This window comes from Salmo salar, chromosome ssa02 (assembly GCF_905237065.1).
Source record: "Salmo salar chromosome ssa02, Ssal_v3.1, whole genome shotgun sequence".
NCBI lineage: Eukaryota > Metazoa > Chordata > Actinopteri > Salmoniformes > Salmonidae > Salmo > Salmo salar.
This window is the reverse complement of record NC_059443.1, coordinates 40,559,426-40,619,588: the sequence shown is the minus strand read 5'-3', so window position 1 is coordinate 40,619,588 and position 60,163 is coordinate 40,559,426. Positions and strand designations below refer to the sequence as shown.

The 60,163-nt window shown below is 41.1% G+C and overlaps 2 protein-coding genes across 7 annotated transcripts; both read right to left on the bottom strand.

Moving 5' to 3' along the window:
• Positions 1-3,541: 3,541 nt before the first annotated feature.
• LOC106583129 (CD2-associated protein) lies at positions 3,542-23,092 on the bottom strand. The gene is made up of 16 exons (XM_014166963.2): positions 22,884-23,092; positions 21,480-21,637; positions 21,143-21,200; positions 20,494-20,603; positions 19,436-19,526; positions 19,278-19,339; positions 19,121-19,166; positions 17,891-17,985; positions 16,088-16,189; positions 15,306-15,357; positions 8,770-8,820; positions 8,437-8,560; positions 7,182-7,347; positions 5,808-5,998; positions 5,336-5,399; positions 3,542-5,024 (listed from the first exon to the last, which is right to left on the bottom strand). Exons 1-16 carry the CDS (start codon positions 22,885-22,887, stop codon positions 4,986-4,988), a joined length of 1,413 nt encoding a protein of 470 aa, XP_014022438.1. The 5' UTR covers positions 22,888-23,092; the 3' UTR covers positions 3,542-4,985.
• Positions 23,093-29,819: 6,727 nt separating this feature from the next.
• LOC106583094 (thyroid hormone receptor-associated protein 3) lies at positions 29,820-56,678 on the bottom strand. 6 transcript variants are annotated; one of them, XM_014166905.2, is made up of 11 exons: positions 56,291-56,677; positions 50,108-50,247; positions 41,332-42,258; positions 39,830-40,570; positions 39,280-39,452; positions 38,610-38,721; positions 37,900-37,984; positions 33,756-33,937; positions 33,160-33,382; positions 32,721-32,870; positions 29,820-32,507 (listed from the first exon to the last, which is right to left on the bottom strand). In XM_014166905.2, exons 2-11 carry the CDS (start codon positions 50,215-50,217, stop codon positions 32,235-32,237), a joined length of 2,976 nt encoding a protein of 991 aa, XP_014022380.2. In that variant the 5' UTR covers positions 50,218-50,247; positions 56,291-56,677; the 3' UTR covers positions 29,820-32,234. The 6 variants fall into 6 exon arrangements, with proteins under 6 accessions (XP_014022380.2, XP_014022389.2, XP_014022397.2 ...); XM_014166914.2 differs by having other exon boundaries at positions 41,332-42,252; XM_014166922.2 differs by having other exon boundaries at positions 33,160-33,346; positions 56,291-56,676.
• Between the last annotated feature and the right edge of the window lie 3,485 nt (positions 56,679-60,163).

Below are 60,163 nucleotides of genomic sequence, written 5' to 3'. Positions count from 1 at the left end.
TGGCAGTCAGGATACCTCTGGCGAGCACATGGAGGGCTGTGCGGCCCCCCAAAGAAATGCCACCCCACACCATGACTGACCCACCGCCAAACCGGTCATGCTGGAGGATGTTGCAGGCAGCAGAACGTTCTCCACGGCATTTCCAGACTCTGTCACGTCTGTCACGTGCTCAGTGTGAACCTGCTTTCATCTGTGAAGAGCACAGGGCGTCAGTGGCGAATTTGCCAATCTTTGTGTTCTCTGGCAAATGCCAAACGTCCTGCACGGTGTTGGGCTGTAAGCACAACCCTCACCTGTGGACGTTGGGCCCTCATACCACCCTCATGGAGTCTGTTTCTGACCGTTTGAGCAGACACATGCACATTTATGGCCTGCTGGAGGTCATTTTGCAGGTCTCTGGCAGTGCTTCTCCTGCTCCTCCTTGCACAAAGGCGGAGGTAGTGGTCCTGCTGCTGGGTTGTTGCCCTCCTACGGCCTCCTCCACGTCTCCTGATGTACTGGCCTGTCTCCTGGTAGCGCCTCCATGCTCTGGACACTACGCTGACAGACACAGCAAACCTTCTTGCCACAGCTCGCATTGATGTGCCATCCTGGATGAGCTGCACTACCTGAGCCACTTGTGTGGGTTGTAGACTCCGTCTCATGCTACCACTAGAGTGAAAGCACCGCCAGCATTCAAAAGTGACCAAAACATCAGCCAGGAAGCATAGGAACTGAGAAGTGGTCTGTGGTCCCCACCTGCAGAACCACTCCTTTATTGGGGGTGTCTTGCTAATTGCCTATAATTTCCACCTGTTGTCTATTCCATTTGCACAACAGCATGTGAAATGTATTGTCAATCAGTGTTGCTTCCTAAGTGGACAGTTTGATTTCACAGAAGTGTGATTGACTTGGAGTTACATTGTGTTGTTTAAGTGTTCCCTTTATTTTTTTGAGCAGTATATATATATATATATATAGAGAGAGAGAGAGAGAGAGAGAGAGAGAGAGAGAGAGAGAGAGAGAGAGAGAGAGAGAGAGAGAGAGAGAGAGAGAGAGAGAGAGAGAGAGAGAGAGAGAGAGAGAGAGAGAGAGAGAGAGAGAGAGAGAGAGAGAGAGAGAGAGAGAGAGAGAGATACATTTTAAAAATGTATTTCCCTGTATTATTTTTCACTAACCCTACCTCCCCTAATTGGAGTAAACTAATGGACAACAACACTTAGGCTTCTACTTCCAGTTTATGCATACTACATACATTATACATACATTTTACGTACACAATCTATTTTACAATACTTATATTTTGTTTGTTTTTAGTCCTTTTCTACTTCAACCCTCAACCTCTCCCATCTATTTCTGATGTCCATCCAGTTTGTTTTCTGTTTGACATACAGTTGAAGTCGGAAGTTTACATACACTTAAGTTGGAGTCATTAAAACTCGTTTTTCATCCACTCCACAAATTTCTTGTTAACAAACTATAGTTTTGGCAAGTCGGTTAGGACATCTACTTTATAACCTGAAAGGCCGCTCAGCAAGAAAGAAGCCACTGCTCCAAAACTGCCATAAAAAAGCCAGACTACGGTTAGCAACTGCACATGGGGACAAAGATTGTACTTTTTGGAGAAATGTCCTCTGGTCTGATGAAACAAAAATAGAACTGTTTGGCCATAATGACCATCATTATGTTTGGAGGAAAAAGGGGGAGGCTTGCAAGCCGAAGAACACCATCTCAACCGTGAAGCACGGGGGTGGCAGCATCATGTTGTGGGGGTGCTTTGCTGCAGGAGGGACTGGTGCACTTCACAAAATAGATGGCATCATGAGAAGTATAATTATGTGGATATATTGAAGCAACATCTCAAGACATCAGCCAGGAAGTTAAAGCTTGGTTGCAAATGGGTCTTCCAAATGGACTTAAGGATGGCTTAAGGACAACAAAGTCAAGGTATTGGAGTGGCCATCACAAAGCCCTGACCTCAAGCCTATATAAAATTTGTGTGCAGAACTGAAAAAGCGGATGCGAGCAAGGAGGCCTACAAACCTGACTCAGTTACACCAGCTATGTCAGGAGGAATGGGCCAAAATTCACCCAACTTATTGTGGGAAGCTTGTGGAAGGCTACCCGAAATGTTTGACCCAAGTTAAACCATTTAAAGGCAATGCTACCAAATACAAATTGAGTGTATGTAAACTTCTGACCCACTGGGAATGTGATGAAAGAAATAAAAGCTGAAATAAATCATTCTCTCTACTATTATTCTGACATTTCACATTCTTAAAATAAAGTGCTGATCCTAACTGACCTAAGACAGGGAATTTTTACTAGGATTAAATGTCAGGAATTGTGAAAAACTGAGTTTAAATGTATTTGGCTAAGATATATATAAACTTCCGTCTTCAACTGTATATTTTTAACTGTGCTGTTTCACTAAAGTTCTGAACCTATATGAGAAAGGAATGATTGATAAAGGCATTCAAAATGGGCCCATGTCTTTTGAATGATATGTCAGTCACCAGTGACAACTGTACCGTTTGTGACTTGTGGCTCCTTATGAACACATTGACACATTTTAAAAAGGGCTTTGTTGTCATTTCCTGGTGGTTAACCCGCTTATCTATGTAGCTCGTGCCCTCTACTCATCCATAATTTCCTCTTCACAGAAGAGAGGAAAACTGTTCTCTTTCTGTCCGTATCAGACCTTTTTTTATTAAGTCTAATTTTAGTTTACCTTTGACCCTCCTCCATATCTTATTTCTGGCTCTGTGCCTCCTGCCGATACCATTTCTCTTCTCTCAAATCCCTCTCAAACAGTAACTGTTTCCCTCTAAAAAAGATTGTTCTGGACTAATGAAAAGGCTGTCTATTCTCTCTTTGGATGATTATGGAGTTTCATGAAGTTGCAAAATGGATGTGTTTAATGGAAATGCCTGTGCTGTAACAGTTATGATTAATGGCCTATCAAATATGTTTTATGAAGTACAGTTTTCAGTTGTCTTTGCAGGTTCATACGGATGAAGGATCACTTTCAATAGGCCTTATGTGACAGAAATTAGGAAAATACTGCCGTACCAACAAACCCTATTTATTTACTTTAGTTTATTTCACGTTACACTAGCAGTTTTAGAGGGAATATGCACTCCATCATGCATATTCAATGCCATTTTTAAAAATAGTTTGTTCCCATGGCAGTTTCAGAAGCCCACTCTCGGTAATGTGTTCCAGATGCTCTCCAGATGTGCTTTCCAGCTCACAGACTTCCCGGGCCATGCCAGAATCATGTCGCCAATGCTGAGATGGGGGGAACAGATCTATAGGGCTCACTCAAGAGAAGCCAAAGCCCTTAACAACAAATACTGATCATCAAATCTCATCAAATATCCGACAGTAAATCTCTCCTTGTTTTTCTTCCTTCATCCTCTATTTTTTTTGTTAATTGTGATAAGTCAACTTGTTTTCAGTTTCAGTATGCTATAAGTTAATGTTCTGGTGTGACTGACGCAACCACTTTTATCCAGCTGCAAAAGTATAATACCGACATGCTTCACTGCGGATCACTTCATTTCAGTGTGTTTGTATTTTCAAGGTTTTAATTAGATTCACTTTAGCACCTATTCTAAAAGACATATTCAAAAATGAGAAAAGGGTACATTTGTACAGAATTAACTAATATAGTTTTGTTTTTGTGGACTGAAAGTCAACTGCAATGCAGCACTGAATTAACAACAGTAGTACAAATGTGACTCCCAATGGACACATGCAGCATTGCAGAATAGTTGCAAAATATTGCTTGCTAAATCACTGGAGTATTTAATATGTTAAAAAAGACACAAAATAGTTACTCTTATATACAATGACAGTTTGCACAAAAGATACAAGTAGTTTGTTCCCCAAACACTATGCTTCAAAATATTCCCAAACATGCCCCTAAAAAATAAGAAATATGCTTTTAGAGGAAAATAAGCACTGAGAAACATGGCCCACATTCAATGTATAAAACCAGTCCTCTGTATTGTTGGGTGATGTTGTTCTTTCAATGAAATATACAATATCATCAGTATAAAATAAAACGCATTTTCTACCCAAAGGCCGTGATTCAATGCAAGGTGTGTTAAAGCACGCCACACTATAACATACTTTTAAAAGTGCTTTAGGCTTGGTCCAACGTGTGCAGCATTTACCATGTAAATGTTGGGGAAAAGTCCCTTAAAAGACACATTGTCAATTGTATTGTGCACTACGCTATAACCCACCTTGAGTTGAATCCCGGCTACAAAGTATTTTGGTTGATATATACAAATCATTTTGGTCAATCCACTTGGTCCCTTGCCAATCAAGTCCAGCATGCACTCAAACAAAATGGCTGACTACAATCTAGGGCTGGATTCAATCGTTATCGCGAAAGTATCGCGAAAGGTCCGCGTTAAAATGTAAAGTTAAACTTCAGGATTTTGACAATGAAGACCTTTGTGTATTTCCCCAGAGTCAGATAAACTCAAGGTTAGAGGTAGTTTTGCGAGCCAATGCTAACTATAGAGTTAGGGCAATGGCTGGAAGTCTATGGTGTCTACTAGCATGCTAGTAGATACTTCAGGTCATTGCACCAACGCTAGTTAGAAATTGCTTCTAACTGCATGCAGAGACATGAAAATGGTATCCACGGGTTCATCTGAATCCGGGGAAGTAGACTTTCCAAAATACCGAAGTATCCCTTCAAAGGTAATTTCCGATGCAGTGTTTACCGTAAATGCAAATGCGGGAACATTGCCTTCAAATTGTTTTATCAAGCTATTAAGGGGAACTTCCACGATACTTCAGAGATACGGATTGATTCCAGGCCTTAATGTGGCATCAGCTGGTATGTCTGCAGAGGAAGCAGACATGTATCCTTTCCATTCCCTCTTGCACTCCAACGTCAGGAACATTTGAATTTCCTTTCAAGTTTGTGTTCAAGGGAATGACATAGCAGAGCCTTACTTAGATGTACTGCCTGGTCATGGTGTCAGTTAGGATGAATGTTTAGTCCTAAGACCATGTACTTCCTCCTGCACAGGGGAAACATTGTGTTAATATTCAGTTAAATCAAAAGCTTGTGTTATGCTCCAAACATTGTACGTTCCACTGCATGCTCAAAACAAGACATGCTAACCTCTCACTATTACAATAACAGGGGAGGTTAGCATGTTTTGGGGGTATACTATTTGTGTAATATTTGTGCGACATTTGACAGTTTGCACTTTAACCTCATAGTCATGGTATCATTTCAAATTTAAAGTGCTGGAGTACAGAGCCAAAACAACAAAAAATGTGTCACTGTCCCAATACCTTTGGAGCTCACTGTAAATATTCCACATACCTGCAGAGCCACACGTTTGTTTCTCTCATCTCTCAGTTCCTCTTTCAGTTCCTGTATGTCTTGTCTAGAAGGAAAGAACAAATATATATATATATATCAATAGATGCACTAAGAGGTCAAAGAAGAGTAAGAAAATGAAGGAATGGTTTACATTTTTGGCAGGAGAGATGTAGCCTGGTTAACCCATACTGAAGTGTTTCAACAATGGTGAGCACAGCATTCAGTCTGGTTTAACCAGGCTAGGAGAGATCTGACTGGAAGTGTGCAGGGACTTTTTCCTGTCTTTCCAGTTTTACATTTTGCCTCCAGCACCTTCACTAATCGTTTTTGAGTGTGCGGTAGATTCTGTCTTTTATCAAAATAGTTGAAAATAGCTTGGTGGAACAACTGAACAAATGGGTTAATGTACCTGATTCCTCAAGGTTTTCCCCTGGTTATCTAGAAGTCTGAATAAATGGGTAATACTACTTACTCATGTCTGTTTTGCAGCAGCTGCAGAGCAATCTTCAGTTCCCTGATCTCAGCTTGTAGGCTGTCCAGACAAGGCTTCTCCTCCTGAGCTGCCCTGGCCTCCACTATAACCTTGGGAAGCGTTAGCCTGGAGGGTACCGGATTCTTGGGAGGATGTTCAGGCTTGGATGGGGGTGAATGACTTTCTGCAACCTGCAATGTTTAGACGAGGTATCTCAATGTTTTGTCAAGGATTGACAGGTCCAGCATTCAAGCACTTTGGAATTAAATCTACTCAATCTCAGTAAGCTTATTTAAAGTCAGTTGTTACTTTGTGGCTAATTGATACTTTGAGAGAGATACATTGACGTTATGTTAATTTTGTGTTCTACGTACTTGCCAACAAGGCCTAACATGATGATAGAGTATTCATGTATATGGAATCAAAGTCAATTTTGCAAACATTCAGCAGTTTAGGCGATTTTTCTGCATCTGTCTGGTCCCTGCCACTCAGAGCCTAGGGTTAGAACAACAACCATGACCTTAATGACGATTCCTTTTTAAGAGTCATTTCTCACGTCATGGCCTCACTAACCCTTCATGGCATGCAACTTGTCAAGCCACTTATGAACAGGCCATCTCTCTCTCTCTCTGGGCGGGTGAGTTTAGACTTAGTGGGCCAGATGGGCCACGTCATACGAACAAACAGTCTTCAGGGAAACTCTGGAGGAATGAAATCTAACAAGGGCCACTATTCTCCACTGATATGCCCCTATGACTGTGATGACAGTGATTCCTCTAGGCAGATATGTACTTGTGGCGTGACATTAGAAAATTACATCAGACTAAAAAGAGAATGTATCATCATCTCTATGTTAACCTGGGGTTGTGGGTTCATAATGTCACTGCATGATGAGTGTTGGGCCACACTGCCGCCCTGTGGTTTCAGAGGGGATGTGGAGTACAGCGTGCACCTTTGGGCAGATAGAGACTGGTGGCGTCATGACAATAGACAAATCAGGGATTGTATCATCATCGCTATGATAACCTAGGGGTTGTGGGTCTACTGTCATGTGATGTGTCATGTGTCATGTGATTAAGCCACATTGTCTCCCTGTGGTTTCAGAAGGAAACATAACTGTGTGTGGTGTCCATGTTAGGACACACATATGACAACGACACTAACTCAAAGTGACTGACAACTTCCATGGATGTGTGACTCTGTCCTAATATGCGATCTGTCCTAAATCAAATCAAATACAATTTTATTGGTCGCATACACATATTTAGTAAATATTATTGTTCCTGGTATGTCATAATATGTACACTGTACAGAGGTACATTCTGTACCATAATAATATTGATAATAATACAGTGTGGTATATTGTTGCCATACCTGTGGACCGGTGACGAGGTCTGATGGGGGTCGTCTCTGTGGGGGTTTGGCTCTGTTGGCTGTGGGGTGACTCAGTTTCTCAGGGGACACCACCACTCCGTCAAACTGGTCCAAGTTGCTCTCCTCTGTACATTTTGGTGAAAGCGGAGGGAGATCGCCATTGGCTCTAATGGGAGAAAATCATTTCAGAGAAATTAAACATTCCTTCTTTCAGGCCTACACTGGTTGATTCATAAGGTTAACTTGACCCAAATTGCTCTGATGTAGAGAGAGAAAACTGAAAGAGATGCTTCATTTTCTACGGTTGAGATTATCAGTTGATGAAAATTGCTGGTTCGGTGTGGAAAATGTGGCATCCTGTTTCCTCTTGCAGGCTCTTAGAGGCAGGTGCTGATGCACTGCATATTGAAACCTCAATGAGTTATTGTTTAGCCAAACATTAAGACTTCCCCTTTCATCGTCCACACCCTCACTAGAACAAAAAAAGACGACATAGCTTTTCATAAAATATACAAACTTGTTTGACCTTTGCAAGTATAATCTCAAATGAATTTTACAAATAAGCAATATGCTTTTAGCCAAGACCACACTGTCATTGCATTGCCTCCAATATGTGACAGTTTATTTAGAAAGAACAATCCGAAAGGCTTTTTATTCGTCAATTGCCCCTTGGTAAAGACGGCCTTTTTGTTTTCCCAGTCGTGTGTGTTTGTGTGTGTGTGCTTGTGTGTGTGTGCATGTGTGTTTGTTCAGGTAGAAGGAAATGGGCTGCTCTCGTCTGTTTAGGCCCACACTGACTCATCCCAGAGTTTCCAGTGCACTGCTCAAGGTTTGGGAATCCTGGCATTCAGTGTTAAGACATGAAGACTATATGCTATAGTAACTTAGGCACCAACCAAAACTCTCCTCCACACTCTCCTTCCTTGCCAGTTTAAAGAGAACAAACAGTTCCTGTCTTGACAGAGACCTTTTGCTTTGTTATTATTGGCTTTTGCAAATATATAACTACTAAGGCTTCCATATGAGTGTCCTATTTGTCCATTCTGATCAGTAACAAAGTCTGAAAGCGATGCTTCATGAAGAAATCCTTCTTTTACAAGTCTCACTATTAACGTTCACACTTGATACTATGGAGTGATAATAGTGTCAACATTGGATTAAGATTGCATTTATGTTGGCACTACTATACCTCCATACTCTACCTAAGTGGTTGGTGTTGACTGAGAAAAAATATGGATGTTCTAGAATCACTCACTTGCTACAACCGAACTTCTGAGGCTTGTGCTTCACTGGAGGTGGTAGCGCAGGTCTACTTGGAGCAGGGAGCTTGAATTTGGTTGGGGGGTTGCTTCTCAGGTCTTTAGTCTCTGGTTTCTCATCTGCATGCACATGTGCACATGTAAGCATCGCTGCCAGTAAGCAAACTGTACTCGTACGTACTTATTAACAACACACACCTTGTTGCAATTGTGAAGCATCATCTCCTCTGTGCTTTGAAGTATAATGTAATACAACATCTGGTTGAAGGAGACTGCAGGTACAGTTAAACTGTACTTTAATTGAACAGTATCAACTTGCTGCATCTTACCTTTTGCTTTTGCAGGGCTGCTCTTCTCCATCGCTGAACCCTCTGCCTTGACTAGAAGAACATTAGAGCACAAAATACACACCATATTATACACAGCCACAGCTATCTATCTTGCTACTGGTGTGTTGTTGTCTTTGCTATGAGAACGGTGAGTGTACAACAGCATCAAGACCCAGACCTCCGGGGTTAATCATTCTCTGCAAAAATGAATTTAGCATAATTTCATTCAAATGCAAAATTAATATTCATGTAGCGCAGAAACGTTGTTCATTTTCTTCCATTTGAGTTTGATGAAATTCCAACCAGTATAGTGGCATGGGAAGCCAAGATGCTGCATGTCATAGGAGCAGGCTAGGTCACAGCTGTGTCCAATAGAATCCTACAGAATCCAAAATACTGTAGTTACTGTTCCCAAGAGTCTCCCTTGAGAAGGCCTTGGCTTGGGAGTGGAAATAACTTATTTATCACAAAGGAGATCCCTCAAGTGTGAACAGCTACAGTATGTATAATAGACTTGTGGGAGTGTCTTGACAAAGCACAATATTCTGCGTCTCAATTACCATTAAGAGTTAACCGAGCAATTATAGTGTTTAAAAAACCAAGAAATTATCAACTAGAGTGCAGTTAAGGGAACTGACCACAAAACAGCTAAGTCAATAACAACATGAATCTGCATTACAGCTTTTAGCACATCTCTCAAGATACAGAGGAAGAACATGCTGAGTGTCATGCTGACATGTAAGACAATAAACCACCAAAAGTGACTGGTGATGATGAATTCCACAGACTAAGAGTACCAATAGTAAATCATTGAGAATAGAGCCTACCTTCTTCAAAACACATGTAAAACTCCCTGACCAAGCCCTTCCACCAATGTGAAGCACAGAGTTGTTCCAGAGTTACTGCTTGCGCCACTTGTGAAAAGCCACTGTCACCGACAGAGCTCTCTACGGTCCCCCACCCCCTGGCTTCCTCCAAGGCATCTCAGCCAGGTCATGTGACGTTCTGTATTACATCCCCCTCTCCATCATGGTGTAGGACTTCCTGTGGCATAGCTGCAACCCCCCAGTGACATAAGACGCCAATGGAGTAGTGGGAGCGATGGGGTGGGGTGGAGGGACTCAACTGCAGAGGCTTGACTCTGGTTGAGATTGTTTTGAGTTGGGATGATATTATCTCCAAATGACTGTTAGGCCTCTTAATGTTTGAACACAAACTCAAACAGCAAGATATCCTCTCTGGGGTATTCAACAGCCAGTGAAATAGCAGGGCGGAAAATTCAAAACAACAAAAATCTCATAATTCAAATTTCTCAAACATACAACTATTATATCCCATTTTAAAGATACACTTCTCGTTAATCCAACCACATTGTCCGATTTCAAAAAGGCTTTACGGCGAAAGCATAACATTAGATTATGTTAGGACAGCACCTAGACAAGAAAAACCACACAGCCATTTTCCAAGCAAGGAGAGGCGTCACAAAAAAACAGAAATACAGCTAAAATGAATCACTAACTTTTGATGATCTTCATCAGATGTTACACAATACATGTATGTTTTGCTCGATAAAGTTCATATTTATATAAAAAAAACCAATTTTACATTGGCGTGTAATGTTCAGAAATGTTTTGCCTCCCAAAACTTCCGGTGAATGAGCACATCAATTTACAGAAATACTCATCATAAACATTGCTAAAATATTCAACTGTTATTCAAAGAATTATAGATGCACTTCTCCTTAATGCAACCGCTGTGTCAGATTTCAAAAAAGCTTTACGGCGAAAGCAAATTTTGCAATAATCTGAGTACAGCGCTCAGATATCAAAACAAGCCATACAGATACCCGCCATTTTGGAGTCAACAGAAATGACAAAAATTACATTCTAAATATTCACTTACCTTTGATGATCTTCATCAGAATGCACTCCCAGGAATCCCAGTTCCAGCATAAATGTTCGTTTTGTTCGATAAAGTTAATCTTTATGTCCAAATACCTCCATTTTGTTTGCGCGTTAGGTTCACTATTCCAAATGCAAGGCACGCGCTTACTAAGTCCAGATTAAAGTCTAAAAAGTTATACTACAATTTGTAGAAACATGTCAAACGATGTATAGAATCAATCTTTACGATGTTTTTATCATAAATCTTCCATAATATTCCATCCGGACGATTCCTATGTCTTCAAAAAAGAAATGGAACACAGCTAACTCTCACGTGAGTGCGCGCGATTGAGCTCATGTCATTTTCTCAGTCATCTGATTCCAATGGCTCTTATTCTCTCCTCAGTCACAGTAGAAGCATGAAACAACGTTCTAAAGACTGTTGACATCTAGTGGAAGCCTTAGGAAGTGCAAAATGACCCCATTGACACTGTATACTGGATAGGGAATCACTTGAAAAACTACAAACCTCAGATTTCCACACTTCCTGGTTGGATTTTTTTCTCAGGTTTTTGCCTGCCATATGAGTTCTGTTATACTCACAGACATCATTCAAACAGTTCTAGAAACTTTAGAGTGTTTTCTATCCAAATCTACTAATGATATGCATGTCCTACCTTCTGGGCCTGAGAAGCAGGCAGTTTACTACGGGCACGCTTTTCATCCGGATGTCGAAATACTGCTCCCTACCCCGATGAAGATATGAACGTTTGTGAATGTTCAGCGAGAGTGAGTGCCTCAAAATGTCAATAAAAGTGGTCATGTAGCAATAGCAAGCTTTCTTTGAGTATTTGTGCACCGATTTTATCATTAAAATAAATGATGTGATTGAAATATTGCATCTTAATGTTGTGTACCCTTCGTATTCAATTAGAAAGGCTTTATCTATTTAAAGCTGGGAAGAAACATCCAGCCTAACAGCTAAATAACAGTTAGTGTCTGTAAAACACAAGTTGTACCATAAGCAGAAGTGTGTGTTTGATACAAGATCTGGTGCCCTCAGATAAAACCTGCCTGTGAACCACATCCTGCTATGTGTGGCACTGACAGACTCAAGATTGGACTCTCACATCCTCTTTACTGTTTAAGGCAAAACATGTGTCAGATGCTGTCTATCCCTCCCCACTGAGAACTAACTGGTTGAATCAATGTTGTTTCAATGTCATTTGTCAGCGTATTGTGACACGGAATCTACACGGAAACGACATTGGATTTGAAAAAAAGTCATCCACGTAAACTGTTGTTTTGAGGGTGAAATTACAACCACAGGATTATGTCATCACCAAATCTAAACATAAAATAAGTTGAATTTGTAACTTTCAAACAATGTCAGATCATTAGGCTAGGCAGCACCTTCACCTGGATAACTCATTTATAGCTCCCCTTTGGTCTCCTGTCCAGGGTTTTAACCAAGCCCTGCTTACAGTACCAGTCAAAAGTTTGGACACTCCTTCTCATTCAAGGGTTTTTCTTTATTTGTACTATTTTCTACATTGTATAATAATAATGAAGACATCAAAACTATGAAATAACACATATGTAATCATATAATAACCCCAAAATATATTTTTGATTTTAGATTCTTCGAAGTAGCCACCCTTTGCCTTGATGACAGCTTTGCACACTCTTGGCATTCTCTCAAACAGCTTCATGAGGTATGCTTTTCTAACAGTCTTGAAGGACTTCCCACATATTCTGAGCACTTGTTCACTGCTTTTCCTTCACTCTGCGGTCCAACTCATCCCAAACCATCTCAATTTGGTTGAGGTCGGGTGATTGTGGAGGCTAGGTCATCTGATGCAGCACTCCATCACTCTCCTTCTTGGTCAAATAGCCCATACACAGTGTGTTGGGTCACTGTCCCGTTGAAAAACAAATGATAGCCCCAATAAGTGCAAACCAGATGGGATGGCGTATCGCTGCAGAATGCTGTGGTAGACATGCTGGTTATGTGCGCCTTGAATTCTAAATAAATCACAGACAGTGTCACCAGCAAAGCACCCCCACACCATCACACCTCCTCCTCCATGCTTCACGGTGGGAACCACACATGCGGAGTTCATCCGTTCACCTACTCTGCATCTCACAAAGACACGGCGGTTAGAACCACAAATCGCACATTTTGACTCATCAGACTAAAGGACAGATTTCCACCGGTCTAATGTCCATTGCTTGTGTTTCTTGGCCCAAGCAAGTCTCTTCTTCTTATTGGTGTCCTTTAGTAGGGGATTCTTTGCAGCAATTCAACCATGAAGGCCTGATTCACACCTTCTCCTCTGTACAGTTGATGTTGAGATGTGTCTGTTACTTGAACTCTGTGAAGCATTTATTTGGGCTACAATCTGAGGCTGGTAACTCTAATCAACATATCCTCTGCAGCAGAGGTAACTCTGGGTCTTCCTTTCCTGTGGCGGCCCTCATGAGAGCCAGTTTCATCATAGCGCTTGATGGTTTTTGCGACTGCACTTGAAGAAATGTTCAAAGTTCTTGAAATGTTATGGAATGACTGACCTTCATGTCTTAAAGTAATGATGGATTGTCGTTTCTTTTTGCTTATTTGAGCTGTTCTTGCAATAATATGGACTTGGTCTTTTATCGAATAGGGCTATCTTCTGTATTCCACCCCTACCTTGTCACAACACAATTGATTGGCTCAAACACATTAAGAAGGAAAGAAATTCCACAAATTAACTTTTATCAAGGCACACCTGTTAATTGAAATGCATTCCAAGTGACTACCTCATTAAGCTAGTCACGCCAAGAGTGTGCAAAGCTGTCATCAAGGCAAAGTGTGGCTACTTTGAAGAATCTCAAATTTAAAATATATTTTGATTTGTTTAACACTTTTTGGGTTACTACATGATTCCATATGTGTTATTTCATAGTTTTGATGTCTTCACTATTATTCTACAATGCAGTGGTGGAAAAAACACTAAATTGTCATTCATGAGTAGAAGTAAAGGTACCTTAATAGAAAATGACTCAAGTAAAAGTGAAAGTCACCCAGTAGAATACTATTTGAGTAAAAGTCTAAAAGTATCTGGTTTTGAATATAACTTAAGTTCAGTGGTGGAAAAAGTACTCAATTGTCATATTTGAGTAAAAGTAAAAGTAAATGCTAGACACCAAATTACTTATTTTACGCAAACCAGACGGCACAATTCTCTCTTTTATATACCAACCTAGCACAATTCAATATTACCTTTGTAATACAGTAAAAGTTAAGTCTATCTTACAAACTAATGTAACATTCATCCTTAAAATGATTAACACAACCATGGTCGCTGTGAGGTTACTGTAACTATACATTTCTTCTTATGTAATCATATGTTCAAGATAGCATGCGTAGGTTGTCGCAGGTCTGTGGAGATCTTCACAGTTGCCGTAATAATCTGTTCTGAATTTTCAACGGCATTGACAACTTATTATCCACATTGAAATGACGTGGTGTGCCCAGTGGGTCTATTCCTTCATTGAACAACATAGTCATAAAAACTCAAAAGGGAACTGTGTCTTCGAGATATACCACATAGATAGCAGGTCAAGAGAGGTCAAATTGAAACAGCTTTGAAACTTCCACAATGAACAATCATTTATGCCACCCAACATCATTGTATGATGCATAGCTATAGATAATTGAGAGGCAATAAAAACTAGCATCTGAAATAGGGATGATTGGGAGCTTCCATATACATCATACAAACTACATCTAACCTGTTACCAGTGACATCCGTTAATATAGCTGTGGTTGTGTGAATTTGACGCCGAAATCGCTGAGTATTCTGGGGCTTTCCTGGGTTATATTGGTCTTTAGGTGGATTTTCACTTACATAAGATTTGCCTATGTAGCCTGGACTGAGGAAATGTGAGTGTGTCTGTGGCCTGGTTTGCTAATAAAAACCTAATTGTAGTTCAGTTACAGACAGCCGACAGACAGACAGACAGGCAGAGTGGATGTGCCGTTGTCACTAAATTTTAAAAGCTAATTTGACACTTAGGGTTGCCATACTCCCTCATGCTGAGTATTACTTTTTTTTGTGACATGCCTATGTTAATGTCTGTTTTCCATCTACAAGAACAGTATCTGTAAAATGCAAACACCTTGATTTTGAAATATTCAGGTAGCCATTTGGACCACACAAAATCTCATATTCAGCTGCTCACACACTAAAACATGAACACCGTGCCAGACTGAACAAGCACCACCGCAGATGAAAACAGTAGCAACCATAGCCATTTCCTTGTGTGAGAATTCTCTAAATCAGCTCCCATTAGCATCTCTAAATCACAAGACAATCTATGTTGTCATATTGGTGTTCATATTGGTGTGTCACAGATTGGTGTCACCATAGAATTAGGAATTAAAATACTAACACACTAATACTAATTAGAATAGTCATTTAATAGGATCTCTATGGGTGTCACAGTATATTTTGTTGCACCAGTTATTATGTTACACCTCATAAGCTCCATCGTCAGCATCTAAATCGCAAGACATTCTGTACTGTCATATTGGTGTCATGGACTAACTGTTGTAACAGTATATGCCGTTGGACTGGTCTCTCTGTTAAAACAGGAAGTTGCTGTCTTTACCTGAGCGTCTTTCCGTGCCACGGCGCGCAGGTGGTTGGCTGGTGCTTCCAGACTGTAGGAAAAGCAACGGAAAACACAACAGGTTGGCTCAGTCTCTCTTTGCTGCCTATTTGCAGCAACACACACACACTGATTAGAGCACCCATTGATGCGAGCGGCCATTCGTATTGTCTTTTATTGTTTTATTTAAAAATATATATATATAAAATTAATGCAATTCAAAATAAACTAACACACTCTTTCCACAGACGGAAATTTAAAGTCAGTGACTCCTAAACTGCGGATGTTGAAGAGATCTTTGAGTCAGAAACCTTTATAAGTTAGTTAAGTAAAGGTCGGCAGGTAGCCTAGTGGTTAGAGAATTGGGCCAGTAACCGAAAGGTTGCTAGATTGAATCCCTGAGCTGACAAGGTCAAAATCTGTTGGTCTGCTCCTGAACAAGGCAGTTAACCCACTGTTCTTAGGCTGTCATTGTAAATAAGAATTTGTTCTTAACTGACTTGCCTAGTTAAACAAAGGTTAAATAGAAAATAAAAAAATATAAGACTTGACTGAGAATTTTTTTTGTTTGTTAGCCAACTGTAGATAAAGGGCTTTGTTTTTATCGAGCTGTTGCAGTCTAATAAATAGCTCATGTTTATTACTGGTTGGTGTCATAGCTGCTTAGGTCAGTGTAATGTAATGGCTAAACCCTCCTGGAATGTGCGTGGGAAATTCCCATTCACAGGGCTACAGCGAGAATATTCCTGGGAATGTTTCCCTCATTCCCTGCTCTAACTCACTTGGAGACCTTCTGTCGTCGGTATCACCATGACAAAGTTGTCGGGGAAAAAACCTCTGCGTCCGTTCAGCTCTCCCTCCCACCAGCCCTCGTCCTCTGTTTCCTTCAGAAGAAGAGATTGTGTAAAGAGCAACTCAAAGAACTACACATAGTTCATAAAACGACAATGTCCACGAGGACAAGTACTCTGAACATCTGAGAGGTTAACAGAGGGTCAGGGGAAGCATGGTCATTGCCCACCGTGGACACTATTATTTGATCTTCAAAGTTATCATAAACCTCCCTTTTCCACTTATAATTTAGCAGTGGTGGAAAAAACTACTCAAATGTCATACTTGAGTAAAAGTAAAGATACCTTAATAGAAAATGTCTCAAGTAAAAGTAAAGGTCACCCAGTAAAATACTACTTGAGTAAAAGTCTAAAAGTATTTGGTTTTGAATATACTTAAGTACAGTGGTGGAAAAAGTATTACATTTACATATTTGAGTAAAAGTAAATGCTAGACATCAAATTCCTTATTTTAAGCAAACCAGACGGCACGATTCTCTCTTTTATATAAACAGTACCAGTCAAAAGTTTGGACACACCTAATCATTCAAAGGTTTTTCTTTATTTGTTCTATTTTCTACAATGTAGAATAATAATGATGATATCAAAACTATGAAATAACACATATGGACTCATGTAGTAACCACAAAAGTGTAATGATGAACTGTCGTTTCTCCTTGCTTATTTGAGCAGTTCTTGCCATAATATGTAGGCTATCTTCTGGATACCACCCCTACCTTGTCACAACACAACTGATTGGCTCAAACGCATTAAGAAGGAAAGATATTCCACAAATGAACTTTTAACAAGACACACCTGTTAATTGAAATTAATTCCAGGTGACTACCTCATGAAGCTGGTTGAGAGAATGCCAAGAGTGTGCAAAGCTGTCATCAAGGCGAACGGTGGCTACTTTGAAGAATCTCAAATAGAAAATATATTTTGATTTGTCTAACACTTTTTTGGCTACTACATTATTCTATATGTGTTATTTCATAGTTTTGATGTCTTCACTACCATTCTACAATGTAGAAAATAGTACAAATAAAGAAAAACCCACGAATGAGTATGTGTGTCCAAACTATTGACTAGTACTGTACATATATATATTACCAACAGTCAGACATAAATAACAAGCAAAGTATTTTTAATTTTTTTGTGAGTCCGCCAGATCAGAGGCAGTGGGTATGACAACACATTATATTGATACTGTAGATGCGTAAATTGGACGACATTGTTGTCCTACCTGAGCATTCAAAATGTAACAAGTACTTTTGGATGTCAATGAAAATGTATGGGAGTAAAAAGTACATATTGTATTTAGGAATGTAGTGGAGTAAAAGTAATAGTTGTTAAAAATATAAATAGTCAAGTAAAGTACAGATACCCCAAAAAACTACTTAAATAGTACTTCAAAATATTTTTACTTAATGTAGTAAATATACACCACTGTAATTTGGAATATAATTTATACCATCAGATTTTTGGATGGTTTCTCTACTTATGTAATTGTGCATGCTTTGTCATCTAGTGTATTGTGGCACATATTTTCACAGAATTGCTCACAAGTCACATAACAGGTTGGTCTGGTTGAAGAGGAGAAAAAATATTGATGAAATTGTATAACCAGGTTTATTCTAGTCCAAAACTGGAGCATTATATTCTTGATTTTGGCCCCAAAAGGCATAAAGTCATTAAGGTACAGTATATTGTATTGGGGAACATGGATGACAACATTAGTACAAAGACCCAAACCTTGGTGATGATTGTAACAATGTCTCCCTTCTTTAGATTCAACTCGTCCTCGGTCAAGGCTGCGTAGTCGAACATGACTTGACAACATTCTTTCACTGAGTAGACATAATAGAGAGGGGAGTATTATAAAGAGAACCTAAGCAATGCATGGCTAGAATAGGTTGGTTTTAAGATGTTGTAAAAGTATGGATACCTAAAAAGAAAGTTACTCAGGTAAATGTGAAAGTCACCTAGTAAAATACTACTTGAGTAAAAGTCTAAAAGTATTTGGTTCTAAATATACTGAAGTATCAAAAGTAAAAGTATAAATCATTTCAAATTCCTTATATAAAGCAAACTAGACGACACCATTGTCTTGTTTTTAAAATGTATGGATAGCCAGCACTCCAACAGACATCATTTACAAACAATGCATTTGTGTTTAGGGAGTTTGCCAGATCAGAGGCAGAAGGGATGACCACTTGTTCTCTTGATAAGTGTGTGAATTGGACCATTTTCCTGTCCTACTGAGCATTCAACATGTAGCGAGTACTTTCGGGTGTCAGGGATAATGTATGGAGTAAAAAATACATTATTTTCTTTAGGAATGTAGTGAAGTAAAAGTAAAAGTTGTCAAAAATATAAATACTAAAGTACAGATAACCCAAAAAACTACTTAAGTAGTACTTTAAAGTATTTTTACTGAAGTACTTTACACCACTGATCATGACTAACCAATCGACAAGGAAGAATATCAGTCCATACATCCATATATTTTTCTGAGAAGGATATGAACTGTGAAGCATTGACATTAACCTATTTGAACCATTAATCTCTTTCCCCATTAAACTGTGACATCAAGCCAGGGTTACTGTCAGAGTTTCTGTGGGCCCACACCCACATAGCCTATTGGGTAAACTGTGGGAATTACTGACTGTCACATGCCAATGATGTGGCTGTCTATTCTTTGTGGACACCTGCCTAAGTGGCAGATTGGTCCAAAAATAGAACACTTGTCACAGAGGTCTGTCACACTGTTGTTGTAATACATCAGAACATGTCTATATTCAGTGGAGACATTGCTTTGCAGTTTCATTCAATGTATCAAAAAGTATCTCCCACGAGGAGGATGAATTTGATGAGCAGTACAAAGATGGGCCTTTTATTTTACATTTTAAAATGTATTTAAAAATGCAGTCCACTCATTTATACGACCTACATAAAGTAGGAATGAGAACTATAGAAACTTACCATTTTTTGTTTTGTTCCTCACACTCGTCCTCTGAGGTAGCTTTGTCTTAACAAAAAGACAAATGTATTAAATTAATCAATGGCATCTCACAACTAGGTTTTCAGGAGAGAAAAAGTCCCATATTTATTGTATTTTGATTTATCTTGCATTCCATACCTCTTTACTGAACATTGTATCTGAGACTTTGGGTCTGGTTTTGCTCTCGTTATGCTTGACATCTAAAAAAGATTGAGAAGGAAGTTCTATAAGGATATACTGATTCAAGTCCACTCTCAGAACAAAAAAAGGCCATGTGAAAAATGTGCCCATCCCACCTTTTGGAGAGACAAATATCTCTTTGGTGAAGTTTGATGGAAACGCTCCCACTTTACCACCTTTCATTCCCATCCACCACCCATCTTCAATCTGTCAGGTGTTAAAAGAGAGAGGTAAAAGAGAGAGAAACAGAAATATAAGAATAGTACAGTGTAGCAGAGCATATTTCACCAATCATCCACATGCATAGAAATTCTCAAAACAGGTTTGGTCAGCATAATGTCTACAGATGTAGGATCTTCATTTGATCATCCTGTTGCAGGAGAACTTTCCTGCAATGCAGGAAATGAAAAACTCTTGAGTGTATTTGAGGTTTAAAAAGGTTTCTGAAGTTTGTAATTTCCCCTATGAAATGTCTATTAATTATAATCCACATCAGTGGAGGCTATATGAGGGGAGGACGGCTCATCATAATGTCTGGAACGGTGAAACCATTTCCACGAGCGCGTGCTCCCCAATTAAGGTGCCACCCACCTCCTGTGATCCACATAAAATCTATAATTTCCTGTTACTGTTGCAGGATTATTTTCCTGCTGTAGCAAACTGGCTCAAATGAAGATCCTACACACCTCAAAGTGAAGTTGGAATGTGTGCGAGAAATGTGATTTCTCAGTATAATCTTGGGGAAATATCACAATGAATATGCATTGCTGAAATATCTGTGCGACTATTTGGTTTTCTGAGCTTTTGGAGGGGTGATATTTTAGTATCATATCTAGCTAGGCAAACAAGATAAATGATTTGTGGTTGCTCCCTCATGCTCATGCATTTGCCATTAGAGAGATGATACAAAGAAAGTAAATATGATATGACACTCCAATTATGAAGTTAAAACATAAACATATCCTTCTAAATAGAGCAGCTAATGTTCTCTCCAAGAACCTACAACTAATTTACACTGATACTCTATAGCAGGGGTCTCAAACTAATTTGGGTCTAGGGCCTTGTTAAATTGTCTTGTGGGACATTTGTTTGAGATTCCTTCTCTAGTATGTTTGCAAGTGTTTTCCCATCTATTGATAATCTAGTGTCAGTAATGATAAAAGCAGCACTCTACCTCTCTGAGGATCTCAATGGTCTCCCCGACAACCAGCTCCAGCTCATCCTCATTCAAGGGACTGTAGGCAAAGGCCACCTCACACTTCCTTGTTTGTTTAATCATCCTTGCTGCATGAGCAAAGCATTGTACCAGCCACATAATCAGTCAAGACTGCTCTTATTATTGTAAAATGATAGTTAAAACTAATGATGAATAGAAATTTAGTAGAGAAATTCAGAAGTAAACAAATACAGAAGTCTCATATGATAACTTATAGACTCCAGACTCAGAGCATGACTAGAAGAATTGAAGCTTCTTCGTGGTGTAACTAATTGAATCCCTCAAATGGATTGTGCTGTAACAGTAGACTGTGGTTTTTATCTGTTCCTTCTTTGTACATTATAATTAAGCTTGGTGCTAGCAGGCGAGGCTATATATCTACACAAGGCCTTTAATTACTTGTTTTAGCCTGTCTTGCTGACAAAGTGTGTATCTCGATGAGCACAAACCAAAACACTTCCATATTTCAGTACAAAACAGGGTTCATGTTTGACAGACTGGGAAACATATCTGGATACAGTTTTTGCTACAGATCACGTTATGAGAAACACAATAAGCAGAGCGTTATGGTAGTGGAGGTTTAAAGACATTGGAGAGTGACACATACATTTCCGTAGGCTTCTTGGTTCCCTCTTGCTGTCACCTATCAAATACACCGGCACCTCCTGTGTGGGAAATAAAATATACAAAGACATACAAGGAAAAAGCTAATGAGTCAGGTATTAGACAATGGATTGCACGTGAAAATTGCACGAACAATAGGCTGATCAGAGTCGGGGTCAAATTGATTTCAAATCAGTCAAGGAAGGAAGTAAACTGAAAAGAATGGAATTTCAGTTCCTTGACAGAATATAATTTAATTTTACTTCCTTTGTTGACTGAATTGAGATGGTATTAATCCTAATCCTGGGACTGAAGGCAATCTCTTGATGGACATACTGTACCTTGACGAAGTTAGCGGGGAAGATGCCCCTCTTGCCCCTCAGTTCCCCCTCCAGCCAGCCCTCCTCGCTGGGCTTGGTGACGCTCGTCACCACGTCTCCCACCTGCACCGTCATCTCGTCTCCCATCGTGCCCTCAAAGTCTATCAGCACCAGCACCTCTGAGACACGCAAATGGAGGAGGAGGGGGAAGAGAATATGGTGTCGCAAGTTTCATTCTCTTTTCAAACAGACCTAACAATATTGCTTGAGGAACTGCAGTTATTTACAGTCATTTAAGGTAATGTGGCCCAACATCTAGAAGGTTAACACCATAGTCTAGTGACTCAAAAACATGGGGAGGGGAAGAGCGATAACGTGGACACTTTTCACACTATTGTGCTGATCCAAACCGTACCGTGCTGGCATGGATATGGTCTTGCACATTGTTCTCTCTAGCATGTTTTTTGCAACTATGGTGGGTAAATAACCAGCTTGTTTAACTCAGCTTGGCTGCATAGTGTGAGAAGGGTAACATCAAGATTATTGTGTTTGAAACATGCACTAAATCATAGGCAAAAAAGCTATTGGTATGTTGTTAAAAGATTTCAGCTTTACTTTTTCTGAATAAACACCAAGGCCTTTGTAAACCAAACCAGTCTCCTGTAGCATATTTGTGTTTGAACAACACGTATGTAAAGCAAGGTTACAGTACAGTACCGGGGCAGCAAAATTGATACCAACAATTACAGTTTGGAATTTGCCCTGGCATAGTGAAAAAGTTTCTGTTCAAGTAGTTTTTAGGCAAGGACTATACAAAACAAAATGTCAGTACCACACACACCAATTGCCTACAACCAACCTGCAAGTAAGAAAATAATGAAAAATGTACCTTACCCACAGCTAGTACTAGTGCTAACCTGTTTACCTGGCTTTAGGCATTTATGCCAATGTTAGCTATGACGAAATCCTGCAACACCAAATACAAAAGTATAGTGGACACCCAGAGACTTACTACATCAAATCAAATCAAATGTATTTATATAGCCCTTCTTACATCAGCTGATATCTCAAAGTGCTGTACAGAAACCCAGCCTAAAACCCCAAACAGTAAGCAATGCAGGTGTAGAAGCACGTGGCTACTACCTCTTTGCTTTCTGGATAATAAAAAAGCAAGATCATTATCTCTGTTATCTGTTTTCTGACAAAGAGGGTGTATAATCTACAAACATGAACAGGCCTACATATCTGGTATACTAAAATCACCTCCAATCGCAAATATTATTTGGGATTACAAAATGACCACACATTTTCGAAACTAGAGTTCTTGTCAATTGCCCTGAATGTAACTAATTGACAGACATTGTAAACATTCCCCAAACCCTTGTAAACACTACTCAATGGACAACACAGTTACAATGCACTTACCCATGACTTCTTAAAAATCTTTACTCTTTCTTCTAGACTTTTAGGTAATTCCTCTTCAGAGGACAGACAGACACCTCATATGCTACAGGAGGAGAACTGAAAGAAAGTGAGTGTATTGCCCAAGAAGCAAAGCTATATATGGCTAGGCCAGGGTCCTCCTTCCCTCTAGTCAATCATTAACATCTACTTCGGGTTAGTCATGACAAGCCACCAGCCAGGAGGAGGACGGGTCAGAGAGAGCAAACGAGAGAGTAAGAGAAGGAGAGAGAGAAAGAACAGGTGGGACAGGTTTCTAATTGAAGGAGAGAGACGATAGGCAAGGGTGAAAAAGAACATGACCACATATTGTCAGCTGTACAAATAACTGGCACACATTGTATGGGGAAAAAACAAGACAGTCACATACATCAGTGTGACGTAATTCTCTGTGTGTGTGTGTGTGTGTGTGTGTGTGTGTGTGTGTGTGTGTGTGTGTGTGTGTGTGTGTGTGTGTGTGTGTGTGTGTGTGTGTGTGTGTGTGTGTGTGTGTGTGTGTGTGTGTGTGTGTGTGTGTGTGTGTGTGTGTGTGTGTGTGTGTGTGTGTGTGTGTGTGTGTGTACCCCTTAGAGTAGAATAGCTGTCCATTCATAGAATAGATTACATTGAAGATTGCAGATAACGAGTATGCTTGACTAAACCTGAACAAATCTGTAATGGCGTGCATGAAAAGGACATTGCTGCAGCAAAGAATAAATACATTATATTACTCTCTCAAAGTATTGAACATGTCTTGGAGGCTCCAGGTAGCAACATGTGACAATTCTCACCCTCTATTGCTAATAATGTTTTACTGAATGGTTTCCCGTTAAATATTATCTGCCTCATGTTTACAGATGTAGGTTCTTAATTTGACCTATATTGTCACAGCAATAATCCTACAACAACATGATTTAAATGTTTAGTCTATAATGTTGAATGAATGGTGGTCAGGCTATTAGCTGGCCAAAAGTAGGCTACAGTCGCGGCCAAACATTTTGAGAATGACACAAATATTAATTTCCACAAGGTTTGCTGCTTCAGTGTCTTTAGACATTTTTGTCAGATGTTACTATGGAATACTGAAGTATAATTACAAGCATTTCATAAGTGTCAAAGGCTTTCATTGACAATTACATGAAGTTGATGCAAAGACTCAATATTTGCAGTGTTGACCCTTCTTTTTCAAGACCTCTGCAATCCACCCTGGCATGTTGTCAATTAACTTCTGGGCCACTTCCTGACTGATGGCAGCCCAATGGGATTAAGGTCTGGGGAGTTTCCTGGCCATGGACCCAAAATATCAATGTTTTGTTCACCGAGCCACTTAGTTATCACTTTTGCCTTATGGCAAGGTGCTCAATTATGCTGGGAAAGGCATTGTTCATCACCAAACTGTTCCTGGATGGTTGGGAGAAGATGCTCTCGGAGGATGTGTTGGTACCATTCTTTATTCATGGCTGTGTTCTTAGGCAAAATTGTGAGTGAGCCCACTCCCTTGGCTGAGAAGCAACCCCACACATGAATGGTCTCAGGATGCTTTACTGTTGGCATGACACAGGACTGATGGTAGCGCTCACCTTGTCTTCTCCGGACAAGCTTTTTTCCGGATGCCCCGAACAATCGGAAAGGGGATTCATCAGAGAAAATGACTTTACCCCAGTCCTCAGCAGTCCAATCCCTGTACCTTTTGCAGAATATCGGTCTGTCCCTGATGTTTTCCTGGAGAGAAGTGGCATATTTGCTGCCCTTCTTGACACCAGGCCATCCTCCAAAAGTCTTCACCTCACTGTGCGTGCAGATGCACTCACACCTGCCTGCTGCCATTCCTGAGCAAGCTCTGTACTGGTGGTGCAACGATCCCACAGCTGAATCAACTTTAGGAGACGGTCCTGGCGCTTGCTGGACTTTCTTGGGCGCCCTGAAGCCTTCTTCACAACAATTGAACCGCTCTCCTTGAAGCTCTTTATGATCAGATAAATGGTTGATTTAGGTACAATCTTACTTTCAGCAATATCCTTGCCTGTGAAGGCCTTTTTGTGCAAAGCAATGATGACGGCACGTGTTTCCTTGCAGGTAACCATGGTTGACAGAGGAAGAACAATGATTCCAAGCACCACCCTCCTTTTGAAGCTTCCAGTCTGTTATTCGACTCAATCAGCATGACAGAGTGATCTCCAGCCTTGTCTTCGTCAACACTCACACCTGTGTTAACGAGAGAATCACTGACATGATGTCAGCTGGTCCCTTTGTGGCAGGGCTGAAATGCAGTGGAAATGTTTTGGGGGGATTCAGTTCATTTGAATGGCAAAGAGGGACTTTGCAATTAATTGCAAACATTCTGGAGTATATGCAAATTGCCATCATACAAACGGAAGCAGCAGACTTTGTGAAAATTCATATTTGTGTCATTAAAACTTTTGGCCACGAATGTACATGAACGTGCAATACTGTTAAAGACGTCCTAACAGCGATTTTGAACTTTTACTGTTGAAGAGTGATATCCCAACCGTAAATACAGTAAAGTACACACACTAAAGGCTAAAAAATATATATTTTTACACAACCGCAAACTTCAAGGAGAAGAGCATTCAATGAGTTGGTGTGATAGGAATCTGTGATGTTAACAGCCACCTGAGGAATAATAGAGGAGCAATAGAGAACAAAAAGGGGAAAGGCCCACCGCCTCACTTGTGAGGTGAAAAGGAAACTGGAGTGCCAACCGTGTTTTGAGAGTGTTTTTTTTTTTATTTCACCTTTATTTAAATAGGCCATATAGGTGAAATAAATACAATATAGCATTAACACTGGAGTGATAGATGTGCAGATGATGATGTGCAAGTAGGGATATAGGGGTGCAAAAGAGCAAAAAAATATATAAATAAATAAATAACAATATGGGGATGAGGTAGTTGGGTGTGCTATTTACAGATGGGCTGTGTACAGGTACAATGATCAGTAAGCTTCTCTGATAGCTGATGCTTAAAGTTAGAGAGGGAGATGTAAGTCTCCAGCTTCAGTGATTTTTGCAATTTGTTCCATTCATTGGCGGCAGAGAACTGGAAGGAAAGGCGGCAAAATAGGTGTTGGCTTTGGGGATGACCAGTGAAATATACCTGCTGGAGCACGTGCTATGGATAGGTGTTGCTATGGTGACCAGTGAAATTAGATAAGGCAGGGCTTTACCTAGCAAAGACTTATAGATGACCTGGAGCCAGTGGGTTTGGCGACAAATATGTAGCGAGGGCCAGCCAACGAGAGCATACAGGTCGCAGGGGTGGGTAGTATATGGGGCTTTGGTGACAAAACAGATGGCACTGTGATAGACTACATCCAATTTGCTGAGTAGAGTGTTGGAGGCTATTTTGTAAATGACATCGCCGAAGTCAAGGAACGGTAGGATAGTCAGTTTTACGAGGGTATGTTTGGCAGCATGAGTGAAGGATGCTTTGTTGCGAAATAGGAAGCCGATTCTAGATTTAATTTTGGATTGGAGACGCTTAATGTGAGTCTGGAAGGAGAGTATACAGCCTAACCAGACACCTAGCTATTTGTAGTTGTCCACATATTCTAGAGGTGGCGTAGAGGTGGATCAGAGAATCACCAGCAGCAAGAGCGACATCATTGATATATACAGAGAAAAGAGTCGGCCCGAGAATTAAACCCTGTGACACCGCCATTGAGACTGCCAGAGGTCCGGACAACAGGCCCTTCAATTTGACACATCTATCTGAGAAGTAGTTGGTGAACCAGGCGAGGCAGTCATTTGAGAAACCAAGGCTATTGAGTCTGCCGATAAGAATGCGGTGATTAACAGAGTCGAAAGCCTTGGCCAGGTCGATGAAGACGGCTGCACAGTACTGTCTTTTATCGATGGCGGTTATGATATCGTTTAGGACCTTGAGCGTGGCTGAGGTGCACCCATGACCAGCTCGGGAAACCAGATTGCATAGTGGAGAAGGTACGGTGGAATTCGAAATGGTCGGTGGTCTGTTTGTTAACTTGTCTTTCGAAGATTTTAGAAAGGCAGGTCAGGATGGATTTAGGTCTATAACAGTTTAGGTCTAGAATGTCGCCCCCTTTGAAAAGGGGCATGACCACGGCAGCTTTCCAATCTTTGGGGATCTCAGACGATACGAAAGAGAGGTTGAACAGGATAGTAATAGGGGTTGCAACAATTTTGGCGGATAATTTTAGAAAGAGAGGGTCCAGATTGTCTAGCCCAGCTGCTTTTAAGGGATCCAGATTTTGCAGCTCTTTCAGAACATCAGCTGTCTGGATTTGGGTGAAGGAGAAGCGGGGGGGACTTGGGCAAGTTTCTCCGGTGGGTGCAGAGCTGTTGGCCGGGGTAGGGGTAGCCAGGTGGAAAGCATGGCCAGCCGTAGAAAAATACTTATTGAAATTATTGATTATCGTAGATTTATATGTGATGACAGTGTTTCCTAGCCCCTGTGCAGTGGGCAGCTGGGAGGAGGTGCTCTTACAGTGTCCTAAAACTTTTTGGAATTAGTGCTACAGGATGCAAATTTCTGTTTGAAAAAGCTAGCCTTAGCTTCCTAAAACTGTGTATATTGGTTCCTGACTTCCCTGAAAAGTTGCATATCGCGGGGGCTATTCGATGCTAATGCAGAATGCCACAGGATGTTTTTGTGCTGGTCAAGGGAAGTCAAGTCTGGGGTGAACCAAGGGCTATATCTGTTCTTAGTTCTACATTTTTTTAACAGGGCATGCTTATTTAAGATGGTGAGAAAGCACTTTTAAAGAGCAACCAGTCATCCTCTACTGACGGGATGAGGTCAATATCCTTCCAGGATACCCGAGCCAGGTCGATTAGAAAGGCCTGCTCGCTGAAGTGTTTTAGGGAGCATTTGACAGTGATGAGGGGTGGTCGTTTGACCACAGACCCATTACGGACGCAGGCAATGAGGCAGTGATCTCTGAGATTCTGGTTGAAGTCAGCAGAGGTGTATTTAGAGGGAAAGTTGGTCAGGATGATATCTATGAGGGTGCCCATGGTTTCGGATTTAGGGTTGTACCTGGTAGGTTCCTTGATAATTTGTGTGCGATTGAGGGCATCTAGCTTAGATTGTAGGACGGCCGAGGTGTTATGCATATCCCAATTTAGGTCACCTAACAGTACAAACTCTGAAGGTAGATGGGGGGCAATCCATTCACATATGGTGTCCAGGGCACAGCTGGGGGCTGAGGGGGGTCTATATGGAAATTTCAGAAGTGTGCTAAAGCAGTGAATAAAACAAACTTAGGGAGGAGACTTCTGATGTCAACATGCATGAAACCAAGGCTTTTACGGTTACAAAAGTCAACAAATGAGAGTGCCTGGGGTCTGGTAATAGGTGTGGTGCTGGGGGCTACAGGGCCTGGGTTAAACTCTACATCACCAGAGGAACAGAGGAGGAGTAGAATAAGGGTACCGCTAAAGGCTATAACAACTGGTCGTCTAGTGCTTTGGGAAAAGAGAATAAAAGGACCAGATTTCTGGGCGTGGTGGAATAGATCCAGGGCATAATGTACAGACAAGGGTATGGTAGGATGTGAGTACAGTGGAGGTAAACGTAGGCATTGAGTGACGATGAGAGCGGTAGTGTCGCTGGAGGCACCAGTTAAGCCAGGTGAGCTCTCCGCATGTGTGGGGGAGGAACAAAATAGCTATCAAAGGCATTTAGGGCGGGGCTGGGGGCTCTACAGTGAAATAAAACAATAACTAACCTAAACAGCAGTAGACAAGGCATATTGACATTAGGGAGAGGCATGTGTAGCCAAGTGATCATAGGGTCCAGTGAGCAGCAATATGTGGGTCAGGGAGCCGTTCGGTGGTCGCTACTACGCTAGGCAAGCTGAAGACACGGCGATTCATAAAGCTTGCGGGCTGGGGCTAGCAGATGGGTCTACGGCGATGTCGCAATGGAAAAGCCTGTTGAAACCTCCTCAGACGATTACATCGGCAGACCAGTCGTGATGGATCAGCTGGGCTCCATGTCAGCAAAAAGGGTCCAGGCCAATTGGCAAAAGAGGTATTGTAGCCCAAGAATTAGCTGGTAGACCTCTTCGGCTATCCGGGAGATGGGCTTAGCTCGAGTCTAGCTCAAGGCTAACTGCTGCTTGCTTCGGGACAGAGGCGTTAGTCAGCAGTAGCCACTCAGGTTGCAGCTAGCTAGCTGCGATGATCCGGTGTACTGGTCCAGAGCTTGCAGTAGGAATCCTGTGACGTGGTAGAGAAAAAGCAGTCCGATATGCTCTGGGTTGATATTGCGCTGTGCAGACTGGCAGGTATAGACCAAGCAGAAGCTGGCTGGTGTCCGAGTTAACGGTGAAGACCGCTAGCAGTGGCTAACTGACTACTAGCTAGTAGCTAGTTAACTGGCTAGCTGCTGATGTGGGTTCCAGTTCTAAAGTATAAAAATAGCAGATCCGTACCACACTGGGTGAGGCGGGTTGCAGGAAAGTATATTCAGTCCTTAGATGGAAAGAGTGATTCAAATATATACAAAATATATACGGAAAAAACGAGGAAGACGACTATTTACACGGGACAATAAAACACACGTCCGACTGCTATGCCATCTTGGAATAAGGATGAAGCTTATCTGCATTTCCTGCAGTGCAGTAAAATTCTCAACAACAAAAGAGTGATCAAATTAAGATCCTACATCTGTAAATCAAAGCATTCACCACTTCTCTTCCCTATACACAGAATACAGTACTGACAGTCAGTATAATGACTTGTAAATCTCTGCTCTTTCATGTCTAGTGCATGTACTGTGTGGCCTATGCTCTGGCTCTTACAATCTCACCTTTCCAGCACAGTATAGACAGGTGTCAATAATGTAAATGTTAGATTTTCAACTGCTTATTGAATAAAGATATGTAAAATAAGCAACACAGAAGTAAATTTAACAGATGTTAAATTAACCAAAGTTCTTTTTAATTTACATCTGAAAAACATTGTCTACAGGAACCATTTAAAAAAATTATTGCCCCAACCACATAAAATTGAACATGAAAGTGTCAACCACAACATTTATCATGTACATTAAAGAGTAGTGCCTCCCACAGCAAGACATACAAATCCAAATAGTGCAACAGTCTACTTTTTCTATCATTTTTTTTAACAAACTATATTTGTCTTGAACAGCACAAATCATTTTGGATCAAATTCAAATACCTTAGAACTTATTTTATTTTATATTCAACCAAAGTTTACTGTGTTGCACCCCACACATACTACTCAGCAATCCAAACTTAACATAGACGTTACACAAGGGGGAAAGTCCCCATTCAATGAAGAAAACCTATCACATCAAAGCATTGAGTGTGCCATGATCTAATCAATGCCGTGATATAATCAATCACCATTTTTTCTTCATATACAAAGGAAGCATTAATTGCTACAAATAATTATAAATTGTGTCGCCTGATCAAAAGTTAAATTAATGTATTTCTGAGGCACAGACTTCCAATGGTGAGCCATTAATAAGTAGTACACACACCCAACCCAAGACCAAGTTAACAGTTTTGAAATGTACAAGATATAACAATCCAATACAGGATTCCCAACAAACTAGACAAGATAACAAACGTCCAGGTAGCCCATTGTGACTTTGCAGATAGGGTATGCCATTTTATTTTACAGTCTCTGTTTCCCAGTGGTGTAAAGTACTTAAATACTTTAAAGTACTACCTAAGTAGTTTTTTGGGGGTATCTGTACTTTACTTTACTCTTTATAATTTTGACTTTACTACATTCCTAAAGAAAATAATGTACTTTTTACTCCACACCTTTTCCCTGAAACCCAATAGTACTCTTTACATTTTGAATGCTTAGCCGGACAGGAAAATGGTCCAATTCATGCACTTATCAAGAGAACGCCCCTGGTCAACCCTACTGCCTCTGATCTGGCGGACTCATAGAACACATGCTTTGTTTGTTAATTATGTCTGAGTGTTGGAGTGTGCCCCTGGCTATCCATAAATTTAAAAAACAAGAAAAGGGTGCTGTCTGGTTTGATTAATATAAGGAATTTTAAATGATTTATCCTTTTACTTTTGATACTTAAGTATATATATTTTTAATTAACTTTTGTTACTTAAGTATATTTAAAATCAAATACTTTTAGACTTTTACTTAAGTAGAATTTCACTGGGTGACTTTCAACTTTTACTTGAGTCACTATCTTTAAAGGGATGACGATTGGGTATGACGATTGGGTACTTTTTCCACCACTGCTGTTTGCTCTTCTGGGGGACTGTGAGCATCTTGTTTCACTCCACAGTGCAGGTCTGTAGAATATAACCTTTGACCTAATTTGGTCCCATTGTCAGAGGGGTCACTTGCAAGATGCTGGACTAGCAAGACAACTATAAACCATACGGTCTAAACCATATAGACCATTAGATACTGGCCCAGTTGTCATTTAAAAAGGGGATTCAATTGCCTCTAGCTGTACTTTAGCCTGGTAGAATCCAAAAACATGCTACAAAGTTGCATGTTACGTAGTTGAATGTTACGTATTTGAATCCGCAGGTTACATATTTGAATCCGTAGGTTACATTGTTGAATCCTAAAACTTGCTAAAGTCAACAGTATACTGTATATTCTGCAGTTGATGGCTAAACTAGTCTAAAAAGATATCTACTGTGTAATAGTGTACGATTTATCACTACTGTATAATAAATAAATTAAATGTTTATCTTCTAGTATAGTATTCATCTGTTTGGCCTCAAATGTAATTTAATTAGATAAATATGTGTCCGACATATTTTATTGAGTCTAAGGCACAAAAAGATCCTCCTGTCATGCTCTGTAAAAATGTGACTTTCTCTCGTCAAGATATAAAAAAAAAAAATTAAAAGTGTTATGCAATGTTGCATCAGCCCTGTACTAAGAGGCATAACACCCCACAATGCACTGTTCATAGCGCTAACCTATCAAGCGCAGAGGTTGGTTACGTAGATTTCCTATTCCAACACAGCAGTTCACTGTCTAACAGTGTGTCTACTATAAGCAGATACAACACAAGTTAGCTATACCCTGACAAAAGTATAACATAATGTTAAGTAAAGATATTGTGTCAAAGTGAGTCCTGATTGATTCCTAATGTATGTATTTATGATGGATATAGGCTGTGAGCAGGGTCTTTTCTAATTGGACAAGTCCAGGTAGTTTCTTATTGGACAGTGTTTGTTATTGGACAAGTCCAGGTAGTCCTTTCCTCCCGTTTCAGTCCGTTTTCATCCATTTCAACACGACCCAGATGACATGAGACAGTAGAACATTTCCACTGTGCTGGTACAATGTTTCTCTCTCCCTGAGCTCCCTCACTGCTCAGCGTTTTCCATGTCTTCAGGCTTCTCCTGGTCTTTGTGGTCCTGCTCTGTGTCCTCCTCCTGGGGCTCGCCCTCCTCCTTCCCCCCGTTGACCTGGAACTTGTCATGTGTCCACTTGGGGCTGCTGTTGTCGGTGTGGTTGTTGGGTAAGCCAACGCTGGCCTTCCGGATAATGAAACGGCCCCTGCTGCCACGCAGGAAGTTCCCCCGTCCTCCACGTCCTCGGTTGTCCACCCACTTCCTCTCGCCCTCCCTGTCATCATGCTGAAGGAGAAATGGAAAGACAGGGAAGGGAGAAAGAGTTAATATCTTGAAGTGAGCTTGAAGGTAATACCATTGTTAGCAAGTTCAAAGGAGTTGTGAATTTGGTGAATTCACTGATTTGACTTGAGGAATGAATTCATTTGAGGATGGAATTTTATATATAGGCAAGAGGAAACAAAGATATAATTTATAATGGCATGGGTACAAACCTACCAAGTAGTATTTTCGGCTCTTGGGGGTGTACTCTGGGTCCCAGTCCTCATTCTTGGGGTGAACTGGTATGCCCATGTTAGCGGGATTACTGTTGGAATTGTTTCCCTGGTAATTTTCCCTGTTCCAGCCCCTTCCTCTTATTCTAAATTGCTGCAATATTAGTCAGACACAGAGAACCCAGATCATAAAAACAAGAAGACAATAATTATTGCACAAATTAAAATAACTATCCTTGAGTTTGATTTGCGGTAAAAATCTTTCCCAGTGCAAAGTCAAAGAAGAAAACAAACGTGCCATCACGACATATTTTTCTATTTTAAATGTTCTGTTTCAGGTTAGTTGTGGTTGTACTTTGTCTTGTTCTCTTGATGATTCTATTCTTTATTAGATCCTTTACTTTCCGAAATGAATATGAGTGCACGTCCATGAGCAGACTTACAAAGCCTCCGCGTCCTCGTCCCCTCTCCATGGGGCCGCCATAGTCCCCCCGAGGCCCCAGCCTGGCCTTGTTAAAGCCTTCGTCTTTGGGTTCAGGCTCCTCGTGGGGATAGTCTCCTCCCCTGTGAGATTCGGCAGATGAAGAGGAAGAGGAGGAGCGAGAGCGAGATTGCTTCTTCTTGTTTTTCCTGGAGGAAGAGGTGAAGGTTGAGGGACCAAAACCCCTTTTAAAAGTCAGTTTATTGTTATTGACATTTGGCTCCATTGCTTCTGTTGTTAGACCCTGGCTAGTTTTAGATATGAACAGAACTTGTAAAGTAAATGTTGTAAATAGAATGTAGCTAAAGTAAAGTAATTTTGATGCTTGTGATAGAGCAGTGGTTCTAAAAACTCTCCTCAGGGACCCTCAGACCTTTCCCAATTTTTTTGTAGTTCTGAACTAGCTCACCTGATTCACCTAGTCAAAGGCCTGATGATTAGTTGACAAATTGAATCAGGTGTGCTAGCTATGCAATAAATCAAATAAGTGGAACAGCTGGGGGCCCCGAGGAGAAGTTTGAGAACCACTGTTATAGAGTGTGAGTTGGTTGAACATACTTGGACTTCTTGTGGTGCTTGAAGGATTTCTCAGCGGACCTCTCCCTGCTAGCCTCTGGGGAGTCTCCTGAATCTCTCCCCCCATCCTGTTTATAATCACTCTTCCGGGTGGAATATTTTTTACGGCGCTCAATATCCAGACGAAGGTCCACTGAGTCACCCTTCATTTTTTTACCTTCGTCCTGTGCAGGTAAAAAGAAAAAGAACACAAGGATGTGGACATGCTATGGGTTAGCGTGGAGAAGTGATGTCAGTCTGCAGTCAGTCTTGTTTGCACACTGCATGCGAGGGGCCGGGAGAACTGTTACAAGACCATAAATAACCAACAAATTCTGGGAACTGCCCGTTTAACGGCTGCTGAGTTACATTTGACCGGCATAAGTGAAAACAGACCATTCTGGAACTACACTGAACAAAAATATAAACGCAACATTTAAAGTGTTGGTCCCATGTTTCATGAGCTGAAATAAAATATCCCAGAAATATTGTATACGCACAAAAAACGTATTTCTCTCAAATATTGTGCACGCATTTGTTTACATCCATGTTAGTGAGCATTTCTCCATTGCTGAGATACTCCATCCACCTGACAGGTGTGGCATATCAAGAAGCTGATTAAACAGCATGATCATTACACAGGTGCACCTTGTGCTTGTGCGGGGGACAATAAAAGGCCACTCTAAAATGTCACACAACACAATGCCACAAATGTCTCAAGTTTTGAAGGAGCGTGCAATTGGCAGGCTATTGCCAGAGAGTTGAATGTTCATTTCTCTACCATAAGCCACAACGTCATTTTAGAGAATTTGGCAGTACATCCAACCGGCCTCACAACCGCAGACCACGTGTAACCATGCCAGCCCAGGACCTCCACATCCAACTTCTTCACCTGCGGGATCGTCTGAGACCAGCCACCCGGACAGCTGATGAAAATGTTGGTTTGCACAACCAAAGAATTTCTGTACAAACTGTCAGAAACCATCTCAGGGATGCTCATCTGCGTGCTCGTTGTCCTCACCAGGTACTTAACCTGACTGCAATTCGGCGTCGTAACCGACTTCAGTAGGCAAATGCTCACCTTCGATGGCCACTGGCACGTTGGAGAATTGTGCTCTTCACGGAATAATCCCGGTTTCAACTGTACCGGGCAGATGGCAGAAGGCATGTATAGCGTCGTGTGGACGAGTGGTTTGCTGATGTCAACGTTGTGAACAGAGTGCCCCATGGTGACGGTGGGGTTATGGTATGGGCAGGCTTAAGCTATGGACAAAGAACACAACTGCATTTTATTGATGGCAATTTGAATGCACAGAGATACCTTGACGAGATCCTGAGGCCCGTTGTCGTACAATTCATCCGCCACCATCACCTCATTTTTACCATATTAATGCACAGCTACCTGTCGCAAGCATCTGTACACAATTCCTGGAAGCTGAAAATGTCTTCCCTGGAAACACATTTCATGAAGCTCCTGACAAACACTTATTGTGCTGACATTGCTTACAGAGGCAGTTTGGACTCGGGAGTGAGTGTTGCAACCTAGGACAGACAATTTTTACGGGCAACGTGCTTCAGCACTTGGCGGTCCCATTCTGTGAGCATGTGTGGCCTACCACTTTGCAGCTGAGCCGTTGTTGCTCATAAATGTTTCCATTTCACAATAACAGTACTTACAGTTGACCGGGGCAGCTCTAGCAGGGCATAAATTTGACAAACAGACTTTTTGGAAAGGTGGCATCCTATGACGGTGCCATGTTAAAAGTCACTGAGCTCTTCAGTAAGGTCATTATATTGTCAATGTTTGTCTATGTTGATTGTATGGCTGTGTGCTCGATTTTATATACCTGTCAGCAACTGGTGTGGCTGAAATAGCAGAATCAACTAATTTGAAGGGGTGTCCACATACTTTTGTATATACAGCTCTGGAAAAAATTAAGATAACACTGGTTTTACTATTTATAGGTATGTTTTTTAGGATAAAATGAAAATTTTTGTTTTATTCTATAAACTACTGACAACATTTCTCTCAAATTCCAAATAAAAATATTGTCATTTAGAGCATTTATTTGCAGAAAATGACAACTGGTCAAAATAACAAAAAAGATGCCGTGTTGTCAGACCTCAAATAATGCAAAGAAAATAAGTTCATATTCACTGTTAAACAACACAATACTAATGTTTTAACTTAGGAAGAGTTCAGAAATCTAGATTTGGTGGAATATCTCTAATTTTCAATCACAGCCTTCATGTGTCTTGGCATGCTCTCCACCAGTCTTTCACATTGATGTTGGGTGACTTTATGCCACTCCTGGCGCAAAAATTCAAGCAGCTCGTCTTTGTTTGACCATCCATCTTCCTCTTGATCACATTCCAGAGGTTTTCAATGGGGTTCAGGTCTGGATATTGGGCTGGCCATGACAGGGTCTTGATCTGGTGGTCCTCCAGCCACACCTTGATTGACCTGGCTGTGTGGCATGGAGCATTGTCCTGCTGGAAAAACCAATCCTCAGAGTTGGGGAACATTGTCAGAGCAGAAGGAAGCAAGTTTTCTTCCAGGACAACATTGTACGTGGCTTGATTCATGCGTCCTTCACAAAGACAAATCTGCCCGATTCCAGCCTTGCTGAAGCACCCCCAGATCATCACCAATCTTCCACCAAATTTCATAGTGGGTGCGAGACACTGTGGCTTGTAGGCCTCTCCAGGTCTCACACCCACTGTGACATTTGGTGGAGGATCGCTGATGATCTGGGGGTGCTTCAGCAAGGCTGGAATTGGGCAGATTTGTCTTTGTGATGGACCCTAGTCATGGCCAGCCCAATCTCCAGACCTGAACCCCATTGAAAACCTCTGGAAAGTGATCAAGAGGAAGATGGATGGTCACAAGCCATAAAACAAAGCTGAGCTGCTTGCATTTTTGTGCCAGGAGTGGCATAAAGTCACCAACATTCCAGAGTGTTTCAATGGGGTTCAGGTCTGGAGATTGGGCTGGCCATGACAAATCTTGAGAAGCCTACAAGCCATGATGATTTTCTGAACTCTTCCTAAGTTAAAACATTAGTATTGTGTTGTTTAACAGTGAATATGAACTTATTTTCTTTGCATAATTCGAGGTCTGACAACACGGCATCTTTTTTGTTATTTTGACCAGTTGTCATTTTCTGCAAATAAATGCTCTAAATTACAATATTTTTATTTGGAATTTGAGAGAAATGTTGTCAGTAGTTTATAGAATAAAACAAAAATGTTAATTTTACCCAAACACATACCTATAAATAGTAAAACCTGAGAAACTGATAAATTTGCAGTGGTCTTTTTTTTTGTTCTTTTTTTCCAGAGATGTATAGTGTATCTGTGACCAACAGATTCATATCTGTATTCCCAGTCATGTGAAATTCATAGATTAGGGCCTAATACATTTATTTAAATTGACTGATTTCCTTATATGAACTGTAACTCAGTAAAATCTTCTAAATTGTTGCATGTTGCGTTTATATTTTTGTTCAGTGTACTTTCCCAGGTTTGCACAACACAATGTTGAATCTCTGCGATACAACCGGACATAATGAGGTTACAAACTCCTGAAGGCTGAGTTCATTGACTTTCACGCTGTTTCATTCCCCTAAAATGTTTCCGTTTTGAAGAGAGTTCAACTTAGCCATACCGCAGAATGGTCTCAGTCCGATATCATCAAACGATCGAAGTTATAAGTAGGCCTAGAGACTGTATAAGCACTCTATAAGTACAACAGGTTTTGCTTTTGACTATATTTCCCCTTATTTGTTGAAGAATAATACTTACTATGACAATTGTTTAGAGTCCTTTGAATGGCTTGGACACAGGAGCAATTGGCCGTTTCCATTTCTGACCCCTCATGTTTTTCGACTCAATGGTCTCATGCGGGCTTGTACCCACAGTATAACCAAATCATCATACGTGGAGGGGGAGTATATAACACACAACAAATTCAATGTGCCTCGTTTTGCATTTGCTTTGCTTTTAGACGTTATGCATCTCCCTTCAAAGACAAGCACAGGCTTAGACGGAGAACGCAGTCTAAAGGTGGATGGCTGGCTCACTCGCTCGCTTGCTGTTGTTTTGTCAGTTTTCCAAAATACTTCATATTTCAAAAATGTTCAGTCACCTTGTAACTGCCATCCCCGGAGCTTTTCATCCCCTCAAACAGTTGAGAGTGTTTCTTAAAAGCACTGGGAGAAACATCAATTCTCCTGCAAGAGAGAAATACACAAGGTCTAACTTTGCCACAGCTCAGGCTGCAAACATAACACAAGGAAGGGATTACTCTAAAACATTTTAGGTCAGTGCTGTTCAGATGAGGACTGAAATGACTGCAATGAATTACTCTTAGTTTCAAGTCTGTGCTGCTCAGGTGAGGACTGAAATGACTGCAATGAATTACTCTTAGTTTCAAGTGTGTTCTGCTCAGGTGAGGACTGAAATGACTGCAATGAATTACTCTTAGTTTCAAGTCTGTGCTGCTCAGGTGAGGACTGAAATGACTGCAATGAATTCATCTTAGTTTCAAGTCTGTGCTGCTCAGATGAGGACTGAAATGACTGCAATGAATTCATCTTAGTTTCAAGTCTGTGCTGCCCACGTGAGGACTGAAATGAATTCATCTTATTTTCAGTGATGATCAGATGAGGACTAACATTAATAGTCTACGAGCGATGTATAGATGTAACTCCAGGATATCACATAGCAAACAAGACCACCATTGAACCTGCACTGAATGACAAAAGGTAAGATAAATACCTGTGCAAGTTTTGATAAAACTAGAGGTGATGCCACAGCACACTGAAGGTGAGATGGTCACTCAGAAGGAGACTCTACCTGTGTATCTCTGGGCTCTTTCTTGGCTTCATAATTTCTTTTTGCGCAGCTCTTCTTTGGTACACGGCAAATCGCTCATTTAGAGTAATTCCGTTGGATGGAAAGTGTTGTGCTGTAATCAACAGGAACCAGAACTTGTGTTACACAACAGATATGACCGTACATTCTGTGCCAATGCACTTTCCCATTACTTAAATTCATAAGTTACATAGCTTGTGACCATAAAAACTATATTTTCAGCTACTGCATTAAAGATTATATATATATTTAAATGGGATTGTATTAGCCACATAAGGTCATAAAAGGTATAATAACTATGAAAATGTGTCATAGCAAAGAAAACAATTTTCGGAAAATTTCTCGAAAGCTATTTAAATTACATAACATTTGTGCCTGAAAAACGACTGTTTTTTCAGTGTACAGCAATATTTTTCCATAATCATTCCCACACAGGATTACATTGCATGGCAGGGCTAGAGAGGCATACTGGCCAAGCTATTTCACAAGCGCTTGGCAACCCTTTTCAGTTTGAACTATCAATTGATATACTGTATAGGCTATATAAACCTTTTGATATCGCAATTGCACCTTAACTTGCACCTGTGTTAAAGCACAGCTAGCAGAGAGACTGGTCAGTTGCAAAAGATCAGAGAGGAGAGAGGTCAGTCACCTTTTATGTAGTGGACAATGGTGACAATGTGCTGTGCAAACAGCTCTGAGGGACTCCTTTGTAACTGTGTGGCCTGAGTGTGCTGGAAGATAGAGCGAAACTCCTGCTCCTTTTTAGTAGGATGCACAAGATCCCGTGATAGCCTTCGCTCACCAACCATAACACCAGAGGAGCTGGGGAAGAGACAAAACAACAACAAAAACATTTCATTTGATGTTTCACCTTTGCCCTTTTTGGCAAAAATAAACAGAGAACAAAGTGAATGGGATCTTTCTCATGAGACTTTTATAAACAACGCTTGAAAGATTGAATCGGGAGAGGTAATTTCATTATCTCAATTGTCTTAGCACACATCTTAATTCATTTTGATAAAGCTCATGGTTTCATAGAACTATGACTCAAAGGGGCTATAAACCAAGGTCCAGGCCTGAGCCAAAGAGTGTGTCTCATGATTTATGGCTTCCTGCTAATGGAGATTGAAACCTATCCAAGGCGATAAGGCATCAGAGTCTCTATGTGAATCTATTTGATGATGGTGCATACTGCTTACCTTGCCACGTCACCTCTGAGGGAATCCATTCTGACACTGAACTCCGCTCCTCTTTTCTCAGAGGCCCTTGGGGGAGAGTCCTCCCCCCTAACCATGAACATCTCCCGGTCAGAGTTCCTCCGTGGTGCGGGTATGGGGGACGGGCTGGAGGCAGCTTTCTCCATCCTCCTGTCTTTGCTGACGTTCTCCGGGGAGAAGCCTCTGAGCATGCCCGCTATGGCCTCTCTCTTGGCCAAGGCCGCAGCTATGGCTGTGGCCTTCTCCTGCTTCCGGCTGCGGTAAATCTCCTCCGCCATGGCATCAAGATCATCGTCTTTGGCAGCCGCCTGCAAGTAGGCCAGGTCCTCCCACTTGCCGAAGCGCTCCTCAAATAGCTCCCTGGCTGAGAGGGTGACCTTGCTCTTGGGCTTGGGCGACCCGCCGTCCTCCCGGTCACGCTCTTTGCGGAGCACCTTGGGACGGGGCTTGGGTATCATCTCCTCGTCCTCTTCCTCGCCATCGCAGGAAAAGAAAGGGGAGGCTTTCAAGAAGCTGTTCAACGACACATTCCCCTCATCGTCAAAGTCTTCCCTGTACTTGTACTTCTCGTTCTCCCCTTTGTCGGGCTCTCTGTCAAAGATGCCCCCAGAGGCCTTCATGCCATTCCCTTTCTCTCGCTCCACATCCCCATCATTGGTTTCCATCTCTCTGCCATTCTCCCAACCAGACTGCTTTTTCTTATGATTGTGCTCTTCCAAGAACCTAGACAATGGCGAAGAGAGAAAGAGAAACAACTGTGTTAAAATGCATCTTGGACAACTGTTCAGGTGAGTACCCTGCAACTTAATTACAAAACAATGTGAAAGAAATAAGGACGCTTGTCAATGGTGTAGGTAAAAATCCCATTGATTGTGGAGGACTTAGGGTAATGGATGATACAGTTATAAACATAGAATATGACGGCCAGCAAAAGATCTCCCCTCTTCAAAGGCCCAAGCCATGAGGGATTTGTCATGGTTAGTGCAGCGTTGACTGGCCAAGAAAACACACACGTCTCAAAACTCCCAAGGGTCCGTAATGCCTTCTCAACTTACAAACTCCTGTTTCAGCATGCTATGATGACCACCACTTCCCTATGGGCTTAGGTCCAAGGAAAAATACCAGGGACAAATTATTCTATGTGGATTCTATGTGGTGCATGACACATTGGGAAAGAACCATGAATTCTAATAACAAATAAAAGACTCTCAGAGAAAGAGTCCTAGACTCATACAATTGGCACGTTACAACTACCCACTAACCACACTAAATAAAAGGTTTAAAAAAACATGACAGATATTTCCTAGCTTTGAAAAGGGTCTTTGACCAAAATGTTGACAATAATCGTGTGCTACAATGTGAACTTTGGGGCAGTAAATTCCTGCACCAAAAAATGAGAAAAATAAGGTATTGTGTGTTAACCTTTCATTTCTAAAGATATTTCATAAGTGGCAAAGAGAAAAGGAGAAAAATATTTGTATTACCTTTTGAACACTGAGGAGATAGCTGCTTTATCTCCTGCCAGGTTGTCGTCTTTAGAGAAGAAGCCAAAGCCAGAGAACACAGGTGTGGGGCTTTTCTGAGAAGGGCTTTTGGTGGAAGGTGAACTGCCCACTGTCTGTATCTGCCATGAGGGGGCACCATTGGAATTGGAGCCATTAGCGTTAGTGCTTTTAGGAGAGGGACTAGACTGGGTCGAAGCTGGGGCGCCCTGACCAATGATAACAGCTGAGCGCACCTGAGGACTTGACCCCTTGGGGCTGGTGCTGTTGCTGTGATCCGTCACGCCCTGCCAGTTAGCCTTGGGCTTGTCCCCATCGGCGCTCCCATCAGGCCCTGCAGACCCCCCTGTAATCTCCACGGGCTCGCCATCTCCTCCTCCTCCTCCTTTCTTCTGGACCTCCTTGGAGGCAGAGCGCTCCTCCTTGACATCCTTAGAGTTCTGCGTGGCCAACCCAGAGCCCAACCTGCGTGTGGGAGAGGAGGAATGTGAGGAAGAGGAGTGGCGGGAGCGCCGGGATCGGGGCGAGGAAGAGCGGTCCGAGACCTTGGAGTGGCTGTGGGAACGAGGGCTACCCGAGCGCTTTTTAGGGGTACGAGATCGTCCCCGTCTCGGGCTGTGGGGGTGTTGCTGCTGCTGTTGTTGCTGCTGCTGTTGGGGGTGCTGCCTGTAGTTCTGCCAGTTATTGGGGCGGTAGTTGTTGTTGTAGCCACCTCCCCCACCCCTCTGGAAGCGCCCCCGTGGGAAGTAGCCACGCCCTCGGCCTCTGAAGTAGTAGGGCCTCCGGAAGCCTCGGTGGTAGCCCCGGAACTCGCGATTATTATTCTGGTACTCCCTTGGGTAGTTCCGCTCTCGGTTATTGTGGGATGGAGAATGAGATCTGGAGCGCGAGCGAGTGCGGGACCTAGAGCTTTGAAGGTGGGAGAAAGAGAGAAGGGAGAGAGAGATGAAAGGGAGGGAAGACAAAGAAAAGATGACTGATTACACATTTCCATTGTATAAAACTCATTAGAAAAAAGTGCTTTGAGGAAAAAGGTGTGCAATGCTGTTTTTCTCAAGACTATAAACAACCTTATATTATGAGCAATTAATTTGTTTGTGTTGCTTATGAAAGTGATGCTGTCCTCCTTCCAAAACCTTTGAAACAATTAGGCCAACACATTTTGTTTTCAAGTTCACATTCCCATGAGAAATGTGATGGGTCTACAGCTTAAATTCAAATGATTTCTGGTTACAGGAAAAAATTTAAAAAGTGACAGATACTCATGTACTTAGCAGTTGTGTTTTTGTAAAGTATATCATAATCCCATGTACAGGTAATGACATGGCACACTGTGATGCGTATGTGTGCATCTGACAAATATATTAACAGAGGTAGCAAACCACATCTTAACATTTAACTGCTGGGAAGTGGAAATACATGGGTGCACAATGGAGCAATGGAGAAAAACAGACTTCTCGATTCGTCTAGAGACATGGCTGTGAGGTTTACCCAGTCCACATGGTGGCTCCATAGCACCATGGACACTAAAGCATAACAGAGGTAGCCTTCAGTGCCACTAGACAAGTTTCCCCAGTTTCTAAACAATCTATCGCCTCTGTAAGTATTAAGATTTTGTTGACACATATGGTCCATCTTAGCTACAGTAAAGAAAACAATCTCATTTTAAAGAGGATACATCTCTGAAACGTCTCATATATCAACACGGTCCAACAATAAATTGCCTGGAAAATAATCAGAATAATAATAACATATGAGTTAAAAGTCATTAAAATCTCAAACTGCTCAGCAGCTTTGCACTGCAGTCAATACCCCTGTGCAGGCAAAGATGGATAACTTTCACAAATAACAATGAGAAATCCAAACTACAGTCAGCATTAGAGAAAAATACCTAAAATGACATCACTTAGACTAAAAGCACACAAAATCGAAACAGAAAACCACCATTGACAGAACAATCTAGTACTTCTAAATAAGACCCATCTGGAAACTTTTGAAGTAAATAACAAAGCCCTGTGGTACTACTCACCCCGTGTGTTTTTTCATTGGAATAAAGAGTGAGCAGAGAAAGTAGTGCACCGAGCAGCATTGCACACTCACATTGAGAGCAAGACAATCTGCATCTCTTATGCTGAGCACTAGTGGAAAGAGGCGGTCACATGGGCCATATGGGAAAAATGTCTACTCTAATCCTTCAAAGCAAAAGGAGGGGGCTAGGCTTGCCAATTACCCTGGCTGGCCAGCCTGCCCAGAAACCTAGGCTAAAAGGAGCAATTCAGTCAGTCAGCAACTATATACAGGGATTTAGGACAGCTAAAATCACAGTTTTATGAATGAAATGGTCTAATATTACATAATACAGCATGTACAGCATTTTCAAACCAAACAATGTAGGCTATCTTTGCATTGGATTTACATTTCACTTCAAATGCTTCCCTGTGGCTCAGTTGGTAGAGCATGGTGTGTGCAACGCCAGGGTTGTGGGTTTGATTCCCATGGGGGGCCAGTACAAAAAAAATGCATGAAATGAAATGTATGCATTCACTACTGTAAGTCGCTCTGGATAAGAGCGTCTGCTAAATGACTAAAATGTAAATGCTAAAGATTTGTGACTACATGGAGTACTTTTGATGAAGGAACATTTCATGGAATGCTTACATCTAAAATAAGTCATGTTTGTGCATGTGTGCCGTCTTGTATTGCGAGAGGGTTACATTTCACACACTGTAAACAGTGATAGGCCAATCCAGGTCCAGCATTGACTTTTAGGTTCAAGCCATCTCTTTTCTGAACTCACAGAACTCAAGACCATGGCTTAATAGTGCCATGCCATGCAGTGCCACTCCACGGAAAAGAGCTGCCATGCACTCCATTTTAATAGACACCAAACAATTCTGCCAGCAGCAAGAGTGGCCGGTGGCGTCACACTCAAACCACAGTTTCCCTTGCAAATTAACAACATTGCAGCCGACTGACAGATAACCCACACCCCTGCCAAGGAATTTCCATTTAGGCCTACTAAGCAACATAGTAAAAGCACCAGGTAGATGTTGAACATGTAGCCTACTAAGGAATGGCAATATCGTAGTAAGGGAAAGGGGATACCTAGTCAGTTGTACTGAATGCATTCAACTGAAATGTGTCTTCCGCATTTAACCCAACCCCTCTGAATCAGAGAGGTGCGGGTGATGCAAATAATTCTGAAATGTTTCTGGTGCAAGTCAAAGGTCTGTGTAGTAGTGGGAGAGCTCATTACAATAACCAAGTACCAAGTCTCACTGAGGCAAGTATGCCATCACAGCACCAGAGCTCTTTCCCACACACATTCATTTCCTTTGTATAAAGTGCACCAGACCCTGGGTAAGGCCCGTAACCAATAGAAAGCTGTTGTCGCTCTGCAGTTAATATGAGCGCCAACTCACCATAAAACACAGGAAGTGCATGGGTTTTGAGGCAGGAAATCAAAAGATGTATGCTTTAGCACCACTGCAACCCCTTCTAAGCACACTCAAATATTACGCCATGGACATCTGCAGAAAGAATGGCGTGTCAGCTATGACATGACACCTTGACTTTGAAAAAATCTATTTTGGTTATTGAACTACAGTAAGTGAAGTGGATTTACACTCATTAACAGAATTGCGTTAAAGGAATTGCATCATGGGTCTCTGATCTGGATATGAATGTCCTTCTCTTCATGGTGGTGTATTCTAAATAGGTACACAAAGGTAGAAATATGCAGTATCCTCCTTTGCATATTTGGGTATTATTTTACACACTGGCTATTATTTTAATGAGCTCAGCCACCAAACAAGACCCTGTTTGGTTGGTCCGGACCGGACCAAATCTGAACGAATCATAGATGTCTATGTTTCACAAGTTTGGACATCAAAGTACAGCACAGTAGAGCATAGTACAGTACAGCACAGTAGAGCTCAGCAGAGTACAGTGGAGTACAGTACAGCACAGTAGAGCTCAGTAGAGTATAGTAGAGCACAGCACAATAGAGTAGGATTCAGTGAAGTACAATAGAGTTCAGTACAGTAGAGTATATTAAAGTAGAATAGAATTCAGCACAGTACAGTAGAATTCAGTACAGTAGAGTAGAATTCAGTTCCGTACAGTATTCAGAACTGTACAGTTCAGTACAGTGTACTCAACTCTAGTGTGGTCTACTGTGTAATGTACTGAACTCAACTCCACTCTATTCTAGAGTACAGAACTATACACTGCTTTTCTTTACTTTACTGTACTGTGCTCTACGTACTGTAATGTACTGTGCTTTCAAAATTTTTGAAACATAGATATCTATGACTGGTTCAGATTTGGTCCGATCTGGGCCAAATGAAGGCCGGTCCTGACGTTTGTAGACGTTGAAATCAAGGCTAGGGCGGACTGACCAAATGTCAACTAACTTTCAACGTCCATGGACGTCCGGTATCGGTCTGTGCTCAGTGGATGAGGATGCTGCTGGTTACAGTAAATGGAAAGAGAGGGGGCTCATGGGTAAGTGTCAGTAAGAGCCGTGAGAGGTGACATTAATTGGAGGTAGAGAAGGAGAGAGGGAGGATTGTCCGACTCTTCACACTCTTGCTTTGACCACCAGACGACAGAAATAGAAAGGAAACCGTTATCAGCTGAACATAACCATATTCCAGTGGAAGGGAGGACAGTAGCAGGTGACCCACTTGTGGTTTGTGAGTACTAAGATTTCCCATTTTAGCCTATTAAATAGCAGAAATCCCGTTACAGATCTTTATGAAATTGTGTTACCGATTTATATTCACTTAATAATTCATAAACAAAATGTATATTAGTAAAAACACTATAACTAATTGATAGGTCTACCTTTACTTTTGGTAACTTTCATTATCCTCTCTCCTCATGAGGGTCAGAAATGAGAAAATATCTTAAAGATATGTGGGATTTTGGTAACAGAATTTCAAGGCACAAGGCAATGTTTGTTAAACTTACAGAAGGCAGAAAAAATGTTAAGTGTTGATATAATTTGGCAGGGGTCTTTAATTCAACATTATTGTGATTTTATATAAGAATAAATCAAAGCCTTTGCTTATTCCATCTTTAAATGACATGCAGCTTATAAAGGCTTCCTAAAGCCTTCATAAACACTACATAAATGTGTAACAAATCATCTAAGGGAAAGGGGGGTACATAGTCAGTTGCACAACTGAATGCTTTCAATTGAAATGTGTCTCTCTGAATCAGAGAGGTGTGGGGGGCTACCATAATCGACATCCATGTTGTCATCGCCCGGGGAACAGTGGGTTAACTGCCTTGCTCAGGGGCAGAACAACAGATTTGTACCTTGCCAGCTCGGGGATTCGATCCAGCAACTTTTCGGTTACTGGCCCAACGCTCTAACCACTAGGCTACCTGCCGATCTATAACTATATGTCATGCTTTATAAAGGGTTCATAAATGTGGCATAACTGTGTGACATAACCACCAATGTCAAATGTGACATAACCCACTATGTCAAATATGACATAAACCTGTGCTTTATAAAAGGTGGCATAAGCACAGCTTAATAAAGGTCGTATATATCATATTAAATTGAGGCTTCACAAAGCATTTATAACCTGTCAAGCATCTCGGTAGAGCACTGCAATGCCAGGATAGTGGTTTTGATTCCCGGGGCCAGCCATACATAAAAATGTATTCACGCATGACTATCATTTTCATTAGAATCATCTGCAAAATGTTATATATTACATTTTTCTAAAACATTTCTAGGATGGCCCAACTTCTTAACAAAATGCAGTCAGTCACAGCAAAAAAAATATTGGTGTGGCCTTTTAAAATCAGTTTGATTTTTTTGCCGAATTACATTTTCTCAGTTTAGTCTTTCCAGGTTTCGGATTTTCCCAATATCTTCAGGTTTTACCTTAGTTTTTCACACATTTTTAACAGAAAAACAACAACATTTGATTTTCTGTGTCCACAACAATGCTCAAACCAAATCAGGGGATGAGTTTTGAGGTCTGTGAGAAATATAAGAAACTTCGATTTTTTTCGTGTAGTTGCCCTTTAATTCAGCGCTCATTTAATTGCACATGTGATGATTATGTATTCCATATACAGTGATTTGCATTGTGACCGCCAATGGAATGGGTGGAGTAAAAGGCCAGCAACACTCCGTATTATTCAGAGCCCGATGAAATGACATCGTATATACAGTGCCAGTCAAACGTTTGGACACACCTACTCATTCAAGGGTTTTTCTTTATCTTTTACTATTTTCTACGTTGTAGAATAATAGTGAAGACATCAAAACTATGAAATAGCATCATTGTCACAGCTGTTGTAGAAAGGAGCGGACCAAAGTGCAGCATGTGTGTCATTCCACATATTATTTTCACTGTGAAACTTTGCAATACATACACAAAAAAACTGAACGAACAAAAACAACAAACCGTGACGCAGAGTAGAAACATACACTAACTCAGAAACAATCTCCCACAAAACCAGGTGGAAAAAAACCCTACTTAAGTATGATCTCCAATTAGAGACAACGAGGACCAGCTGCCTCTAATTGGAGATCATCCCAAACAAAACTAAACTAGAAAACCCCCCTGTCACGCCCTGACCTACTCTACCATAGAAAATAACAGCTTTCTAAGGTCAGGACGTGACAATCATGTAGTAACCAAAAAAGTGTTAAACAAATCAAAATATATTTTATATTTGAGATTCTTCAATTTAGCCACTCTTTGCCTTGATGACAGCTTTGCACACTCATGGCAATCTCTCAACCAGTTTCATGAGGAATGCTTTTGCAACAGTCTTGAAGCTGGTTGAGAGAATACCAAGCGTGTGCAAAGCTGTCGTCAAGGCTATTTGAAGAATCTGAAATATAAAATATATTTTGATTTGTTAAACCCTTTTTTGGTTAGTACATGATTCCATATGTGTTATTTCATAGTTTTGATCTCTTCACTATTATCCTACAATGTAGAAAATAGTAAAAAATTAAGAAAAACCCTTGAATGAGTAAGTTGTTCTAAAACTTTTGACCAGTAGTGTATGTGTTAGGAATGACCAAAGGTGTCTGACTTTATAGTAAGTACAGTGTCATATGATATAAGACATTTATGCATGTGTTATACATTTCAAAATGTTTCTGACTTTAAATTAAGTAAAGAACCATGTGATATAGAATATTTATGTATGTGTCAAGAATGACCGAAGATGTCTCACTTCAAATGAAGTATTACAGGACACTACATAAAGTGTCAATAAATAGGTTATTAACATTCTGCTGATTTATGAAGGTTATCTCATGATCCACAGGTTACTGTAGGGTGTGAGGTATTTAAATGGGTTGATGGACCTGCAAAGCTTTTGTGTGTGTCAAAGCCAAGATGATTTGGAGTAGTCCAACCTGTGACTACCGCACCAGGTATTACTCTACTGTTCCCATGCTGGAGACCAGGGCTTGATTACAACCTGTTACAATGGTGCCAACATTTTGTGGCTGATCTTTCAGTGGGGGAGTGGGTGAATGTGTCAAAGACCTGATGGACGCAACACCGCACGGTATGGCTCGTTTTTGTTGTGTGTGTGTGTTTGTGCACTGAGGAACATGTAAGTTGGTTGCAGAAGAAAGACACTTTCAATTTATTTAGGTTGGGGGCTTTCATCAAGGTAAGTGTTTCTTGGTGTAGCATCACCACCAAGCTACTGCACACACAGCACATATAAGCCTGGGATATCAACCATTCAAAGTTGGCCTTAGTGGGAGTGCCAATATAATTCTAAAGGAGTGACCTTACTGAATAAAGTATTTGTCATTGTCACTAGCTAACACAGTAAAAAAAAAAAGGATTATTGCTAAACCCTGACCACTTCCACAATGTATCTTCTTAAAATTTCAATTTAAATCTAACCATAACTAATAAAAGCCAAGTTTGATGTGTTGGTCCTCCAGAACTTCCACACATTTGGGTTGAAGGGTCTGCGAATGAGATTAGGTGTAATGTGACTAACATTACTTTACTTTAGAGCGTAATCCAATCCTTCGACCCAACATGTCACCCTTTATAAAGCACATGGTTATATCACATTGGACATAGTTGGTTATGTCACATTTGACATTGGTGATTATGTCACATAGTTATGTCACATGTATGACCCTCTATAAAGCATGACATACGGTTATAGATACTTTGTAACACATTTATGACTGAGCTTTCATTTGACATGCTCCTATGAACTTCACATGTTGGTGATGACAAATGAAACATGTCATGCATTGAGGCCCAAACATAGCATGCATAGTCCACACATAACTGTTAGAGGTCAGCAACCAATCAGGAGCATTTAAAACCTTTGACTAATCTACATAGCAAAAACCTTTGTTGGGTCAAAAGCATTTCTTACAGTCTATGTGTAGCATATCTGTCAAGACGCGGTCAGCAAGTCTTATCTCATTTCGATTTGTTTTCCATATACACAGAAAGATGGAAAAAAATCTTTCTCAGAAAAAGTGTTACCTCCCCTCTTGTTTCTGTTTCAAAATCTTCTTCAGGCTCTCTACCCATGTAATGACCTTTTACAGAAAAAAAATACTTCATAAGTCCTTATAAGGTGGAATATGTTGGTTCATCCCTCTTAACCTGTTTATAGACAATTTATAGACAAAATAATATGACTTCCTAACAATGTCCTCGTTTGAGGTGGTCCGTAATATGTAAGTAAGTAAGTTAGCTAAGTTACAGTAAGTTACATTGTTAGCCACCTGTAGCGATGTTTCCTAGATCTGGATCGTGAGCTGCTTCTGGAGCGAGATCTGGACCACGACCCAGAGTGGGACCGAGACTTGGACGCTGACTTCGTTGCCTTGGACATCACTGCAGGCAACCTCGTTGAAACGACAGCCTGTCAGACAAACAGAGGGGAGTCATGAGTGATCATGAGCATCTATTCAATTTCAACATTTCACCCACATGTTCCATAGGCCCACATAGGCAACATTGAATAAGTAGAACAAGGAAAATTTGAATCAGCTAAAGTGCTGGTCATAGGATTAATAACAATGATTGACTATTATAACATTTTTGTCATCTGAAACCATTGCGTACAAAAACTGATATTCTTCAAAGAGACCTACTACATAGGAGATACCCACAATGTAATACAACTTAACAAGATAAAGGATTCTTCACATATTTGAAGATGTAGAGCAAAGTGACTGTCAAATAGTACAAGTGGCCGAATCTGTAAATCATGTGACCGAAGTGTCAGGTGGCAAACTACAACCAGACGACTAGGCCGCTGAATGATTATCTACAGTCACTGCAGAAACAGAGGGATTAAGATAAAGAGCTGTGACTCGAGAAAACCATGACAACAATCCCTCCAAGAGATATAAAGCATTCAAGAGATGCCATACTTCAGAAAAGCTTCTGTGCAAAAAATGTGCAGTGAAGCAGCTTTAAAAGAGGTGCATAAAAGCTACTACCGTACACTAACTACTGCTGCCAAAAAAACTGTTGGAGAACAGTGTGGATACTGCAGGTGCAAGTAACATAACCAGTTTCATGTAGTCAGTCATTTGCATTAAGGAATCAGTTTCATTCCAGTGATGGGACTGAACTTCTGACTTTTATTGGTCCCAAGAAAAGATGAGGAACCTTACACTAAGCGTCACGGCTGTCTAAAGGAGCAGACCAAAGTGCAGCGTGGTTGTAGTTCCACATTTTATTAAATCTGTGAAACTTTGCAATACATAAATAACTAAATTGACAAAACAACAAACCGTGACGCAGAGAGAAACAAACACTACTCAAAATATAATCACCCACAAAACCCAGGAAGAAAAACCCCCTACTTATATATGATCTCCAATCAGAGGCAACGAGGACCAGCTGCCTCCAATTGGAGATCAACCCCAAAAAACAACAACATAGAAATAGAAAACTTAGAACACAAAACCTAGAAATAGAAAACAAGAAAACCAACCAAACACCCCCTGTCACGCCCTGACCCATCTACTTTAGAAAATGACCTCTTACAAGGGTCAGGATGTGACACTAAGTCTGCTTGAGTCTAGACTTCACTATAATGGGATAGATGCATTCTAGGCTCGAGCCTCTATACACACGTTATATATCCAGTAACAAATGGAACAATCACCTTACATTCCACTAGTCTGTCACATTGTCCCTAATTATTGTGCTAGTCTAAGAATGGTGGATGGGAATGTTTGTTCTCTCAAGAGAGAAATCCTTATAGCCAGCTGTTCAAAAATAGACTAATGGCAGCTTTCAGCAAAGATAAAAGAGGAAAGAGTAGGGGTTGTTTCACTACTTACCAAACACCCATCAATGTCATTGTTAGACAGCATTCTATGTTATCTAGCCGGCACAGTCATACTGAAAACTCATTAATCATTCCAATATTTAATAGTATTACAACCCTGTTTGGTTCACGTGTAGATGATTTTAGAACCACTTTACGTGCAAAGGTGGAAAAGAAAAAGAGAGAAGGAATATGAGGAGTGACATCGAAGGCTTTATGGACACGATGGACCAATGAAGAAATAATAACATACACGACTGATGTTTATAACACGTTTATAACATACAAATCAGTCTCAGCACTAAATGGAATGTAATAGAAAATGACAGCCAACATTTACAGGCCAGGGGCGTTGCTATATCATCATTAAACAGGACAGGACAAGATGGCGCCGACAGACACGGTCGCCCTGTTTCTAGCTCCTAGACAACTTTGCAGTATTTTTGTTGTCGTTGCAGACCACATTACCTCCCAAGATAATATTTTTTGGTCATCCTAACTGCAGTGTATATATGTGCGTATAGTTTCATATTGCTAGGTATTATTACTGCACTGTTGGAGCTGCACCTGCGATAACATCTGCAAATATGTGTACGCGACCAATAAACCTTGATTTGATTATACAAAGTTACAAGACATTACTGGAGAGCTTTATAAGATTCACAGACTGAACAGCTGGGCTGCCAATAAAGAAGAGGTCACTCTGGCTCGGCTTGAATGTCAACGATGTGTGAAAAACACTCTTAGAAATAAACGAATTGAAAGGATAACAGTCATATGGTGCCAGACCAGCAAGTGGATTGGCTCGTGAGAGTTGAGAAGATGATCTGATTATTGGGCCTAATGCGACTGCCAATCAGTGGCCGGAAAATGTCCATTCTTGAATAGCACAATCAGTGCCTGACATGTTCCTTACCCCTGTGGAGGGTAAATACGATTCCTTAAGGGGATTCTGGCTATATTCTGAGAATGATTCATATGATACAGCAGATGAGGTTATTCAGTCTATGGACACTCTCCATGGCATATGATCTTCGGTCTAAGTGAGCAGGGATCAAAACATTTATTTTTCATTTTGAAAAGCATCTGAGGGGGGATGCCGTGAAGAGGAAATTGCAGACTAAACATTGGGAGGACTTCAAAAACGGTGCACCGGCATCAAGCAGCACATGTTAGTCGCAGAGTATATCCCTGCTACTATTTTAGTGAGTATTGAAATGGATCCCTCCTCCTGCTACTCCTCTATGGTGCTCCTTCCCTCGCTTTTCTTCATTGCAGACTGCGCTTGTTATTTTTGGCTTCCAGGGCTAATTTCCTGAAGGCACTGGAATATACTTTTTTGCTTACCGGGCACATTTCATGACTGGCATTCAGAGCGTGCTCCCGTATCCACATTTGGAAAAATAAAGGGAAACTAAACCCTGGTCAACAGATGGTATGGCATATTATGAAATTAGACATTTTGCCAAGTACTCTCTGCAGAAGACCTTTATCACCTAGTCATACACAGTTGATTTAATAGCTGTAGACTATAGCTCGGTAGCTGTATAACTGCATATACTGTAATACCAAGAATATGTTTAAAACTCATTAAACAAACAAGAAAAACATCTGTTTTTCTCGGGACTGGTTTCATACGGCTGAGAATAAACCTTTCTGAAAGCTCTCAAATAACTGTCAAATGAAACTAAACAGGATGAGGGCCATAACTTTTGCATTCATCCACTAGGTAACTAGAGTATAATCACTTCCTTCACTTAATTTTGTGTAACTGGTTTATCTTACTGGTAAAACCGTATAGCGCATTGCAGGGGCCAAAACTGGGCAAACTGGGCATTCACTAGGTAACTAGTGTATCATGTATCATCATCTTTAACTTAAATAGATGCTCCCCTGAACTGTGTGTGACTGGTTTATCCTACTGGTAAAACGGCAAGGATATGTGTAGCCCATTCCAGTTGTAGTTAACTGTAACTTAATAAGTAATAAGTGTCTGTAAAGTGTGACGAATCGTGGGTCCATTTCAGTCAGAGAACAGTGACCCACTTCCAACTGATAACCAGAGGCAGCTGCCTGTCTCTTCCTAACAGAGTGTGCTCCCCAGCCTATTCACTAGGATTTAAACATCCAAAAGGCTATGACAAGCATCTACACTAATTATGTACCCTCCACTGACAGACACACACAAACACACCCACAGGGCCCCTGGTGCAGAGTGACAGCTGCTCAAACCCGGTCACCTGTTTATTTAAGGGCAAAAGTTGTTTGCGAACAATGGTTGGGCAACTCGATACAGCAGCAAGAGTATAAACAGACACACTTCGCTCAATCAACTACACTATCATTAAGACCTGGATGCCTCAGAAGCAGCTGGAATCACATTTGGCATCTATATGGACCACTGAGAAAACACGCGCCACAGCAACTGTCACTGATGTTGTCTTTGGTTACCAAAATGGACCAGAAATGTGGGCATCATTGTTAGGGTGTCAGAGTTTTCCCTCAAGACGTGGCTTTATAGAGGCAGTTCATGGATTGCCAAGCGGACTCTGCCGCTGGAGTCCAGATACACTGTGTCGCTTCCTTCCATACGGTTCCATGGATAATTATTATGTTTCTTAAAGTTGCCTTATTACCAAATAAGCCCATTGTAACTTGATTTAGGCCTATTAATAAATGGCACTCTCAGATAAGAATTAATTCAACCATGACTGCGTCATTGTGATTTTCTGCAGCAAACTCAACACTGACCAAAGCTGACAAACCAACGTTGAATTGGACAACGCAACAATAATCACTAAAACCATACAACAACAAAAACTCGCTCAATAACTGAAAGGCTGAGAAAAGTAATGTGCTTTATTTTCTCAGAGTGAGAAAATACAGGGCCCCATAGCAGTGTGTTCTCACTAAAAGTTCAGTGTCTGTCTACGTGAGACAGAGTGTCTGTTGGGTGCAACCGCAACAGCGAGTTCACATCCACTCCCACCAATGGAGTAGGATCCATGTGCGATACATATAATCACTCTTTGTTGCTACTTGTGACTTCTTAAAAACCTCCTCAGTCAGCACTATAATCAGTAAGTTTATTTCTTGGTCTGCTGTAAATAGGTGAAAAGTTAATATGTAGCTATGTGAGCTTTTGATTTACACAACTGTTGTCCTGAAAATACATAGTAGAAAATGACTGAGGCATCCTCAAATCGTGAGGATGTGCGTCTTAACTTGCTGCTATCAAGATGGAACTCAACAGCGAAAGGTCCTCTCTATTTTGGTCCGTTGTGAACAGCATGGCAAATGGCAAACTATCATCCCTTATTTCAGCAACGTGGTTAGATGATGTATATGTTAGGTCTTGCCTATTGACAGACATTTGCATTCAAATGTAGGCTAAAGCTGTAGATATCCGGCGTATTTGGTCAACTTTCAGTGGTAGCCATTCTACCGGGGCCAAAGTCGTTACATTCACACACAAGTGACGTTACCCCAGAGTTGGCAGTGTCAAAAACTCCATATCAAATTGTCGACTTCTCCTGTGAACATTTTGGACTGTCTGAAAAGAAATGTCACGTAAATTGTGAATCCTGTGAAGAGACAACACCCTGTAGATACAACACCCTCTAGATTCAACACCCTGTAGATACAACACCCTGTCGATACAACACCCTGTCGATACAACACCCTGTCGATACAACACCCTGTAGATTCAACACCCTGTAGATTCAACACCCTGTAGATTCAACACCCTGTAGATACAACACCCTGTAGATACAACACCCTGTGGATACAACACCCTGTGGATACAACACCCTGTCGATACAACACCCTGACACTGGAGTGCCAGTTACAGGAGTATCCTCAAATGCACACCATACAGAATTCACAGCATCAACTGTAGGCTAGTCAACAACAGAGCATACATACTGTGAAAGACCACAAGGCCGATTACTGTAAATCCCATTGCTTTACAACGATCCCCATGAACAGCAAATAGAAAAGTTATTCTTAGTAAATAAACAAAAGTGACAGTACAGTACAGCTTCTTTGATATAGGGACCTGTGTCAGGATACCAGTGGGAAAGTGGTTACGCCTTTCTTATCTGTGTACATTTCAACAGATATTATTTGCACTACAAGAACAATAAGCCAGGATCCATGGCACACTGCAACAGGATATGATGTAGTGATTATTTATGTAAAGGGTGGCACAATCAACCCTGTCCCATTTTTTGCTCATAAATCATTTGAAATTATAATTGGGGGGGGGGGGTGAACAATGAATGGGGTTTGCACTATGTAACTGATGCATTTATGAAGAAAGCTGGATAGCTCACTGGCTGACTGAACTGAAGCTCTAGCATTGCTGATCAATCAATCGACAACAAGGAATGCATTTAAAGTGACATCGAGCTGTCGACTTTCTGTAGCTTGAGAGATGGTGTCAAAGAAATCCCAGAGAAATGCAAACATAACATTGCTACCGAGACGTTAGTCTATGTAATAGTAACTACACTGTATCATGCCATGAGAATAACCTCACATGTGATACATTATACCATATATAGTAGCTGGTGGGGATACAAGGACATACTAGAGCAAGGACAGACAGGCTATAGCTTACCTCCGACGTTTCTGTTTTTTTTCACGCTCCTCTGACGGGTACGGTCGTATAGCTTCTTGGGTGACAGCAGGCGGAGGATCCGTTGCTGTCACACTGTCAACCAAATAATTTTGAATGATAGGTTGCAATCCGAATAAACAGGCCAGTTGAGCTAACTTTGGCTACTGTGTGTCAAGCATCGTATAGACCGAAGAAATGTGCGGGAATGACGTTTATCAGCTCGTTCAACGAGCCTTTCATCAGATCCGTTTCGTATTCATGTCACATTAAATAGCTAGAGCAGTTGTGATGAGACACTGCGCTGTGCGCTCACGAGGAATGAATTCAAAGTGGAGAAATTATCGGAGGACGCATACAATATGAAGCTATAGTACTGGCTACAGTAGAGACTTCCTTCGCAGCGCAGCAGGGGGTGTGACTAGTGCTCAGTGCACACAGGTCAAATTTCCTTCCTCGTATCCCCCGTCAAACGTACACAGAACAAAAATGTAAATGCAACATGTAAAGTGTTGGTCCCATGTTGCATGAGCTGAAATACAATATTCCAGAAATGTTCCATAGGCAAAAAAAAAAAAGAGAGCTTATTTTCTCTCAAATATTGTGCACAAATTTGTTTACATCCCTGTTAGGGAGCGTTTCTCCTTTGCCAAAATAATCCATCCACTTGACAGGTGTGGCATATCAAGAAGCTGATTAAACAGCATGATCATTACACAGTTGCACTTCTTGCTGGGGACACAATGCCACAGATGTCTCAAGTTTTGAGGGAGTGTGCAATTGGTATGCTGACTGCAGGAATGTCCACCAGAGCTGTTGCCAGATAATTGAATGTTAATTTCTCTACCATAAGACGCCTCCAACGTTGTTTTACAGAATTTGGCAGTACGTCCAACCGGCCTCACAACCGCAGACCACGTGCATGGCGTCGAGTGGGCGAGCAGTTTGTCGATGTCAACGTTGTGAACAGAGTGCCCCATGGTGGCTGGTGGGGTTATGGTATGGGCAGGCATAAGCTATGGACAATGAACACAAGTGCATTTTATCGAGGGCAATTTGAATGCACAGAGATACCGTGACAAGATCCTGAGGCCCATTGTCGTGCCATTCATCCGCCGCCATCACCTCATATTTCAGCATAATAGTGCACGCCCCCATGTCGTAAGGATCAGTACACAAATGTCCGTTCTTCCATGGCCTGCATACTCACCAGACATGTCACCCATTGAGCACGTTTGGGATGCTCTGGATCAACGTGTACGACAGTATGTTCCAGTTCCCGCCAATATCCATCAACTTCGCACATCCATTGAAAAGGAATGGGACAATATTCCACAGGCCACAATTAACAGCCTGATCAACTCTATGCGAAGGAGATGTGTTGTGCTGCATGAGGCAAATGGTGGTCACACCAGATACTGACTGGTTTTCTGATCCATGCCCCTACCACTTTTTTTAAAGATACATGTGACCAACAGATGCATATCTGTGTTCCCTGTCATTTGAAATCCATAGATTAGAGCTTAATGAATCTATTTAAATTGACTGATTTCCTTACACGAACTGTAAAACTCAGTAAAATCTTTGAAATTGCTACATGTTGCATTTATATTTTTGTTCAGTATAGTTACACTAGCAAAATGTTTTCTACTTCTTCCGCAACTGCGTGTTACACTGTAACAAAGTCCACCACAATTGTTACATTTTTGCAGTCACTACAGCGCTTCTTCAGAAATGTCATTGGTCATGTACGCTGCATACACAGTATAACAAAGAATCTAAGGCAGGCGAGAGGTCTTAGAGACATGTTCCATCATTTCTTGCTATACTACAGCAAGGTATTTCTGTCCTGGCATAAATTGGACAGGAGGAAACATCATTAGTCTTGATTAAGATATACCAGAGTGATGAAGACTGAAATGATGATGGGGGCATGAACCTTGCACAGATTTTTCAATATCTACCATACGTGATCGACATATTCATTTATCAACATACCTGAGTGCTTGGAACAACTGGATGCACTGACAGTTCAGGTCCTGGGGTTACAGTGACATTGCCTTGAGCTGTGTAATTGCAAGGCAAATATTGGCACATACAGTGGGGGAAAAAAGTATTTGATCCCCTGCTGATTTTGTACGTTTGCCCACTGACAAAGAAAGGATCAGTCTATAATTTTAATGGTAGGTTTATTTGAACAGTGAGAGACAGAATAACAACAAAAATATCCAGAAAAACGCATGTCAGAAATTTTATAAATTGATTTGCATTTTAATGAGGGAAATAAGTATTTGACCCCTCTGCAAAACATTACTTAGTACTTGGTGGCAAAACCTCATGGTTCCACATGTCACCAGAGGGAGGCAGAGTCCGTCCTAGAGACATTAACAACACTCGGGTGTGTCCTATTTACTTATTATTATTTCCCTGTTCAAAGAAGTGTGCTTTCGGATGTCCTTTGGTGAAGCTTGAATTATGTGCCATGTGCGTTTGTCTTCTGAGTGAGTTTTCGATACTTAATGTTTGTTGTTTTCCCAGTGATACTGTGATCCTTCCGTTACCGTTTCTCAGTAAAGTGTTATGTTTATCCTTAACCGCTGATTCCTTGTCTGGTATCGTCTCTGAACCTGGGTCCAACCTCACCATGTCACACATGTACTCTTGATAAGTGTGAGAACTGGGCCATTTTCCTGTCCTGCTAAATATTTGAAATGTTATTTACAGTTGAAGTTGGAAGTTTACATGCACTTAGGTTGAAGTATTTAAAACTTGTTTTTCAACCACTCCACAAATTTCTTGTTAACAAACTATAGTTTTGGCAAGTCGGTTCAGAGATCTACTTTGTGCATGACACAAGTAATTTTTCCAACAATTGTTTACAGGCAGATTATTTCACTTATAATTCACTGTATCACAATTCCAATGGGTCATAAGTTTACATACACTAAGTTGACTGTGCCTTCAAACAGCTTGAGAAATTCCAGAAAATTATGTCATTGCTTTAGAAGCTTCTGATAGGCTAATTGACATAATTTCAGTCAATTGGAGCTGTACCTGTGGATGTATTTCAAGGCCTACCTTCAAACTCAGCGCCTCTTTGTTTGACATCATAGGAAAATCAAAAAAAATCAGCCAAGACTTCAGAAAAAAATTGTAGACCTCCACAAGTCTGGTTCATCCTTGTGAGCAATTTCCAAACACCTGAAGGTACCACGTTCACCTGTACAAACAATGGTACGCAAGTATAAACACCATGGGACCACGCAGCCATCATACCGCTCAGGAAGGAGACGCGTTCTGTCACCTAGAGATGAACGTACTTTGGTGAGAAAAGTGCAAATCAATCCCAGAACAACAGCAAAGGATCTTGTGAAGATGCTGGAGGAAACAGATACAAAAGTATCTATATCCACAGTAAAATGAGTCCTATATCGACATAACCTGACAGGCCGCTCAGCAAGGAAGAAGCCGCTGCTCCAAAACCGGCATAAAAGCCTACGGTTTGCAACTGCACATGGAGACAAAGATTGTATTTTTGGAGAAATGTCCTCTGGTCTGGTGAAACAAAAATAGAACTGTTTGGCCATAATGGCCATCGTTATGTTAGGAAGAGAAAGGGGAGGCTTGCATGCCGAAGAACACCATACCAACCGTGAAGCACGGGGGTGGCAGCATCATGTTGTGGGGGTCCTTTGTTGCAGGAGGGACTGCTGCACTTCACAAAATAGATGGCATCATGAGGGAAGAGTAAAATTATGTGGATATATTGAAGCAACATCTCAAGACATCAGTCAGGAAGTTAAAGCTTGATCACAAATGGGTCTTCCAAATGGACAATGACCCCAAGCATACTTCCAAAGTTGTAGCAAAATGGCT

Coding starts and splice junctions, on each gene's coding strand:
- LOC106583129 (XM_014166963.2), bottom strand. Junction 20,604..21,142: donor ACCAAGAAGCCTACGGAAAT/GTATGTGTCACT, acceptor TTGCTCATGCAG/CAAGGATGATTAAACAAACA. Junction 15,358..16,087: donor CGACGACAGAAGGTCTCCAA/GTGAGTTAGAGC, acceptor CTTTTCCTACAG/TCTGGAAGCACCAGCCAACC.
- LOC106583094 (XM_014166905.2), bottom strand. CDS start 50,217: ATGTCCAAGGCAACGAAGTCAGCGTCCAAGTCTCGGTCCCACTCTGGG. Junction 40,571..41,331: donor ATCTCCTCAGTGTTCAAAAG/GTAATACAAATA, acceptor GCCATTGTCTAG/GTTCTTGGAAGAGCACAATC. Junction 32,871..33,159: donor GACGAGGACGCGGAGGCTTT/GTAAGTCTGCTC, acceptor CTAATATTGCAG/CAATTTAGAATAAGAGGAAG.